The sequence below is a fragment of the Cygnus olor genome, chromosome 24 (assembly GCF_009769625.2).
Source record: "Cygnus olor isolate bCygOlo1 chromosome 24, bCygOlo1.pri.v2, whole genome shotgun sequence".
Taxonomy (NCBI): Eukaryota; Metazoa; Chordata; class Aves; order Anseriformes; family Anatidae; genus Cygnus; species Cygnus olor.
Window position 1 is genome coordinate 4,977,795 of NC_049192.1, and position 68,614 is coordinate 5,046,408.

At 57.4% G+C, this 68,614-nt stretch overlaps 2 protein-coding genes across 4 annotated transcripts; both read right to left on the minus strand.

The window, feature by feature from the left end:
- Window positions 1-839: 839 nt before the first annotated feature.
- Window positions 840-35,910, minus strand: CACNA1S (calcium voltage-gated channel subunit alpha1 S). 3 transcript variants are annotated; one of them, XM_040536090.1, is made up of 44 exons: window positions 35,642-35,910; window positions 31,687-31,792; window positions 26,818-26,957; window positions 26,152-26,285; window positions 25,605-25,757; window positions 25,119-25,324; window positions 24,469-24,572; window positions 22,895-23,043; window positions 21,858-21,939; window positions 21,237-21,397; window positions 20,351-20,576; window positions 19,794-20,001; window positions 19,357-19,477; window positions 18,778-18,892; window positions 18,570-18,663; window positions 18,152-18,221; window positions 17,804-17,936; window positions 17,519-17,648; window positions 16,555-16,614; window positions 15,909-16,015; window positions 15,538-15,625; window positions 15,171-15,278; window positions 14,727-14,779; window positions 14,343-14,489; window positions 13,846-14,047; window positions 13,357-13,515; window positions 12,958-13,068; window positions 12,729-12,812; window positions 11,186-11,242; window positions 9,633-9,761; window positions 9,385-9,450; window positions 8,766-8,857; window positions 8,177-8,201; window positions 7,657-7,784; window positions 7,111-7,207; window positions 6,265-6,367; window positions 5,097-5,198; window positions 4,857-4,981; window positions 4,134-4,262; window positions 3,400-3,590; window positions 2,706-2,770; window positions 2,388-2,497; window positions 1,841-1,957; window positions 840-1,681 (listed from the first exon to the last, which is right to left on the minus strand). In XM_040536090.1, the coding sequence occupies exons 1-44, from the start codon at window positions 35,809-35,811 to the stop codon at window positions 1,427-1,429; spliced, it is 5,412 nt and encodes a 1,803-aa protein (XP_040392024.1). In that variant the 5' UTR covers window positions 35,812-35,910; the 3' UTR covers window positions 840-1,426. The 3 variants fall into 3 exon arrangements, with proteins under 3 accessions (XP_040392024.1, XP_040392023.1, XP_040392025.1); XM_040536089.1 differs by having other exon boundaries at window positions 843-1,681; window positions 8,177-8,336; XM_040536091.1 differs by lacking the exons at window positions 31,687-31,792; window positions 35,642-35,910 and adding an exon at window positions 28,300-28,467 and having other exon boundaries at window positions 844-1,681; window positions 8,177-8,336.
- Window positions 35,911-38,614: 2,704 nt separating this feature from the next.
- Window positions 38,615-42,147, minus strand: LOC121059364 (lysozyme C-like). Its single transcript, XM_040536135.1, has 4 exons — window positions 41,278-42,147; window positions 40,754-40,915; window positions 40,029-40,107; window positions 38,615-39,602 (listed from the first exon to the last, which is right to left on the minus strand). Exons 1-4 carry the CDS (start codon window positions 41,429-41,431, stop codon window positions 39,542-39,544), a joined length of 456 nt encoding a protein of 151 aa, XP_040392069.1. The 5' UTR covers window positions 41,432-42,147; the 3' UTR covers window positions 38,615-39,541.
- Between the last annotated feature and the right edge of the window lie 26,467 nt (window positions 42,148-68,614).

The following is a 68,614-nucleotide window of genomic DNA, read 5'->3' on the forward strand; positions in this document are numbered from 1 at the left end:
GCAGATCACCCCCCCTGCAGCCCCAGACCCCAGGAGAGGGTGCGGAGGCATTGCCCCGTTGCTGCAGCAGGACCCCCTCACCGTGTCATCCTTCACGTTTGGGGGCTCCAGTGAGCACGTCCCCACCCCTCCACCCTCAGAAGGGGGCACACGCAGCCCTGCACCCCCCGGAGGACCCACAAACCACCCCTGTCCACCTCGAGGCGCATCCTTGACAGCCCCCCCAACAAAAAAACCACGTTCATCAGCAACCCGCTCCCAAAACACACTTTGGGAGTGTGCAGAGGTGTTTAGGATCACGTAAGGGGCTGTGTGCCCTGCCCTAGGGCTGGAGAAAGGGATTCCCAGGGCTGCCCCTACCCGATCCCACTGCCTGCCTGCATCTCCTGGGGGAAGGGGGCTGCTCCACCACGTCCCCTGTGCCAGAAAGGCTCCCCAGAGCTCGGGCTGCAGATGGAGCTCAGCAACAGCCATTTCCCTTTTATTAAGTTAACAAAATGCCCTGCTGGAGAGCAGACAAGCGCTATTGATTCAATACCTCTCCTGGGACCTATCGGTTTGCTGGATTTTAATATATATTAGGCAAAGAAGAGCCCTGAATTGCCCACTTTGGAGGGGCTGGAGGCCCTCTGAAGCAAGAACTCTGCAAAGAGATGCCTGAGGGAGGCGGGGCTGCCCCAGTGCCTGGCACCCAAATTCCTCCTGGGGCACTTGAAGTCTGTAAAACCGAGCCCCGGGGCAGACCCCTTCCTGGAGAGAAATAAAACCAGCTGCTGCATGGCCCCAACACTGCCCAGGCAGCAGAGGACCATAAGCGGGCAGCACTGGGCAGAGCTGGCACCAGCAGGCAGCAGGCACTGGGATCCCAGCCTCTGGCTGTGGCATCTCTGATCTGTCCCCTGCGGGGCCGGGATGATGTCCAGGGGCTGGATGAGCCCAAGCTGAGCCGTGTGGTGGGCGTGCAGTGCCTGAGCCTCAGCGTGGTGTTTGGAGATACCCAGAGGGATGGAAATTCCCCTGCGGGGGCCAGCTCTGCTCTCAGTTAGACCTGGGGCTGCTGCACAGACCTGCGGGGTCAGATCTCCTTCAGCACTGGGACTAGGGGCTGCAAATCGCTGCAGTTCTGCTTAATTGTGCCTTAATACGCAGTCCCCTCCCCAGGCTGGGCTGGGTCAGCAGCCCTGAGCTGTGCAGCAGGACTGGCAGAGGAAGGAGGGGACGGGGAAGCCATGGAGTCACACAGCAGGGACATTTTAATGATCTGTCCAGCTCTTGCCAGACCCTTCTGGCACAGCATTATCCGGTCCCGTCACCAGCATCCCGGAGCCACAGCCCCAAAAAGGTGGGGAGACGTATGTCATTGCTCTGGTAGCCCCCACAGGGTCCTGAAAGGGGCTAAGCCCATGGGGCCACAGTGGCAGGCGGCTCACGGGTGAGCAGCAGGGCTGGATTTTTGGGAGGCAGCTGTGCTGAGCCCCGGGGAGCCGGCCGGTGACGGAGCGGAAGTGTCCCAGGGGACAGAACCGGCGTCCTGCGGTGCTTCTCTTCCCTTCAGCAGCTCCACAGCTGCCTTCTCCACTTCATCCATCTCCAGCTGGCTGCTGGCTGCCATCTCGTCCCTGGTCACTGCCACGAAGGATGGGTCCCAGGCCAGAGCCTCAAGGCCCCCGGAGATCAGAGCCTGCAGCAGAGGACGGGGTCACAGCCCAGTCTGTAGCAGAAGGGCTCATGCTCGCTGCCTTTGTCCTGCTCCAATCCCCCACCATGCCACGAGCAGCCCCCGCCAGCCCCCTTCCCTCCCCGGCAACTCTGCCTTTCCCCCCGCCAGCCCCTGCCTTACCTCCTGGATGAGGAAGGTGATGGCCGGGGTGGAAGAAGTGCTTGGGTCGCCGCTTTCACCCCGCTGGTGTTCTGAGCTGGGGGCTGCTCCTGTCGCAGCGCCACCCCCTCTGGACAGCTGGGTGAAAGGAGCAGAGAGCCGCAGCTCAGCCTCGGGCAGTGCCCACGGAAAACCTCTCCCATGTAAATGTGAGGGCTGCAGGGACCGTGTCCAGCCTGTACACGCAATCCCATCTTTCTGGAGCTCCCGCGTCCAGGGCACCACCAGCAACAGGACCAGCAGAGCAGTGTGGGCAAACAGCATGGTACCAGCCCTTACCCACCTGCCTGGGTACTGAGGCAGGAGCCAAATTACCAGGTGAGGGGGCACTGCAGCCAGCCACAGGGCAGCAGAGGACTGGGGGAGCGATCCTGACCCCATTTTATTCTGCTCCGTCTCCAGGAGCATGCAGGGAGCCAGGGAGCTGTGGTGGCCTTGCCCGGGAGGGGAAGGAGCTTCAGCCCACGTTCCCTGCTTCACTGCCTCTGGCCCACGCCGTCCCCGTTACCTCCTGGGGCAGAAGGTGCTGCCCTGACGCTGGGCGATGCCCAGAGGTGGCTCCTCGCCTCCCGCTCGGCCTCCGCTGCAGCCTCTCCGAAGGGAAGGGGAGGTCACGGCCTAAAAGGACAGGAGGAGACATCGGGTGGGCACAAGGGCAAGGCCACGACAGCCACCCAGAGGGGACCAGGTGGGAAAGGCTTATCTAAACTAGGGGAACCATGTGGAGTGGTTTGGGACTGCTGGAAGTCCCAGCTCCTCCTCCTGCCTGCTACCACCACCCCGAGCAGGCTCAGGACCCCAGGACAGGAAAGATGCTGACACTCACCCTGTGCTGGAGGCCTGGGTGCTGCTGGCGCCGTCTTCCTCAGCACCTCGTCCTCGTACTGCAGCCTGGCAGGGGCAGGCAGACGGGGCAGCTGAGCAGGGACCTCCACTCTGCAGCCCTCCCCACCTTCTCCACCCTGGGGGACACAGCTGGAATGGATGAGCAGGGTGAAGACCCCAAGAAGGAGAAGTATATTCTCTTACACTGGTAACACTTTTCTCTTGTACCCATGTTGGGCACTGGTGGCCTCTACCTGGGCCTTGGCACTCAGAGAAGGCGATGCTAACAGCAGCAAGTTGAAGGAATGACAAGAAGGACAAGCTCGGGGAGACATGCACACTGATGTGTGGGCTGCACATCAGCCCTAGAGCTACCTTGTGTGTCCTGGGAACACCTCTGGACATGCAGATACCCCTACCTCACACCTCAAGGGCCAAATTTCTGCATGGAGCTCCTGCATCTATGGGACTGCTTCTGCATTGGCATCCAGCCCCTGATTCCTCCCCGCAGTCCGCAGGGAGCTCGCTGCTGCAACCCTGCCCCTTCTCCAGATCTTTCCTGGCCCCATGAGGAGCCCCTGGGCACGAGCAACGCGCAGCCTGCCACCAGCACAGCCTCCCTGGGAGCTGCAGGGCACGGTCCCCGGCTCTTCCCCCAGCTTTGCCATGCCCACACGAGGCTCACCAGCCCTTACCCCTCCGGCCAGTTGCTGTTGTTGGTGTTAGTGTTGCCTTCCTGGGGGAATTCGTCGAGGAAGACAGGGGAATCGAGGTCTTCGCTGCCCACCTCTGCGAACTGCAGGGGTCTCTGGCTGGCCACCTGGGGCTGCAGGGGGCTGCTCGGCTCCAGGAAGCTGTCAACCTGGCCAAACAAGCCGCCTGTCCTCTGCAACCAACGGGGAGGGCGTCAGAGGAGGCCCGGAGCTCTGGAAGGCTTTGGAACCATTCCCATGGGACGAAACGTGTTTGGGGGCCCGTGGGAACACCAGGGAGCGAGAAGTGGGTCTGACCCCGTTGTGGTGGTGGTGGCACCCAGCTGTCCTGCCTTAGCCTGGCAGAAGGTGTGGATGGGGCCCTCCAAACCTGCGTTCATCGCATCCCTGCCAGGCACATGAGCAGGGTCTATAAAAATAGAGGGGGAAACTGAGGCGAGTAACATAGAACCATAGAATATCCCGAGATGGAAGGGACCCACAAGGATCATCGAGTCCAACTCCTGGCACCACACAGGTCTACCCAAAAATTCAGACCATGAACATGCTGCTCAGGGCAACTTGGCCAGGATGTCCCAATGCTCAGGGAGAAGACAAGCACTGATATAATTGTGGTGGCCCAAACTGCCTGCTATGGTCAGGCTCATCTCCGAGACCTGCTGGTCGCCACGCTGAGCCCCCACCAAATGGTGGGGTACCCCATGGGCTGTGCTCACCCTGTATATCCCTTCCTCCATGGCAGCCTCCACCATCGCTCTTTCCAGCTCCTCCTCAGCCATCAGGTCCCCAGAGATGGCTCGATGGATTTCCGGAGCTGCTTCTTCTTCAATGCTCCTCAGCCCGGCCTGGTGGGGAGAAGAAGGCATGGCTGGAGGTGGCCTGGCCCCACAACCCCTCTCACGTGGGGCTTTGGAGAAGAACGGTGATGAGGCACGCTCAGGAGGTCTCCAGGCCTTACAACAGGGCAAAGGCCGTGGTCACCCTGCCGCTGGCCCTGTGCTTGGTGAAACAGCTTTGGGCTGACGCTGCCCCACAAAGGGGTTTGCTAAGGGCAGCCCGTTAATGAGTTGGGCCGGTGGTGCCCAAGGGGGAGACAGGCCTTTGTCCCTCACCCACAGGTATCTGAGCAGGGGCCTGGCTCATTCCCTCACCCAGCACTCTCAGGGCTTGTTTTGTTTCCACCACAAAGTGATTTCCTCCCTATAAGAAGGTCAGGAGAGGCTGGGCACATCCCTGCTGCTCTGACCGGGCACGAAGATGCCTCCTCCCCAATCCCACCCTGACAGCATCCTCCGAGGCTCCTGTGCAGGTTTCTCTGACCACAGAGGTCCTGCTCAGGACCACCCACATCAGCCCCTCTCCACTTGATCCCTTCTCCTCTTCCCAATGAGGGGTGGTTTGGGGTGCACCAGGCACCCAGGTCTCTCAGCACCACTAACCTGGATCTCTACGGGGTTCTTCTTGGGACGGTACCCGTAATACTCCTCCTGGCGCTTCATGAACTTCCTGAAATGCTCCTGGATGAGGAACGTGGCATAGAATTTGCCCACTGTCACCTCATCATCTGGAAGGGAGGAGAGCAACGTGATGGCACTGCCTGTCACAAGGCCCCAAAACGCCATAGCGGCTGAGCCCCAGGGGTTGTTTGCCCCCCCAGGAGGTAGCACAGGGTGGGATACCTCCGATAGGTGGGATGACCTGGTCCAGGAGTTTCATGCTGGTTCGCTTCCAGATTTTTTTGATAATAGCTCTGAGCTCCTCGTTGGCCTGCTCGAAGTTACCTGTGAGAAAAGCGAGCGGGACGGAGTGGTTCGTTCCCAAGGGAAAGCAGACATGAAGGACGGCAAAGCATGTGGAAACCTGGCCAGGCTCTTCCAGGGTGTGACACCACCCATCAAACGGGAGCTTTGTAGGAATAAGGCTTTGATTTTAGCAAAAAGACCTTAACTACAGGGTGAGTCAGAGCTAGGAAACGGGTGGAACATGAGTGCCGTGGTCTCTGTTGTGATGATCAGCAGCAGCCTCCAACGCCCCCCCCTTCTGTGCTCTCCCAGGCTTTACCACTCCTGCTCTCTTGCAAGCCCAGTCTGTCCTCATGCCTGCTCTCAGATCTCCTGTGATCTTCCCAGTGCTTCCTGCCTGGTGCTGGAGGCCACGTCCCCCACCCCGGCTGAAGGGGAGGCACCGCGCTGTGCTGCTGGGGGAGGCTGGCCTCAGCCCCCCTCCTGCCTGGGCTGCCTGGGGGATGCTGCCTGACCCACAGGCACGGAAACCAGCTGGTGTGGTTTCTTACCAAGGCAGGGCTTTGCAAACTGCCCTGCTGGCGAGGAAGAGGGTGAAAGCAACTCCACCCCGGCACAGCTGAATTCAAAGGGCATCCACCCTCTTCCATTCCAGTCTGAGGTTAAACATACCCAGGGAAGATGGAAAACTGGAACAACCAGCACAGGGGGAGATCAGGCTACTCTCAACGGTGTAGGAAGGGAGCCCGGGGGCTGTGCACTGAGGCAGGGATAGGAACTGGGTCAGAACAGCTCCCGAGCTCTTCAGAGTGAAGTTACACATCTGTGGTGCCAGTGGTTCACTCTTCAGGGTTGCAACATACAGCCCTGAAACTCATAATGCCCTCCAGGCTTGGCCTGAGCAGCCCCATGCACGTGCCCATGGTCTCTGGTCCAACAAGATAATGGTATGAAGCTGGGGGCTGCAACAGGGGGTCTTGCCACACCAACAAGAAGCCCTGAAGTCCCCAGACAGAGGGGGGGAACGGTGCATAACTGGCAGCCTGCAGCACAAGGAGAGGGTCCCCCCCACCGTGCCATGGAAGCAGACCCGAGCACCCCGTACCTTCTGTCTTGATCTTGAGGGCTGTCCTCACCAGCGCAAAGAGGGTTGCATTGAAGGTGACGGTGCCGTCGCTGTTCAGGGGCATGTTCATGCACACCAGACGCTGCAGAGCAAACCGATAACCGTGTCCCCATGAGGCAGAGCAGGCTGGCTGCTCTCCCCAGCAGGAGAAACACGGTGCTGCTCTCAGGGTCGTGCTGCTTTGCCTTCCATCCTTCCCAAAGCGCACCAGGCTGCCATGAGGGGTCTGGGGATCAACCCCCTATCAAGTGTGCTCAAGACCCCCGAGTGTTTATACCCATGGAGGTATAAACCTGAGCTCCTGCCCACGTGGTTTTCCTGGGAGCCTCGTACAGATCCTGGCTTCATGCAGAGAGCCAAGCGTGGAAAAGCATGCTCAAGACTGCAGAGTCTCCAGCTCCCTCAGTGCTATCAGCCCTTGGAGACAAACCTCGACAGCCCAGAAGATGTGGCCGTGTACTCAGCCCCAGCGCTGCCCTCTTGCCCCAGGTGCAGATGTGGAGCACCCAGCATAGCTTGGAAACTCCTCTGCAACGAGGGCTGCAGGAGGTCAGCCCATGGGTATCATCCCCTGGGCGTGGAGGTGAGCACAGGCAGGTCCTTTTCTTCAGGACCCTGAAATGCATCAACTCCATGTAGGTTACAGCACCTCTCCTTGCCTCTGAAAGACTCCTCTCCATTAAAAACCAGAGGTCAGAGCACGAGTATAAAGCATGAAAGTAGAAAGCTGGCTGAATTCGTGTCCTCAGCCTCCCCAGGGAGGATGCAGGGATGGCCTGGGGAAGGTGGCCCATGCCCACGCACCCACCTCTCCTTGGCTCTTACCTTACAAGCTACACGGTGCGGGCAGAACTTCCCGAAGCCCAGGGGAGGCTGGATACGTCTCAGCAGAGTCACCACGTCCAAGTGTTTGATCCTGCCCCTGCAGAGGCAATGAGCTGCATCAGCAGCGTGGTGGCAGACAAGGGGGGCAGTGGTTTGGGGAGAGGCTGGGTGGGTTTGTCTTCGTGGTCTGCGTGGTGGGCAAGTCTTTTTACTTCCCTTTGCTCCTCTTGGGGAAAACAACTGTTCCCCAAGGCAAGGTGGCAGATAAAGGTGGCATGGGAAGCGTTGGCAGCACCACCAGGGCCAGATGAGGAGGGAAACGGGAGTCTTGTGTCCCCAAAACTCCTGATGGCTTGTGCCAACCCTGGGACATACTGACAAGCCCACATCCACCTCTGAGAAGCCAGGATCTAAATGCCAAACAGTGCTGAGTCTCGCACGGCCCTGCTGGCCCCAGGTTGCAGCAGAGAGGGCAGCCCACCCCGGCCCCCACAAAGTGTCCCCTCCGTGTCCCTCACCCCCTGCTGCGCACACGCAGTCACTCACTTGGCCTCGGGGTCGTACTCAGCCCAGATCCGCTTGAACTCATCCAGGTGGTGGGGTCCGAGGATGGACCAGTCGCGTGTGAGGTAGTCAAAGTTGTCCATGATGACGGCCACAAAGAGGTTAATGATCTGGGGGCAGAGGGGCGGGTGTGAAGGATGCCCTGGCCCTCCGTGGGTCCCCACGCAGTGGGACCGTGACCCCCCACCCCATGTACAATGGGATCGTGACCCCCCACCCCATGCACAGCAGGGCAGGGCAGCCCATGGGCTCCAGCCAGGGGGCAAAGCACAGGCAGACACACGTCGGGTCAGGGACAAGAAGGTGCCGGGGTTCCCTGGAGCCAGGGGATGCTGTTGGTGACCCCACGCAGAGGCAGGACCCACACCCCATGGGATTACACAGCAGGATGCAGCTGGCACACACAGCTCTTCCCTCTCAGGAGTCAGTACCGGTGCATGGCTGAGCAGCAGCACGTGGGGGATACAGGGAGGAACTAACAGGGATGTGCAGCCCCACATACCAGGAAGGCGCAGAGCATGTAGAAGCTGATGAAATAGAAGTAGGCGAAGCCCGTGCCACAGGTGTACTCCTCGCCCTCGGCAAAGTCAGACTCGGGGTCGCACAGCTTCCCGTAGCTGCAGTCCAGCAGGATCTCCTGCCAGGCCTCCCCTGTCGCACACCTGGGGAGAAGGGGATGCCCGCTGGACCTGGCCCCTCCTGGAGGGCTGCTGGGCCCGCAGGGACCAGCCCCATACACAGGGGAGCAGGGAAAGGAGCGGGCAGGATCCTGGGCTCGCTGCACTGCTGCGGGGAGGGCGTGGGAGCCTGCTATTGCAAGCTCCAAAGCAAAGCATTTGGGGTCAAGGAAAGCCTTGGGCTGAACTCTCCCTTCCCCTTGCTTTTCCTGAAAATTCACTAATTAAAATCGAGTCTGGGAAGGAAACATGCAGTACAGAAATGCTGCGGTGCCCCCAGACTTTTTTCTGTAGGGAAAAAAATCAATCAGCTGCAGAAACGCTGGTGTCCCTTTGTCCAAGCCGGGAGGCTCCCATGTCAGCTTGGAGCCCAGCTCCATTCTGGAGCTGCCTGCTCCCTGAGACAGTACCGACCTGAAGAGCAGCAGCACAGCTTGTGGGAAGGTTTGGAAGTTGTTGTTTCGGTTGATCTGGGTCCCGTCCACCATGGCGATCTTCCCAAACATCTGTAAATCAGACCATCAGGCCCCCAGCACCCTTTCTCAGGCACCCCCACCCTCCAGAGGACCCCAGTCCAGGAGTTCCTCTTTGCCTTGGTTATTTGGCTTTGGGTATCTCCAAAAGAGAGCGTGAGACCAGGGGGGACATGGTTGTTCTGGGGCTCGTGAGCAGCTTGGGCATCCCTGCCTATGCTGAAAGCGCCCCTGTCGATGCTGCGCTGCATCCGAGACAAGGAGATCTCACGAACCAGGCACAAGCACTGGTGACAGCGTGTCTGCGTCATGCTGTTGACTCAGAAAGTGCTATTTGGTGTGTGCCTCGGTTGCCTTAGCTGCAGCCTGGGGATGGGAGGAGGTGCTCAGGCTGCGTTAACCCTGTGCATCCTCAGAGACCGGGGCAAAACAGTCCCACTGTGCTCAAAGCCCCCAGCACTGCCGTGCAGAGGACCCGGTCCCCCCCTGCCCCATCTCCCCAGCTGCTCCCAGGCTCAGGTCCCTGTTCAAGGCCAAATCCCCCACCCTGCGCCTCTCACCTGCATCCCGATCACAGCATAGATGAAGAAAAGCATCACAATCAGGAGGGCAACGTAGGGCAGAGCCTGCGACAAAAGGATCACGGCTCGGGTGAGAGGCAGCCCAGCACCAGAGGACACCCAGGGACAGCGGGTTGGGGCTGGAGTTATTGGGGGGGCAGCACCCCGGTGTCCCGTGGGGACGGGACAGCTTGCTGCTCAGAGCTTGCTGCCAGCCCAGGACACGTGCTGGTGTGTTCCTCACAAACCTGGAAGGACTTGATGAAGGTCCACAGGAGGGTCCGGACGCCTTCTCCCCGGCTCAGCAGCTTCACCAGCCGCATCACGCGGAACAGGCGGAAGAAAGTGATGGAGACGCGGGAGTTGTCATCGGGGTCCTGCGGACAGAGGGGGGGCAGCAGTCACGGACCCTACAGGAGTCCCGTTAGGTAGGGATGGGACACGGCAGGGGGAAAGGCATGCTGTAGCGCAGGCTGGGAGAGCCGTGCCGTTCAGTGCATGCCCCAAGAGGTGGTTGATGCCTGGAGGTGTTCAAGAGGCATTTGGGTAATGCCCTCAATAACATGCTTTAATTTTTGGTTAGTCCTGAAGTGGTCAAGCAGTTGGACATGATGAGCTTTGAAGGTTCCTTCCAACTATCCTGTCCTATCCTACCCTACCCAGGGCTGCCCCAGGACAGGCTCGTTCTCTGCTCTCTCACCCTGCACACACTATATATATGGGACACTGCCACCTTGGGGTCTATTTGTAAGGTGAGCTCTGGGCCAGGCACCAGGCACAGGAAGGGTTCAAGGTGGCTGCTATCGCACAGAAGAGTTGACTTGAGAGTGTCCCAGCAGGGATTTGATGTGACATAGCGGGGACAGAGGGCAGGGTGGCTCTGGGGAGGCGAGCATCCTGCAGCAGTGCCTCCGCTTCTTGGGGTGGCTGTGGGACCCCAACCTGGGGAGAGAACAGTCGGGCATGGGGTCTGGGGACTGCTGGGTTGAGAGGGAGTCCCAGAAGGGGCAGGCGGAGGGGAGGCAGCAGACAGAGGCCCTGGGCTCGTAAGGCTGCGACACCTGGGACATGGTCTGTGAGAGATGCTGGGGGCTCAGTTACCCGCTGGGGAGGTTGGTTTGGCACAGCACAGCCCCAGCCTCGCTCACCAAGTGCCACGAGCAAATGTCCATCCCGCCGCACCTCTGCTACCCCTCCTGCTTCCCCTCAGCTTCCCAGAGCTTTTGTGCTGACCCCCCTCATTCCCATCACCCAACCCACCTGCTCCCAGAGGTATCAGGGCAATAAAACCCACCCTCAGACACCCCCAGGCCCTCCAGCAGATCCAATTTCCCCGTTATGGCATTTCTGAGTCCCCAGGCCTGCACTGAAAGCCACCACCTCCTCTCCCCACCCCTCCTTTTCTCGCCTTTCTCCTTCCTAGCACTCAGCAAGCACAGTGGCCAGAGAAGTGGCCACATCCCCACCCAGCAGGACCAGGACAGTGCCCAGGGCAGGCCACCTTGGCCTTGCAGCTCCCAGCACTGGGGCTCTGGGACCCCCGAGAAGATGCCCTGGGGGCACGGAGATGCACCAGGCTACGTTGCTGCACGTGGGACCTTGCCACCGACCTCCCCCCATTTCTGGAGCCTGGCCCTTGGGCTCCTGGGGGCGAGATGTGCACAGCAGAGGAGAGCAGCAGGGCTCGGGGCATCTTAATGCGTGCAGGACGCGTGCAAATGCTGGCCGCAGGCGGGCTGGGACGGCCCCAGGCAGCAAAGGGGAAAGGGGTCCACTGCAAGAACGTGCAGCTGATATTTACGATGTTCTCACAGCCCCCGCCGAGGCAGTACAATCCGCCGCTGGATGCAAGAACAGTCTGCCAAGAGAATAAAAGAGTCAGCAGGAGGGAGGGAGAAACGAGAGATGGGGGGAGGTTGCAGAAGGTGGCGGCACAGGCAGAAGAAAGATGGAAATTGGCTGTCCAGGGGCACCCTCCCGAAAAGGCTGCAGCCCCCAAGGTGTGCCCGCATGGGCACGGTGACCTGTGGGGGTGCAGAGATTGCAACCGGCTCCTGGGGACCAGGAGGGACAGACCCACCTCGCCCTGACCCCTCGGCAGAGAGGGGGGTTACAAGAAGGGGAGGGAAGGCTGCGATCCCTGCCCCGTCCTGATCCCACTACGCATCGCTGGATGGCAGTGCTGGGAGAGATGAGGACTGGATGGAGAAGAAGGCACGTGGAGGAAGGCTGGGGCAGCCCTGGGGAGCCTGAGCCATGCTCTCAGGTGTGGACAAAGATGGGCACAGGGGATGAGCACTGTCCTTCTGTCGGTGACCGTGGAGGTGCCACAGAAGGACTGCAGGCCACGGGAAACCAGGTCACAGGCACAGAGAGCTGGGGGACCAAGGATGGGGTCTTGGAAGGCTAGGTGGCAGCTGAAAGCTGCTGGGACTGGCAGGAAATTTGGGAATCATCAAGGCTGAGAAGCCCAGAGGCTCAGAGGATGGCAGTATCGAGGTGTGGGCTATGCAGGGAGGAATGTTTTGGGAGAAAGATGGGTGGTTTCACTCATCCAAGGACCCCTGAGCCTCTCGTTCTCTGCAAGGAGAACGGCTGCAGGACTCTCCCGGGGGTGGCCGTGGCAGCAGCTCTGCCAGATAAAGTCCTGCTCCCGAGAGAAGTGCAAAGTCACCAGAGAGGGTTAACCTCACCTACCCGACCCTACAGCTGCTCCTACAGTTACCATCGGGTCTGCCAAATGCAGCGCATGACCTCCCGGCGCACAGGGGCATTTTCAGAGCTGGTTGTGGTCTGGGGAGGTCCCAGTGCTGTGGCACAGTGGTTTACAAGCACTGCTCTGAAAATGCTCCCAGTAGAGTATTTATCAGCATATAACCACTGGCTGCAGTTCCCCGGTGTATATGGTCAGCAGTGCCCTGTGGGTACAGGGAGCTCCAGGGGAACCCTTTTCCTGCCCCAATCTGAGGATGGACACCCAGACAGTGCCTGTCGAGGTGGGAACACACAGCAGACAGGCAGGGCGAGTGGGGCAGCATCTTGCTGCTCATGGTCCTGTTTTCCATGGCATCCCAGCCCCTACAGGCTCTTGGGAAGGGAGGGGGCAACACGACAAGTTGCTAGGCTGGGGATGGTCCCCTGTGCTCATACGGTGCTTTAGGTTTCACAGGGGCACGGCTGTGACCTCCGAACACCCATGCCATGTGGCTTGTCCCTCCTCCGAACGCAGCAGAGGGGAGAAGAGAGGCCACCAAAGCCCCACGGAGCTGGGCACCACTCTGATATCCCCCGCTTGCCCTGGGGCAGGCGCCAGCACCCTCGTGCCCGAGCAGCCCAGCACTTACATCGATCTCGCTGAGGATGACATCGATGATGCTGCCGATCACGATGAGGAAGTCAAAGACGTTCCAGGGGTCCCCAAAGTAGCCCTGCCAGGGGAGAGCCAGAGAGAAGAGGAATGAACATCCAAGAATCAAGCCAAGGAGGAGATGGTGCTGGAGCCCAGGGGAAGGAGAGCCCGATGAGGGAATTAATCGGCCCTCCTCTGATCTCCAGCCTGCGCCCTGCCCTCACCTTGGCTTTGAAGGCCATGAGCTTGAGAATCATCTCCAGGGTAAAGAGGATGGTGAAGGCCACGTTGAGGATGTCTGAGATGTGGTTCATTTCCGCAGACTGGTTGTAATGCTGAGAGAAGGCAGGAGGAGCCGTGTCAGCCCAGCGGCGCGGGCTGCAGAGAGACCAGCCTCCCACAGACCTGTGGCTGGGAAAACTTCCAGCAACACAGAAAAATCCCCCCTGCTGCAGCCCCTCCTCTGGGCACCCCACATCCAGCCTGTCCCCCTTTCTCCCCAGGGCTGCAGAGCACACACCAGCAGCTTTGAGGCAGCAGGGCTGAGCCCAGCCTGCTCGGTGCCACAGGCACAGGGGTCTCAGAGGGGCACCACCGCCCACAGTCGGCACTCCCCCCCTTACCTGCATGCCCAGACAGATGGTGTTGAGCAGGATCAGGAAGAACATGAGGTACTCGAAGTAGGAGGAGGTGACCACGTACCAGATCTGGTACTGGTAGGGGTTCTTGGGGATGTAGCGCCGCAGCGGGCGAGCCTTCAGCGCGTACTGCACACACTGGCGCTGGGGAGAGCAGGGGAGGAGTGAAGCTGGGGAGGTGCACACATCAGGGACAGGGGCACGAGCACGGAGCCAGCACCACCAGTGACAGTGCACAGCCCCACCAGCACCAGCTGGATCCCCCCTTCTTCCTCAGCCCCACGTGCCATGGGCCAGGGACAGCAGTGACCAAGTACCTGCTGTGCTCTCTGCAAAGGCACCAGACACCCCACCCAGGACCGTGTTTCCAAAGCCACCTCTTGCCTCCAAAGATCGCATTGCTGCCCTGGTGCTGATCCCCCACTAAGCACTAAGGGCTGGATCCACCTCGCCCTGTCCCAGCAGCTCCAGTACCTGGTTCTTGTCCAGCTCACAGTTCTTGTACTCGCTCTCCCCCTGCTCCTGGAAGGTGACAATGACAAAGCCCACAAAGATGTTCATCATGAAGAAGGCAATGAGGATGATGTAGATGATGAAGAACATTGCAATCTCCACCCGGTAGTTGTAGATAGGGCCTTTATTCTCATCATTAGTGTCAATGGCCCTGTATAGCAGCCTACAGGAGGGAAAGCGAGGCAACAGAGACCCTAGTTAAGGGGACCATTTGTCTTCTTGCAGGCTATGGAGAGCTCTGGAGAAATCCCAAATCCAGCAGGGGTAGAACTGGGCTGCGGGGATCACCCTGCTGACTCTCCAGCCCCTACCAGGGTGGCTAGCCCTGCTCCTCAGCATGGGCAGCTCTTCTTTCCCTGGCAAAGGCTTTCCAGCTCCTGGCTGGCAATGAGCCTGCGGGCAGTGACCTGTTCCCAGCACGACCCGGCCCTCAGCAGGCCCCCACACACCGGACTCACTCTGGCCAGCCCTCGAAGGTGGAGACGGTGAAAAGCGACATCATGGCTGAGAAGACGTTGTTGAAGTGGAAGTCGTTGTGGAACCAGACACGCTTCTTCAGCTCGATCTGCGTCGGGTCCCCATCCACGTAGTCGATGAAATCACCCCTGTAGCAGAAGGGATGCGGCGCTCACCTGGCACGGCCCCCTCCTGCTGCCGCGCTGGCCCAGGGCTGCTTGTCCCTGGGAGGGGAGCATGGCCTTGGGCTATGTTTATCCTAGGGCGAGGGACAGCAGCAAGAGACCTCCCAGCCCCTTCTTTCTGGTTGCAGGATCCCCTTGCAGACATGCGAACAGCCACACGCCCCCTTCCCCTCCTTGCCTGCTGCCCTGCTGGGTTCTTACCTGCACTCTTTCTCCGTCAGCTTGGATGGGTCTGAGCAGCTGTAAAACTTCCCCTGCATTAGAAAGGGAGCAGGAGGAGCTATGATTTTGTGGTGACTTCAAAAGCCCCTGTGATTTTTCACAGACTGGTTGATTCCCACCCTGCCTCCGTGCTGGCTCTGACCTCTGCCAGAGGGGAAACTGAGGCAGTGAGCAGGGGAAGGGAGCTGGTCCCTTTGTGCGTGCTGCCTGAAGCTGACAATGTCCTGGGTGTTTCCTGCCCTCCTCCCACTACAGGCACTTCTGCTGGGACGTCTGCTACAGACGGGCATTCTTGGCAGAGCATTGACAGCATGGTCTGTGCTGACCTCGGCACCGGGAGACACCAACCCCAAAGCCCTGTGACTACAAGACCCCAAAGCCCTGGGCAGCACGTCTCTCCTGTCCATCCGGGACATCTCTCACCTTGAAAAGCTGGACCCCGATGCAGGCAAACATGAACTGCAGCAACGTCGTGACGACCACGATGTTGCCGATGGTCTTGATGGCCACGAACACACACTGGACCACGTGCTGGTTGAGGACAGAGCACACGTGAGCATGCCTGGGGCAAGGTCCCCCCGTGTGCCCCACACTCAGGAAAAAAAGAACAATAAAAAAAACAGGCAGGCAAAAGCAGGAACCTGCCAAGAGCAATGAGACGGGGCAGGCTCCTTCCCCAGATGGTGAGTGGGAATTGTGTTCCTGACCCTACAAACCCCACAGGGCATGAAATCCCACATAATTTTCTGTGGGGATTCCCATGGGCTGAGGACCCCAGCCTCCCTCTTACCTTCAGCCCTTTGGCCCTGTTAATGGCTCGCAGAGGTCTCAGCACCCTCAGCACCCGGAGGATCTTCACCACCGAGATGGTGCTGGACCTGAGGAGGAACGCAGAGCTGAGACAGGGCAATTCCCAGATGGGAAAAAGGGACTCCCATTTGAATTCCCACCCAGATCTTCTCCTTTGTCACTCAAGGAGTTTGCCTCCCAGTCACGCAGGCCCTGTCCCCCCTAAAAATACATCCAGGGACAAATTTTGGGGGCACTAACACGTGGGTTGGCAGCTCCCATCCCACCCAACCCAAATTGCTGCAGCACCCCCACTGTCCGGCCAGGCTAAACAAGAGCAGTGCCCACCCTGGGAAGCGTGGAGCTGCTTACTCGATTCCCATGGAGATGAGGGAGACAGCAACCACCAGCAAGTCGAGGATGTTGAATGAGTTCCTGCAGAAGGAGCCTTTGTGCAGGAAAGCGCCGTAGGCTGTCATCTGGGGAGCAGGAGGAGTTAGGAGAGAGGCCGAGCAGGGCACAGGGAGCTTTCCCCATGGCCCGGGGTCCCCATCCTGCTCAAAGCCCTTGCTTTGCAGCCAGGCAGGCAGCTGACTTCAGCTGGAAATCCTTTGCACTGCACTGGTGGAGAAAAAAACACTTCCCAGTCATTCAGCAAAGCAAAGAGGAGAAGGGCAAAAAGACTTGCAGCAGGAGCAACTCACAGCAGCTGCTTGAATATGGTTTTACTTCACAGATTTTCGTTGCTTTCTCTTTCTCAAAGTTTTTGTTAAAGACATGCCAGGACAGAAATGCTGGTGCCATGGCCCATCTGTCCTGGTGTCACAGCACAGCTGCCTGACCTCACTGCAAGGGGACTTCTGGCCCCTGGGGCAGGGCACGCACCCTGGGGTGCCCAAAACTGGGGCAAATGAGCTGGCAGCTGCTCCCTGCCTGCTCCTGGAGCTCGTGCCCACGGCCAGAACACAGCCCAGACCTGGGTCATGTGCATGTGCTCCATGGGAGCAGATGGACTCACCTTCAGGACTATTTCAACGGTGAAGACAGAGGTGAAACCGATGTCAAAGTATCCAAGAATCTGGGGACGTAAGCACCAGGACTGGGTGAGGTTTGAGTGACGTGGGAAATGCAACCACTGTTTTCAAACGTCCTGGCACTGTGGTTTGCCATCCACCCTGCAAACTGGGGAGCCTGTCTAGCTCAACAGGGGCTGCAAACCCAGGGCTGAGACCACCCGTGAAATTCCCTTCACTTTCTCAATTACCCCCAGTACACGATCCAGCTTCCAGCCTGGGACCAAGCTCTCAGTTTCCAAGCAAGTGATGCTTGCCCTGATTCACCTGGAAGACTCTGGTCCCCGAAAGCAATGGGCACCCTGGGGAGCTGTCCCCTGAGAGACCCCCCAGCCCCTGCCAGGCACCACACAAGCCTAGACCCCATGCGGCTACCCCTGCTCCATGCAGGCAGCGTTTCAGGTGTTGCACACACCACTGGTCCAGTCTGCATGGGATGTCCCTGTCCCCAGGAAGCTGCCACAGCCCTAAACCAAGGTAATCTCGCTCACCCTGGCAGGTAGATCTGTTTACCGGGAATAACCTTAGACATGGAGCAGTAAAACTTTGTCCCGGCTGTTTCCCCTGGATAGGAAGCACAAGCAGCCTCCCCTCCCCAAGCGTCCTGCCCTCCCAGAGGCAGGGATTAACCCAGGAGAACCCAGTCCCCTAGATTCATCTTCCTTGGATTCAGAACAAGAGCAAAGAGGTAGACACAAAGACTTTCCTCCTGTAGAGCAGAAGAGCAACAGGGAGCTCTTGGTGAGACTCCCTTTCTCTGCTTAAAATTCCCTTAGAGGGAAAAAAATCACAACTACCAAAACTCCCCCAGGCTCAACACCTGGCAAGCAGGTATCTGCTCGCAGGGGAGCTGGGGGTCTCCGTGACGTCTCCCCCACCCACCCCAACCCACCCAAGTCACCCACGCACCTGGTTGCGGAACGACTCGGCGCGGATGGGATCCTCGGCTGCCAGGGAGATGCTGCTGAGCAGAATGAAGAGCAGGATGAAGTTGGTGAACCAGGTGGCATTGACAATTCTGTGGCACAGCATCCGAAACCTGCCGGGGACAAAAACGGTGAGAGACACTGTGAGAGGTCAGAAGGACATTAGCTGGGGCCGTGGTAGCTTGGAAGAGGGTTATGGCAAAACAAGTAGGGTCCCACTGGGAAGGGTTGGTGCCAGAGAGAGGCAAGGAGAAGGCTCGGCACTTACTTGTTGGTTGGGCTGAAGATGAAGAAGGAGCTGGCTTCAGGCATAGGCACAGCCTTCTCTTTCAGCTGTAGCTCTGCCAGGGGACGTGGCCGAGGACTCAGGGGGATTTCAGGCTCATCTTCCTCATCGTCACCTGCAGGATGGTCACAGGGAGGGAGAAGGAAAGGGTCACCCAGAGAGGGAGTAGCAACGTGACCGTGTGGAAGATCTGATGCTGTGATCCTGAGCTGGCCTCTGGGCCAGACAGACCTCAGCACCCCAAGGCTGGTGAGGGGCCACCACATCCCTCGCTCCTCACACAGCCAGGGCTGTGGCACCTTCCCCAGCTTCAGTGGGGACAAGTCTTACCTGGGAAGTCTGCAGATGGGTAGGGGTCTTTGATCTCATTGACATTGGACTCAAATTCATCCACTTTTAACTGAAACAAGGGAGAGACAGAAAGGAAGACACGCAAGTAAGTGTGCCAGTATTGCTGCCGAAGACCCTTGGAAGCCCTGTGGGGTCAGTGGTGTCTACATTTGGCCTTGTACAACACCAGGCATGTGGGGTGCTGGCCAGGATGTGATGGACCTATTCCACCACACAACAGGCCCAGTCTGGGCCCAGAGAGCCTCTGTCGCCAGAAGACACTAAGGCAAGGAGCAATTCTGGATCAGCAGAGTCCAGACCTGAGCTAGCTCCAAGCCTCTGCCAGCCCTTGCCGGTGGCAGGAGGTGCCTGATCCCTCACCAGGGCTTCCCCAAGGCCCAGCCCCACCAGCACCGACCTTGGCTGTTGTGGGAATCCCTTCTCCCTTCGCTTTCTGCTCAAGCTTCTTCGCCAGCATCTGCTTCTCATCTTCTGACTTCTCTGGGTAACCCCTGAGCGGAGAGCAAGGGCTGAGCTTAGGGCAGGGGCACAGGCGACGCTGTTCTGTCCCCTTACCCCAAAACACCTGGCCTGGGAACTCCCCCTGCCAGCACTGCAGCGCTCACCTGGACATCTTGCGCCGCTTGCGTTCCTCTGCTTTGGCCTTCTGGGCTGAGGTGAGGCTCTCAGCCTCGGCCAGGTTGTCAACCGCAATGGCCAGGAAGACATTGAGGAGGATATCTGGTGGGACAGCACTAAGGACGTGAACTTGGTTCCCATTTGGACGATGTGGCTGGGGCTGCCCGTGGTCTGAGAAACCTTCCTGGAGAGGAGCCCTTGAGACAACCCTGGCCAGGGAGGTGGTAGAATCACCGTGTGGGGTGTTCGAGGAAAGGCTGGATGTGGTGCCTGGGGACATGGTTCAGTGGGTGACATTGGTGGTAGGGAGATGGTTTTCCAACCTTAATGATTCTGTGATTCTATGATTCAATCTTGCACCCATCCTCGTGAGTGCTGAGCTCTGGGATGACCGCCCCATCCCTGCCTGGGCTCAATCTGGACACAAAACACATGCACACACACACACACCACACACACACACACAAACACCCACAGACACACCGAGCCTTCAGCTTCGCACAGCCGGAGCAGTTTGTGGGGCTGGGCACAGGGCGCCCAGGCATGGCTTCGATGTCAGAGGATACAGTTCCCACAAACAAAGAGGATGATGAAGTAGATGCAAACCAGCATGCCAGGGAAGGACGGGCCTCCATAGGCCATTATCCCGTTGTACATTATTGAATTCCAGTCCTCTCCGGTCAGGATCTGGGAGAAGAGCAGAGACAGCATGAGGGGAAACAGGGACATGAGAGTCCCCGCAGCAGAGCATGGCAGAACCCCACAGCTCCATCCTGCTCCCTGCTCCAGCCCCGTTGCCAGATCTCACCTCCCTCCTCTGGCCCTGAACCCCCACTGCCACCCACGACCCCATCTCCCCTCCCCACTCCATCCTCAGAGCTGCACCACCTCCCACGAACCCACATCTCTCCTAACCCCAGCTCTTGCCAGGAGACCCCCGAGGTGAGAACCCAGGCTGTGGGAGTCCGCCAGCCCCCCTGCCCTGCTTGCCACAGCCCCGTACCTGGAAGACACTGATGAGGGCCTGGGGGAAGTTGTCAAACGTACTGCGCCGCACCTCCATGTCCTCGAAGTCGTACTTGCCCCCAAAGAGCTGCATGCCCAGCAGGGCAAAGACGATGATGAAGAGGAAGAGGAGGAGGAGCAGAGAGGCGATGGAGCGGACCGAGTTGAGCAGAGAGGCCACCAGGTTGCTCAGGGATGTCCAGTACCTGGGGAGAGTGGGGAGAGGAGCATGCAGGAGGTGAAGGAGTGGGGCAGGACCAGGGAGGAGCAGGGAGCACCCTGTCTGCCCCCCAGGATGTCCCAGAAACCCAGCAAGGGGGGCTCTGAGCCAGCACCACTTGCAGGGTGGGCACTGGGACTTCTCCATCCTGGCCCCAGGATTGGTGTCAGGAGATAAGAGACCACGTCCCGGGGACACAGATATCGCCAGGCTTGGCCTTGTTCATCACCCCAGGATCTACCAGCTCTGCCCATGCTGCAGCCCTCTCCAGGGACAAGGCCAGCGATGCCTGGGGGGCATCCAGCCCCCAGCACCCACGGAGCTCCCGTCCCAACCTGGTGATCTTGAAGATGCGGAGGAGCCGGATGCAGCGCAGCACGGAGATGCCCAGGGGTGACAGGGTGCTGAGCTCCACCAGGATGGTCTCCAAGATGCCCGCACACACCACAAAGCAGTCGAAGCGGTTGAAGAGGGACATGAAGTACTGGCGCAGGCCCAGCGCGTACATCTTCAGCAGCATCTCGGCCACAAAGAGTGCTAGCAGCACCCTGTTGGCGTTGTCTGGGGTGGGAGATCCAGCCCGTCAGAGCATGGGCCTCTTCCTCTCAGTATGGCATGGCAGGAAGGAAGGAGGGCAGTGCTGCCCACATCCCTTCTCTGCCTACCACCGAGCCCTGAGCTGCAGCAAATGCAGTTTTCTAGGGAGCACTCGGGAGAAAAGGATGAGGAGACGGGCAATGTATAACCATATGCTTGCACACATAAGAGTGAGAGTCCACGCAGTGTGTCCGGGTGCTGTGTCCATGTGTACTGGGCTCTGTGTGCTGCATAGCTGAGCTGTGTACACGTGTGCTACATTCTGTGTGTGTGTGAACACAGTGCGATTGCATGTACAGTGTGTACATGCATGGCTGTACCATGTGAGTGCATGCAATGTGCATGTAAGTGAACTATGTACGTACATTTGTGAGTATGCACACCCTGTGCTCACTATGCACCTGTAGGTGCACGCACTGTGTATATGCAATGTGCAATTGTGCGACAGCCTAGTGTGGATGGTGTACGCATATGTGCATGCAGGCTGTGTTTGTGTGCATGAGCAAGGCTGTGGGTGTCTAACAGGCCGGTGTGGCTGTGCACACACAGTAAGAGCTCCTCGTGCATGTCTCCATTGCAGCAGGGTTTCCCAGGCCCTCCCTCTCCCTGGGGCTGTTTGCTCACCTTGCACCACCGTCAGCCACTCGGGCTGGAAATGGTGCTCAGAGGCAATGGAGAGGGTGTTCAGTGCCACCAGCAGGATGACGAGCCAGTAGAAGAACTTGGACTTCACCACATCCCTGCACTTCCTACGAAACATTCGGTTCCAGCGCCTCCACTGCCGGCTGCAGAGAAGGCCAATGGGTCAGTGGGGCTGAACACAGGGTCCTGAGCAGCCCGGGGCAATGCTAACAGACAGCCAGGCACAGCCACCCCGCTCCCTTCTAGGCCCTTCCCTCAGAAGGGCTGAGCTGGCCCACCACCGGTGCTGGGGCAATGCATGGTGTCACCCCATTTACAAACCAGGGGCATGCAGGTACCAGGAGCATAACCCTGACCCCAGGCATCGTCCCCAGTCGCTCAAGCTTTGCTGTTCGTTCACATGAATACCTCCTGGCTCCGGACCCAAACTGAAGAGTTTTTTCCCCTTGCAGCAGCTTCTTGCCAGTACCAAGCATCCTTCCCTATTGCTTGCTCCAGGAGAGCATCTGGCTCTCCCCACAACACTGGTGGCTGAAAAGAAAGCCTGGCCCAGCCACGACAGCAAGCGAGAGACAGCAGATGGTGCAGCCCATGAATACTCACAAGTAGAGAATCCACTTGTTCATGCCCTCAATTTCATACAAGCTCTCCGTCTCCGACCCTCCTTCATCCAAAGGCATCATACCTATGGAGGGAACAACATCCCAGGCTTTCCTTGGAGCCCTTGAGAAAAGCGTACAGAAGGGGACCTCTCCCAGGACAACACCTGGAAGAGCTTCCCCCCCAGCACTGAAATCAAGAAATGCCATCCCAGGGAGACAGCAGAGGGAGCCTGAGCTGGAAGGTTTAAATGTCAGGTGCAAAGCCCTGGGAGGCCCCAGGAGCTCCTGCAGCAAGGGCAGCAGCAGCCCAGGGAGGCAGCCGGAGCAGAGAGCAGTGTGGAGATGGCTCCCCACAGCTCCAGACACCCCCAGCACAGAGAAAACTGGGGTCAGCCAGGATCTGAGCAAATGCTGAACAACAGGAGAACACTGGCTACAGGTGTGGTCTTTCCCACTGTTTCACAAGGCCCTTTCCACACACGTATCACCTCTCAGAGTTATTGCATTAGGCAGAGTGGCAAAGCGCTTGTGAGGGACACGAGTGACCCACAAATACAGAGGCTCAGTGGCAGAGCCCTTGCCTAGATGTTCATCTCCTTCCCTAAGCTACTTCTAATCCTTCAAAATGGTCAAGCAGAGGCAAGAAACTCATGCATCCGTTAGGTGAGAGCTAGCAGCCCTGCTGGCTGCCCCTGCACACATACGAGGCTTCTCGTGGCCATTTCAAATGCGTTCTGCCAAAGGGGACCTAGGTCTTGTTAGCAGCTGGCCAATGGTAAATACAGTGGCTGAGGTGGAGGGTTAGCTTAGGTGCCAAGTTATTTACTAGTTTGGGTCAGATTCAGCATCACGATTCAGGAAAGCGAAAAAACAGGAGGAAGGAAACTGTTCTGCACAAGTCAAAACGTTTTGTTTTATAGCTTTTCAGGCAAAATGAGTCTGGGGAGAGCTTTGGAGAAGTCACATTGTTTCTTCAGGGTGCTTAGTGTCAGGAACCCAACCCTCACACCAGGGACCTTGCCCAGGCAGAGCCAGTACCTTCTCCTCTGGCCCGGTCACTGTCCATCACCTCAGCGTGGGTGATCCAGTCCATGTAGCCCTTCAGGTCCTCCTCCAGCTGCTGCTTCTCCCGCAGCTTCTGAAACGTGCCCCGCGACTTGGCCTTCTCACGCTCCTTGGTGAATTCACTGGGACGAGGCAAGGAGCAGAGTAAGGCTCAGGAGGCAGCCAGAGGCCACGTCCCGCAGCCCTGTCCCATACCAATCCTCGCAGAAAGCTAAAAGCCCAAAATACCCTCCCACCAAGAGCTTGCTCTGCTGACTCCTCGCCCTCAGCCCCATTCCACGACACAAGATCACGGGAGATCATGTGTTGGCAGGCAGGGTTTCTTCCCCACCACCGGCTGCTCCGTGGGACCTCAGTGCTGCAGGAGGCTGTGGCTGGGCAGGCCAACCACCACGAGATGCTGCAGAGGTCCCCGGCCCTGCTCAGGATCAGATCACTTGGGGCACACCAACCCCACACATGGGGCAGGCGTGGGGAAGGGTGCCTGGAAAGCAGCCCGGCAGAAAAGGCCCTGGGGAAGCTGAACACAAGCCAGCAGTGGATCCAGGTGTGAGGCCTCACCTCAAATACTGCCCTCAGTTTAGGGCTCACGACAAGGACACTGAATTGCTCGAGGATGTGGAGAGAAGGGCAGCGAAGCTGGGAAGGGACTGGGAAAGAAGTGATAAAACACAAGGCAACAGCCTCAGGTGGCACCAGCGGAGGATTAGCTTGGATATTGGGAATGATTTCTTCATGCAGAGGGTGGTTCAAGCATCAGAACGGGCCTTCCCAGGGAGGTGGTGGAGTCCCTGTCCCTGAAGGTATTTAAGAGACATGTGGACGTGGCACCGAGGGACATGGGTTAGTGACTCAGTAGGTCAGGTTGATGGTTGGACTTGGTCCTGAAAGTCTCTTCCACCTTAAATGATTCTGTGATCCCATGATTAGAACAAGCAGAGTCTCCCCTGTTTGGAGACAAAATGCTGGCCCCACGTTCTCCATGTGGGGAAGGGGAGCTCATCACACACCAAATAATCAGGATGCTGTCTCCATGGCAATGGGGATAAGATCTGTCTGCCAGTGGGGGGGGGGGGGGCTCCCAATGTTACCATTCTTTTTCAGTTTGTGCCCATTGCCTCTTGTCAAATTGCTTGTTAGTCCTAAAAGAGGGCTAACATATCCAAGTAATTAGCATATAACTAATTGGTGTCTTGACACAGCTGTAGGGTAAGGACAGCTGGTTTGAGCTCTCTGCTCAGCTCCTTTGGCTGCAAACCACAATGCAAACACCTCAAATGTGTTTCACGGCTGCATCTGCTGACAGGTGCCAGTACTGCAGGGAAAAGGTGTTTTTGTGTTAGGTGTTGAGCTAAAATCTCAGGCAGCCACGGATGCTGATAAAAAAGGTAACTCGAGGTTGTGTTTCCAAGTATGCAAAAAGAAAGGGAGTGGATTGGGAGAGGAGAAGGAACACACTTTTCAAGGCTCTCTCTCCTTGTACAGTTAAATATCCACACTGCGCTCGCTGATCTGCTGCTAAAGAGAAGGGACAGGGTGGCACTTACCCGCTGAGCACCCCCAGCACCAGGTTGAGAACGAAGAAGGAGCCGAGCAAGATAAGGCTGACAAAATAGATCCAGGGCCATTCGTTCCCAATGGCATCGTTAACCTGGCAAGGAGAGAGGCAGAAGTCTGCCACCTGGGAGCCTCCCAACAGCTTCTGGGAGCTTTGTCCCCTCCAAAGGGAGCACCTGGGATGGCAGCAGATTAACCTGGCTGAGCCCTTACCCTGCACCACTCTGCATCTGCTGTTAGTGGAGGAAAAGCCAGAGCATTTGGGGAGCAGATTTAAACATCAGCCTCACGCCTAAGCCTCAGCAAGACAGCCTCCCAAGGACTGCAAAACATGGGGTTTTGCTGGAGAAGCATCCACCAGCCCCCCATTGCCTGGTCTGCACCCCCAAAGGTGGGAGCTGAAGCACCCTGGAGAGCAAAGGCATGGTGCGCAGTGTTTGCAGGGCAGAGATGTGGAATATGTGCCCCGTGCACGATGCGCTGTGCATCACAGCGTGAAGCTGGGTGAGGGCAGGGTGTCTGCCAGTGGGGGAGAGACCTAACCCCATGAAAGGGTCCCGGAGGGAGTTTCCTGCTGCAAGGCACAACCAGCGGTCACCGGTGCCGAGCTGGACACCAAGCCCAGGCTGCTGGAGCCTACCCAGTAGAGGACCTCAGTCCAGCCTTCCATGGTGATGCACTGGTAGACTGTCAGCATGGCAAAGCCGAAGTTGTCAAAGTGAGTGATGCCGTTGTTGGGTCCCGGCCAGCCGCTTCGGCACTCGGTGCCGTTGATGGTGCAGTGTCGCCCGTGGCCAGAGGTGGTGCAGGGGGCTGGCTTCTCCACCCCCACCGTGGCGATCACATCTGAGGGAAGAAGCCATGGCCTAAGCAGCATTTTGGGCCAAGGCAAGCAGGTCCCAGCACCTCCCAGCCTCCCGCAGAAGCTTTCCAAAGGGGGCTCCTTCCACCACCTCCTCCCACCATCTACAGTTGCCAGTCCTGTACCAAACATCCTTTAGCCCTCATGATCTCCCAGGCCTGATGTTGGCAGGACCAGACTTTCTGCTACCTGCAGAGGCTCTGTGGTCCCCACAGGAGCCACACAGAGACTTCTATACCATGTCCCCCCCTGCCACAGCCCCACCTGTCCCGAAGTAGTAGCAGGTCTTGTGCATCTTGCCCTTGAAGAGCTCCTGCCCGACGATGGCGTAGATGATGATCATGAAGAGCACAAGCAGGGCGATGTGGAGCAGGGGCACCATGGCCTTGATGATGGAGTTCAGGACGACCTGAAGGCCTGCACCAGGGAGAAGAGAGAGGAGCTCAGCCACTCCCCAAACTGCTTTGGGTGCACCCTGCGTTCCTGCCAGACCCTCCGACGGCCAGCCTGGAAATGCCCCATGAAGGGAAGAGAAGCTCAGGTGTGTTGGGACTGAGATCTCTGGAGCAATTTCTTGCTCCTTTCTCTACCCACCATGTGAGCACCTGGAAGACTGCAGCAGAGCAGTGCTGGAGGATACTTCATGCCCCTCCATCCACTCTGTAGCTCCCTTCTTATATTTACACGGCTTATGGGAAAAGAAGATCCCGGCCAGAAGCAAATGAAACCTGCCCTGTGACCTCCACCCGGCCAGGCCCAGGGCCCCATCCACCCCACAGCCCGTCCTGCTGGCAGGGAGCCCGGCACCCACTCGGCACTCCCGACACCAGGCGCAGCGGTCTCAGCACACGAAACGCTCGCAGGGCCTTCACGTCGAAGCCGCCTTTCCCCCCCGAAGACCCTCCCTGCTTCGCATTGATCTGCTCCAGGGTCATGGTGAAAAGCCTGAAAAGGCACAGGAAAGGGAGGGAAGGGGAAAAAAAAGGAAGGACAGGGAGGAAGAGAAGGGCGTGAGGATGGAAACCAAGGATCTGTGATGGAGTCAGAGCTCTGCAGGCAGGAAAGCGAGGGACAGGACTCCGCCAGCTCTTGGCTAAGCCCAGCTACTGGATGCACTCATGGCTGGGCACAACCTGCTCTGCAGCCCACGGCGCTCCCATCCCATGCCCAGGGGACCCATTCCCCATGTGCCAAGCATGGGAGGACACCATGCCACTCCTACAGCCCAGAGCAAGGAGGTCCGAGAGGCATTAAGGAGTCAGACAAGAAGAAATGGGAGTTACAGAGACTTTCAGGGGAGGTCAGGGCAAGAAAACGGGGCCCTTGGGAGAAGACCATGAACTAACTCTACAGGTTGCCCAAAAACCCACTGCAGTCACTAAAAGCAAAACAAAAAAACAACCCTCAATGTAGCTGATGGGCTATGGACCAGGCCTGGCACAAGCCAAGTGCCAGCAGCTTCCCCTCCTTGCATTACCCAAGGGACACGATGGAGAAGTCGAGCACGTTCCAGCCATTTCGGAGGTAGGCATCCGTATGGAAAAGAAACCCGTAGGCGATTATCTTGAGCATCGCCTCGATGGCAAAGAAGATCAGGAAGGCATATTCGATCTTCTCCTGGGGGTTGCAAGCAGGAGAGAACGCTCCGTTAGAGCAGTCTGTCATCTCCCTCAGCCTCACTGCCATGTGTCCCTGGCTCTGCCCCTGCTGCTGACCCATCTGTGATCTCCCAGGCAGCACCGTGGTTGTCCCAGGCAGGACTCGGTGGCACGCTGAGCCACCGCATGCCACCCTCTGCATCCCTTCAACAACGTGCAGACAGGATCCTACCCCTGCTTCTTACAAACTACACCAGGAACGCCACCACCTCCCAAACCAGCACCCTAAGGTGCCTGATCTAGGGCAGTGCACGTCCCTGCCTCACCCTCCCACTCCCCTGGGGCCTTCATCCCACTGCTCCTTCTCCTCAGCCTCCCCAGCAGCAGACACACTGAGTACATGTTGGAGACACCACACAAACCCCGTGGTACAAGTCGGCTGCATTGTGTTTTCCATCACACCCTGGGCTCCCAGGGAAGCCAGGCCTCATCCTTGAGGCCTCCAGCCTGCTCCAGACATCTGCACAGTGAATTGAGCTGCGAGAAGGAGCCTGGGCCGGGGGCGCCATCACCATGCCCGCTCCCCACAACAGGGCCTGGTGCCCGCTGCAGGGGCTCGGCACCGTGCCACAGCCACCGGGCCCAGAATAGCTCCGTTTTCCATGGAGCCTGGCCAAAATCTGCCTGTGCCCACCTGGTTCTGCCCGTCACCGTGATCACCGCCGCCACTGTTGCTGCTGGCCCTTTCCAGGCTGGGATTAAAATGCCTCTGAAGCAGTCAAATGGATGGGGATATTTATATTTCTAGTTTTCCGTGGCCCCTCTCCTCAATTTGCACCCCACGGAGGGCAAGGAGCATCCCCCCCACTTGGTCTCTATGGGGAATCGCACCCAGAAAGGCAGAGGGAGGCCGCAGCACCGAGGGCATGCTGCCACAGCGCTGCTTCCTCACGGGGCCATCTGGCTTGCCAAACGGAAAATGCTGTCCATGTATGAAGCCAAGGCTCAGACAGACCCATTGCTTGCTCAATTACCGCGTCCGAAAGCGGCTGGCATGCCAAGTGTCCCTGTGTGACTGCCACCCATACCAGTGCCAGCCCCTTGTTAGATCGGTGGGAAGCAGTGGTGAGAGCAGAGACCTAAGCACTGCAACTACGGCTGTTATCGGGGCTGCATCTTTGAGTTTTCACGAAGGCAACGCTGCTTGCCTTCCCCGCTTATCAGTGACAGATCCCCCGTAGCCTGTCCTTGTTAATTCCCCGCCTTGCTTCACCCAGCAAGGCAGGATCAGCCTCCAGAGTCTCCAACCAGCAGAGCTCCCCTTCTAAAAACCCCTCACACAGATTCAGAGGATGACTTACTGTTCCTTCATGATCCCCTTGAGAAGCCCACATCAGATGAACTGTCCTTTGGCCACCTCCAATGCCATTTGGAGCCCACCACGTATATCCAGACAGGGAGTTTCAAACCCGAAAGCCCCCTGCTACCTTAGCTGGCTGCATCGCCTCCCTCCTGGGAGGCTGCAGACATCCTTACAGCTCCAGCTCCATGCTATGCTTTGCAGACCCAGCCACACAAGCAGAACTGGATCATCCTGGTCTGTCCTGCTGGTCTGACTCCTCCAGTGCAAGGAAAGCTCGTGGCACAGTCAGTATGAAGGTGCTATGCTGGGATCCATCAGTGCTGGCTGGAGGAATCCCCCACATCACTTGTCCAGCAGCTGTGGGTCCAGTTCCCCCAGCCTTGTCTGGCTGTAAACTGCAGACAAGCTCTGATGTTAGCAGAGCAAAGGAAAACCAGGCCGCTGACTATAAAGATATCAGTGGACTGAGGTGGGACAGCCTTTAACTAGGGCTGTCGCCTCTCAGCAAACTCTCCCTGAATTCCCCAAATAAATGTAGGTGCAGAACACATACTGAGAATGAAACCCATGTGGCCCCAAAGAGATGTCCTGAGCCAGGGCAAACTTACTGCTGCCGCTGGATACCAGCGGAGAGAAGCCAGGGGTGTTTTGCCCTGAAGAGCTGGGGTAGAATGTGCAAGTCCAGCCTTCAAAAAGCACTATAAAAAGATGCAGATCTTTATAGCTTGCTGGCTGCTGCACATAGACATGCTTCAACAATGCTCAGGGACATGGGGTAACCTGACCTACGGGCTCTGAATAGGGACACAGCACAGCAGAAATAACAGCGTGCACCACGCCGCTGCGATGCAACATGACACAGCTCCAGCCTGCTGGGCAGCACCAGCCCCCAACCCTAAGGGCGCTCAGGACCCTCCAGAACGAGCCCCAATGTCTCCTTCCAGCAAATAGGGGGAACAGAGGCTTGGGCTCACAGCTGTGGGGCACCCCAATGACATTCCTTGGGCTGCCCCAAATGAGACGCTCTGAAATTTGGATTGACTTGAAGGCAAAAAACATTTCAGTGTTGAAAAAGTTTGATTTCATTAGAACTACACAAAATTTTCTAAAATCTGCGTTACAAAACAAAAACCTTCTGTGGTAGATGAAATCTAATCTATAAGGAATAAAACTTAAATACACTGAAATTAAGCATCTGTATTTCTCCCAGGACATAGGAAAACAGATTCATAGAACATTTAGGGGTTATCAAATATTTTCCATCACCCTAAATGAGTTTTGATTGAGAAAGCGTCAATGAGACTAATTCTGTACCTAGTGCAAATTCCGTATGCAAGTCTTCCTTGGGTGGTCCTGGAAAGACACCCACAAGCGTGGCTGCTCACAAGGTTTTCCAGCCACACAGGACCAAAGCAGCAGAAGAGGTGTCCCAGAAGATCCCCCCTTCCCTGCACTGACCCACAGGGAGCCCAGATGGGAGCCTTGGTCCTGCAGGAGATCTAGGGCAACGTCCTCACTGCCCTGCTCTCTTCCCCCTCACATATTTCCCCTCATCACCTATTTTCAAGCCTTCAGATAAAAGGCAATCCTCCCTGGAGACAACTGGGCAATGAGGAGAGACAATTAAAATTGACAAGGAGAGACTACATGCATCGCAGCATCCCTCTGTTGGGGGAAGAAATGCATCCAAGGAGCCTTTGCTGCAGGACCTGCAGCCTCGTGCAGAGCCCAGCCTGGCACCTGAGGGCTGAGCCTGGCCCAGCTCGTAGCAGGGGATGTTCGCCAATGCCACCAGCACACGGGGACAAAGAGACAAAGAAATGTGTGGAGCAGGGCTGAAAGAACGGAGCCCCGGGGCTGCCAGGCTCCCGATAGAGCGGGCTGTTGGCATGGCAACAGGCTGAAAAAAATCCAAATCAGATATAGTATAAATAAGCTAATACGTAATAAATATAAGGAGCTGAAATGGCTTTGTAGACGCAGTTAGGTAGCACGTGTTGGGTGCTGTGGGAGCCCCCCCGGCCGCCTCCTGTCCTGCTGCTGGGCTCGGGCTCATCCTTTGGCTGATCTCAGCCAAATCCCAAACCCCTTCCCAGTGGGAAGCCCCCATCGCCCCTGCCCCCTCCACTTTTTTTTTTTTTTTTTTTTTGCTTTGCCTCTTTCATCTCTCGGCTGAGATAGCAGCACTTTCCCCATCCCCTCGTGTCTCCTGGCCGTGGGAGCAAACCCAAAGCAGCGCGTCCTGCTCCGAGCACACCGGGGGTCAGAAGATGCTCAGGGACCATGCCAGGAGGCTGAACGAACCCCAGATGTCCACCACACATTTAATTCCCCTCCTCTGCCAACCTCTCTTGGTTTTATTTTTAAAATCCTAACACACTGGCAACAGCATCCCCTTCCCTTTCTCCAAGGAAATGAGAAGCAAGCACCATCTTCAGTGCCACTAAAAGCCTGTTGAGAGGGAAAGAGCTAAAAGCAGCTCAAGGAATTAAAACCTGCTCAGATGAAAGCCTTGCTTTGTATTCCAAACCTCAAATCTTATGACTGCCTTAATATTTTTCCCTGCAGAGCCTCTAAGAATAGTCAAAACACAGAGCGGTGTTTAAGTCACAAATTGTCAGCAATACCTGCACACAACACCCCACCCCAGCACTGACGAGTCCTGAAATTAGCAGAAGAGAACATTTAATTAAAAACAACATATTTGGTTGCCTTGATTCAGTGCCCAGACTCAGGCTCTCAATGGAAATCAATGTGGATTGAACCACGAGAGGGATTTGAAGAGGGGGAAGGTGGTGGTGAGCTAAAAATAATGAAAATTATTGATTGGGATCACACCAAAATATTTTATTCCAGGCAATATGGAGTGACTGGAAAAAATTGAGTTACTGATTGGAAAGGAGTGACCACTCTGCTTAACAGAGGTTTTTCCCCCCTTTAAAAAAAAAAAAAGGGTCCCAGAGCTAAATATACAGTTTAGAAATAAAAGGTCAGGAAACTTTGTTCCAAAAATGCTAAAACAAAACATTTCAGCCTTTCTGGAACAGGATGTTTCCTTTTGGAAGCATCGGGATAAAAAAAAAAACCTGAGGGGATTCTTTCCTTTTTTGGCACCAATTCTTCCTTCCTGTGCACTTCACACACCAGTCTGCTGCCCTGGGTGCCGACCTGGGGGCGGTTTCAGCCCCTCTGAAGACCCTTTTTGCAGCAGTTTCTCCACTGCTTGCCCCTCTCTGTCTCTCTCGATGGAGCGCCAAGGCCTGATTGCACCCACCGGGGCGGCAGCAGCTCCCCAGCACTACAGATACCCCATTTTGCACCCAGGGGATGCAGCACGGGGCCACGCAGCGAGGAGGCTTGGGGAACACGCCGGGCTCTGCCTTACCAGGCTGGAGTTGGCGACGTTGGTGTCATCCTCGGGCATGGGCAGGTAGATGGCCAGGGCGACACAGTTGGCAAAGATGGTCAGAAGGATGATGATCTCGAAAGGCCTGAGAGGAAGAGTTAAGGAAGGGGGACGGGAATGGAAAAGCAGGCGCAGCCCCCACCCTGTCCGGGTACACATAGGGAACCAACCTCCCCCTGGGGCAGGGAACCAGACAACAGCCAGACCTCACCCCCTGCACACCCCCAGCTCCTGCCCCTTCCTGGGGTCCTTGGAAAGGGAAGGAATTCAGGAACGAGGATTTAGGATGAGATGCAGGACCTGGAGACCTCGCAGCCTCGAGGTCAAGCTTCAGCTGCCACCTCCCTGAAGTCCCAGAAGGGCCCAAAATCCATCTCCAGGACCTCACCCACGGCAGGGCTCTCATCCCAGGGACCCCAGCTCCTCCCAGCGTGGTTCAAACCCACCACCCTGCGGTACCCTGCAGCAGATGTGGTCAGAAGAAGACAGCCATCATTTTTCTGGTCGTGTCCAGGCCCTGATGCAGCTCCGAAGAGCTCTAACCACTGCACCATGGAGCCGCGCACACGCCTGGAAGCAGAGAGGACTTTTTTGTTCATTTAGTGGCCTTGTGCTGGCAGAAGACAGCTGGGTACAGCATGGCACGGAAAGGGACAATGAACATTTTTGGTCAGAATGCTCATGTCAGTTCTCCTTGATTTATTTGCCTTGCCTGTGCCCACCAGTAGCACTGGAAGCCACCGAAATTAAGTGCAGATGGAGAAAGTGAGTCCCATCCATGGAGCCAAACCCACCCACAGGTTAAATCAACAAACTGCAATACAAACCAGCACACCCTCTCCAGCTCCTTCTCCTCTCCACTGTCCCATCAGACAACATCCAGTTATGACCACAGCCAGCACCTATCCCCACAGACTGTTTTTGAGATCTCTCATCCCAGCCTATAAATACCAACCTGCTATCACTCCCAAGCGGGCTTTCCCAGCACCCCTATCCTCCCCTCGGGCAGACCCTACAAAGGACAACTCATGGGCACACCAGCAGCTCAGCCACGCAGAGCAATACCACTACAGAGCCCAGCACAGCCCTTGAAACTCAGCCCTGCAGCCATACTGACACTTCCCTCCACCACGGTTAATTAACTACTTAGCTCAGCTTTGCAGGTAATTATATGGCATTGGGCTGCCTGATTCAGCATCACAGGGTAAGTGGCACCTGGGGGGTGTTTTCTCTGTTTCAGCATGCTGAGCTGGCTGAGTGCTGTCAGTCATGTTCTCTGATCGTCATGGGTTATTTTGCCTTATCTGGACCCATATATTTATTAACTTGATGACATTATAAAAACCAAAGTCTGCTGGATCTTATGAGGATCTTATGGACTTCTGAATGTCCATTTTGCTGAAGTATTTCCTGACCTGATCCTCTTCCACTGAGGGTACATCTTCCTTGCTCCAGCCTTTCACCCTGGTCTCTGGCATCCAGATTCCCAAAGGCTGGTCTTGCTGGTAAAGACTGAGGCAAAGACCTTCAGTACCTCGGCCTTTTCACCACCCTGTGTCCCGTTTCATTCAGCAGAGGACCCACGTTTTCCCCAGTCTTCCTTTTGTCACCGATATACTTGTAGAAGCCCCTCACGTCGCCCTTGGCATCCCAGCTTATTGGGTTCCTAGAAAGTGTTTGGGGGATTTCTCTCATCTTCCTTGCTAATCTGCAAGAGCTGGAGGGGACCCTGTTTGATCCCCATTTGGTTGATTTGGGGATCGTTCCCTACCACACCCCCCGTGCCCTTTGTTCAGCAGCCCTGTCCATCACTCTTCCGCGGGGTTGCTGGTTGCCCTCTCCCTCTCTGCTCCTTCGTGGCTGGCCCGTCCCCCTGCTCTGGGAAAACAGCCACGGGCTTATTTCTGCCTTCCTGGAGGGTGAACTCTTGTAATTGGAGCTGGAACTTGTCGCATGCAAGTGTGCGAATCTGGCACCGTAACGAGGTAGAAATGCAATGGGCCAAATCCAGCCAACCAAGACTTCTGCCTTGAAGTCCTCCTGGCTGGGAAATGACCTGAAATGCCACAGTAGCACCACAAAGCCAGGCACATCCCAGTAGCTACCAGCTTGCTGGGCCAGCTGCTGAGTGTGTGATGCCGTGCCACTTTGCAGAGTACCCCAATTTCCTTGTACTAACAAATACAGGGTTTGAGATGTGAGCAAATCTCAGCATTAAAAAAAAAAAAAAAAAAAAAAAAAAAAAAAAAAGACACCCCCAGGCCAGCCTTTCACCCACAATAAACTGAGAGCAGTGACACGACCCCACTGCCCAGCAGCCTGGAAATGACCCTGTCCCACTTCTGCACCTTGGTGGCTCCGGCAGCAGATGCTGCGCAGCAGAGGTGAGCCCAAGGGACACGAGTGTGGACAGCAACACCGAACCCACCCCCGAGGCATCCCCCCAGCAAACAGACACAGCTCATCTCCGCCTGGCTGCTTGCCTGGCCCTGAAGCCTGCAGCAGCCCATGGGAGCCGGAACCATCAGACCCTGTAAATCCCGACCCTGCAACGCGGGCGGTCAGGTGCATTGGGGTACAAATACAGGCAGGCACACGAGCCATGCCAACGAAACCCAACGCCCTGGATCGTTTGTCCTGCATGGGGCAGAAGCACCTGCACCCTTCCTGGTGGGACACCCGCCTCGTCCCCCCAGGCCCCTCTGCCAGGGCAGCAACGTGGGTAAATTCCCCCTGTGCTATGTGTTCTCCAGCATGCCTTGGCCTAGGATGAGGAACGTGTTTGAGCACGCTGGAGGGCGTAAGGCCTATTTCCAACTCTTCCCCTGCTGCTGGGTTGTATGGGCAAGTTTATTCCATGCTCACTGCACATTTAAGACAGACACAGCCCTGGGAAGGATGATTTTGAAAAGCCAAGGAGAAGCAGGAATGGAGAATTCCCCAATTTTGGCTCTGCTCCTCTACTCGACAGTCAGAGAGCCCCTTTGCAGTGTAGGAACAAGGCGACCAAGCCTCCTCCTCGGTTTAGAGCAAAGCCTGGCTGGGCTGGGACACCCCTGCCAAGGCTGGGAACACGCACATGAATTCAGTGGGTGAAATGAGAAAAGCTGGGGTGGAAGGACTGGGTTTGCTGGAAATGTCCCCAAATCCCACCACTTTCACTTGATCCCAGGTGTTTCACTGAACATAAAGCGAAATGTTTCCTCTCCCACTAGGTAAAATCACCCTCTTCCCTTCCATAAAATGCAGGTGAACAAGACCACGTCTAACGGCCTGGAATAGTTGCTGGCCAGGTGGCAGAAACACCACATTTTACCATTTCCAAGCCAAAACATCCCAGTAAACACATGACCAAGGAGCAACCAACAAAATCCCATCCCTAAATCAAACGAGGGGCGCACAGAGATGCCATCCCCCTGAGCAGTCACTCACAAAAGCCCTCACCTGCGGCAGCTGTGCCAGGGAGGGATGGGAGAAAGGGGTGAGGGGTCACCAGTGCTGGCAAGGATTTGGGGGACGCTGTCCAGCCCCCTCCTCCCCCCCTACGTCAAGGAGCAGCTGCAGCACTAGGCAGGCAGTGACGCACACAAGGAGCCATCCCAAGCAGCTCACCGTGGCCTCGCTCCCCCCCAAACCTCCCTCCCCTTTCTCCATCCTCGGCTGCTGCTCCCTGTCCCTGTCCGGCTCTGCCTGGCCCTGTCCTCACCCCGAGACGGGCACCGTGCCCCCTCCTCACACACCAACCCCCCTAATGTTCCTGGCAAGCCATCCTGACACCTCCTACAGGGGTCCCCGATCACCTCCTCAGTTTGTCCCGCTCCCTCCAAGCCCTTCCCTTGCTGCCGCAGGGCGAGGGTCCCGCTCCCCTGCACCCCTGCCCACAGGCACACACACCCATATGCACTCCCGAGCCCCTGCACACCCCAAAAGATACTTCCACTCCACGATGCTGATGCATGCCTTCCGCAGCGGGTTCTGCAGGGTTAAGCAGAACAGAGCCCGGGGCGGCCGAGGGGCTGCTGGTGGCACCGGCTTCTTGGACTTCTCCTTCTGTTGCCTCTTCTTCACGTCATCCTGGGGAGAAGCGGGCTCCATGGTGTTCATCCCCAAGCCTTTTCTCGCCCCTTTGCCCGGGTCGCGGCCAGACGGAGCCCCCCGGGAGCCCCCTTCTTGCGGAGCCCGTCTCCTCCGTGCGCCGGGCGGAGTGGTGGGGCAGTGGGGGCTGGAGGCTGCGCTCGCATGTCCAAACACACAAAGCACGGATTTAAATTTAGATCCCAGCCTGGCTCCCGGTTGCTGTCACAGCTCCTGAGGCAGCAAAAGGCCCCCAGCAGCTGTCGCTCCTTCAGCCGGCGCATTGCGAGGCGGGCGAGTGCTTCGCATGCCGCGGACCCGGGCTGGGGGTGGCGACAGGCTGCCTGGCCCCGGGACACCCTTCTGCGAAAAAGAAAAGTGCCTTTGTCCCAGGTCACCCCGTTTCACGGCTCCCCCGGCCTCCCGAGCCCAATCTGGGAAGCCAGGCTGCTGGGGGGATGCGTGCCCCCATCACAGATTTGGGGGCGAGGTGGAGAGCCGGTGGGGGGCTTTCCCAAAGAAGTCACTGGTCAGACCCCTGGATGGGGGCAGCCACAAGTAAGCCAGCCCTACTGGGAAAAGTACTACTATTAGTGCTATTCCCTCATTATCTACGATTATCTATTCACTTCCTGGCAATATTTATGATGGCTTATTATCCAGATACATGCCTGCCTTTTTTTTAATCATAATATATTAGTTAGTGGTGTATATATTGTATATATATTGTATACAATATATACTGTATATAATATATTGTGTATTGTGTATATATTGTATATATTGTGTATATATTGTATATATTGTGTATATATTCTATATATATTTGTTAGTGGTATATATATTAGTTAGTGGTGATTTCATAGAATCACAGAATCATTGAGGTTGGAAAAGACCTCCAAGATCATCTGGTCCAACCATCACCCTGCTATGATTCTACGATTTGTGGTAATCTGTAATAAATAGATAATTTAGAAAATAAAGCCTCCTCGTCCGTGTGTATTATTACAGAATGCCATGAACCCACTGTTGTGACCTCTATGCACCAGCAGGCCTGGAAACCCTTTAGACTGTGACAGTCCTCTCCCTGCAGTAACCCCACCACCCTTTTGGGGCATTTTGTGCAAAGCAGTCACGCTGCTCCTGCTGAGGGCTGCGGACTCGTCTCTGTGCCACTGGCGACGATCCCTTTCCTCATTTTGCCCTTGTTTTTCCCCTTCTCCCTGGTGACAGCCATGAGTTTATGTTTCTGGAGCTCACTTGCTGCATGCACAGCAAGGGCTCGGGGCCCATCTAGTGGTGCTGATGCTGAGAGCAGCGACAGGCTGACAGCACCCCAGGCACCTGCGGCCCCTCGCCCTAAGGATGCTGCGAGGGCACCCACGGCACCTCCTCAGGAGGTCTCTGTGAGGGATGAAGAAGCATCTGCCCCTGGAAAAGCTGTCTTGGTGATAAAGGGCACGGCGGGCTCGGTGCGAGCAGTTCCTGGAGAGGATGCTCAGAAACCTCTCAGATCTCTGCACCCGTGGGCAGGAGCTGGGAGCTGCCTTCCTGAACCTAGGGTTTTGCACGGGGGTTTGCTGCAAGCCCAACCTGACGTGGCATTAGCACAACACAAGTAGGGAGGGGTCCCTGAAGGCTGACACTCGTGGAACAGGGAGGCGTAACAACGCACGGGCTCTGCTTTATAAAATGAAGCAGCAGCAAACCCTACGAGGGACCTGGACTGGAGCTGCTGTGCGGCAAGGGATGGCGATCGAGCTGCCGCCACTGTCGGCTGCTCCCCCCGAGGACTGAGCGAGCGACTCGTGTCTGAGTCTAGATTCTGAGGATTGTTTTGTGTGCTGATTGTTAAGAATTTGACCCGATCTGCAGAGGGTTCAGCTGTCTGAAAAATGCAGGGAACAAGAACTGTGGATAACAAGAAGGCAATGCTAACTGCTGGGAGTTCTGTGTGGCTGCAAGCTGTGCTAGCTGCTAGAGATTGTAGATAGCACTAAGCTATGCCGATTGCTAATTTTTTTGTGTCATAATAAAGCTCCAATTATAACCACCAGCCTGTGGCCAGTCCTCATTCTGCTAAGATTCCCTACAAGAACCTTGCTGTGCTCTGTAGCAGAGGGTGAGAGCAGGGAACTGAGTGAGCAGGCGCGTGGTTCTCAGCTGCCACCAGGGATAAACCACAGCAGCCCTTTCTGGTGCCCGATGTGATACGCACAGGGTTTGAGGTAATGGCAGATTCGACTGGCGTGTGCTAGACTGAATTTACAGCCTGACTTCTGGCTGGACCTGGGGCTGTGGAGCTGTGGTAGGATTTGGCAGCCCCTAGCAGGGACACGTGTGGTTTGCAGCCTTCACTTCCCCGATCTCTTTTTGTTGAGCGTGTCCCTTGGACACTCATGTATGGCCTTAACTATCAGCTAGACAGAAAACATCCCTTCATCAGAGTTCAACCCACAAGTAAAAAGCCCATAAAAGCTTTGTTCTAAACCCCAAATAGATTGAAACTACCTGCGCTGAATACAATGACAAGGTCAGGCTTCAATTCAAGTTCTCTTGAATTTTCTCAAAATTTTAAGGACTCCAGCATGTGCAATAGTTCTTCTTTGAATTACTTAACGAGGTCATGAACCCTAATTTTGTCATGGGAGGGGAAAGAGCCACAGGTCTGCCCTGTAGCCAGGGAGAGGGTCTTCTGCAAGGCCACTTCAAGTTGTTTTTTTTGTTTGGTTGGTTTTGGTGTGTTGTTTTTTTTTTAATTTTTTAGCCATCTGAATAAACGTACCTTTCATAATTGGTTTATACATTAACATAAACTCTGGAGACAAAAGTGAAAGCATCTCTTTATTGTCTAAACATAAAAGCAGTCACTGCTCACCAAGCAGCAGAACAAAGCATGCAAAGAAGCAAGCGTGGCTGAAGGCTGAAGTGTTGTCCCCTTCCATTTGTGCAGTTCCTGGATTCAGCATTCATTTGGAAAAATTACTTGTGATCTAAATGGCAAAACATTTCCCTGCCCTAATTGGCTTTCCCATCCTTTATTTCCTCACTGAGACAGGAACTCCCTGCATCTTTTCTACACTGTATTTGATCTGACACCTCAAAAGATAGTAAGAAAAGCCATATTCAGCCAGACCAGATGTCCATACACTTCAGTGCCCTATCTCCCACATCAGCTGGGAGCAGATGTTCAGGACAAATTTAAGGACAAGGTTCTGTTTCAGTGCAGTTCTCTGTCTCTGTACTTCCCACATCAGCCAGGGACTGCCCTAGATACAAGGCAACTGCCATTATGCAGGCCTTGTAACTAATGCAGCATTCGTTAATGATCTTATTTTCTTCATCTCGGATAAGAAGGAAGAAAAGAATGAAAGAAGATAAGGGATGGAGGGGGAAAGGGTGGGAAGAAGGAAGGAAGGAAGGAGGAGAGAGAAAGATAGGGGAACAGAGAGAACACCTAAATGGTCATCACTCAGGACAACAAAATCTTGAGACAGGACTATGCAAGTAAATCGCTGAAAATCCACCTGTAATGCTCTCACTTCCACTAAGTTTCATTTCTACTACGCCATCAGCCTTTAAATTCCCTACTTGCATTGTATTAGCACAAAGCCTCATTGTATTAGCGATAGCCAGCAACCCATCTACCTTACGCTGCGTTTAATTCCCTGCACCCATCCATTTTCCTAGTCGCTCTCTACACAACCTCACTCTTCACCGTTGGTCATCCTGAGAACACAGCCGCTGCTCGCAGAGTCAATTAGCAACCCTTGACATAGGAATCCAGCTTTTTGCCTTTGCAGTGTTTTTTCCAGGCAACCCTGGAAAAGAAATACATAATGTAATTTGAGGACTTAGAATGCAATTTGAGGAGTTAGATAATGATTGAATTGGTTATAAAAAGAGAATTCATCAGGCTTTGATAGTTTTGAATGAAGAAAGCAGGGTTATCCTGAAAGATATAAATTAATGAAAAGTCTGGTGTACTCAATCTGGGAGAACGTGAGGGAAGAAAAACAGAGATGTATCCTCACCACAGAAAGGGGAGAGAAATTCAGGGAGTTAGGGTGAGTGCTGGGATCCAAGACCCCTCTGTTCTCCCAGCTCCAGGAAAAGGGCTGTGCTAAAATTCTACCAAATACACCCCCATATCTAGGGCTCCCCCCCCACCGCCACCAGACGATATCAGGATTTCTTTCTGTCTTCTCTGCTCAGCCATCCCCAGTTCCCTCTGCAAAGCTCCTTACCAGGGTGTGAGGCCACGAGCCTCTTTAGCAATTATCTTGGCACACCGAATATCATCTTCAATGTTATCATCTTGAAATTCTGCAGAGAAGGGAAAAAAAGGTCAGCATGGAGGGGAGGTGGGTAGAGAAACAGCACAGATGGATGGGCAGAGGGAAAGGTGTTCATCAGGAGGGGTAAATGCGATACTGAGGAGCTGGATGAATAGAACCATACAACCATAGAATCACTAGGGTTGGAAAAGCCCTCCAAGATCATCTGGTCCAACCATCCCCTACCACCGTCACCCACAGAACCCTGTCCCCAAGCACCACGTCCAACCTCTCCTTGAGCACCCCCAGGGACGGGGACTCCACCACCTCCCTGGGCAACCCGTCCCAGTGCCTGACTGCTCTTTCTGAGAAGAAATGTCTCCTCATTTCCAACCTGAATCTCACCTCGTGCAACTTGAGGCCATTCCCTCTGGTCCTATCCCTGGTTATCTGCGAGAAGAGGCTGATCCCCAGCTCCCCACACCTTCCTTTCAGGCAGTTGCAGAGAGCAGTAAGGTCTCCCCTGAGCCTCCTCTTCTCCAGACCAAACAACTCCAGTTCCCTCAGCTACTCCGAATAGGACAGACGCATGGACAGAAATGCCCAGAATAGTTGCCTGGACAGGTGGCATGGACAGAGCAGGGTGCTTTCACCAAGTGGGTGAAGAAGGCTCTTTGCTCTGCCCCAGCACTTACTTGAGCAATTGATACGACAGGTATTTGAAGTTCCAGGGGTTCTGCCATCATCACACCAGTACTTGCTGTTGATCTGAAAGATTCCGTAGTCCCGGCTCTTACCCCCGTTGTCATTAAAAGCATGGGTGTCATAATTGCTCTCATGTTGCACCAGGCAGACCCCTGCAGGATGAGGAGAGAGCCCAGAGGAGGAACATCAAAGTATGCTCAGGGTAAGTAAGAGGAAAGAGATGAAGGAGTCAATGATGAATGAAGACCTGGAAGAGTAATTAAATCGTGGACATTGTAAGACTGAGATATGGATGCACAAATGTTCAGAAGGAGAAAGGTCTGGGTGGGCAGACGCATGAGCAGGGAAGTGTAAGCAACAGGAGGCAAGGAAGGGGATGAGGAAGAGAAATGATGAAAGACAGCCTGTCAAAGGAATGGTGGGACAGAGTGGTACAGCTGGAGGATTACAAAGAAGCTGAGAAGGACAAGGGTGGTATGGGCAGAGAGGTACAGGGGGAGCTCATTATACTCACAGTCAGCTACAGTTTTGCCAACGAAGCCCTCAAAGCTACGGTTGCGTAGGATCTTCACCAGCTCACATCGGGGAATCCTTCTTCCCTGGGTGCCTGGCAGAGTCAGGCCAAGGAAGACAAGAAGAAAGCCAAAGAAGAGAATTGACTTTGTCATACTGCAGTCCCTGCGAAGAAGTGCCAAAGCGACTTTAGCTCTTTGCCTCGAACTCTCTGTCTACCAGGACTGCCAACACCAGCCTTTTATTCCCGCCGGCAGGAGGACGGCCAACTGGCTCATCAAGTGTGTCCGGTAAGCGTGGGAGGTTTTTGCAGTAATTAGCAAAGTATTGGGCCAAAAGCCAAAGACAATTCTTGGAGGATGCTAGCACCTATCTCACCAGCCCGGTGAGGCTGGGGTCATGGACAGAGGTCACAGCCAGAAGTCATGGACAGGGTTGTTCCAGGGATGAAATTTAGGGTTAGCGTTGAGATTATGTTTATGGTTGCCATAGGAGTTGAGCTGGGATTTACCTGTGGATAAAGGCGAGGAAAACTCTGAGAGTCTCATTTCCAGCAACATAAAAGACTGAGTTTAGGATTAAGTTACAGTTACCCATGGGTTAGCCTTAGGTATATTCTGTTGATATGATTTAGTGTTGCCCTACCATATGGGGGCAGGGTTGCCATAGGGACCGTTTTAGGGTAATTACAGTAACTGAGGTCACCCCAAGTTCCTCTAAATTAGGGTTTGGCTACACATTTATTAGTTTTATGACAGTGTAGGTACCAATTCATGAGGCATCCACACGGACACTTCATGGATCAGTTACCTTGAGTGGATTACTGTCACCCTGGAGCTGGAAATGGCATTGTCCTAGAAGCTGGGCTAGGATGCAGGCTTGTCAAAGGCCACATTTTAAGGTATATTCAGTGGGAGTGGGGAAAAAAGACTTTATGTTGGTGTAGTGAGCTTAGAAAAGGGCACACAGTCTAGTAGTTCAGAAGAAGGCAGGACGAGGAGTCAGAACACCCGTGTTTGTTCCCATTGTGGGAAGCAGCAGCTGACAGACGGGGGCTCTGGGTTTGAAATACCTACTAAATTGGTCGTATACAGCTTTTTAAGACATTAGCAATCTGGTTAGTGGGGTAGGGGAAAAAAAAATAAATATTTGTGTCTCCAATGTCATAGACATGTCCACAGCAAAACGTCAACACCTCTCTTTGCAGATGCTTCAAAACCAACTGCAATTTCTACCAAAAACCCACACTGCCAGCCGTGTCTGTTATGAAACGATACATGGGAAACTTTCCAAAGCAGCTGGTGACTGTAGATGCCTCATTCTGCAGGTGTCGTCCTTCCTAGTTTGTTATGCAGCACTGCTAATCAACGAGGGCTAAACATGTCAATCTGAAAACCAATCCCTTTTCAGTTTGTTCACAAAGGAACCGGTATATCTGACCAGGCTTAACTGAGAGGCATGCTTCTGGGAAAAGCACCTGGCACAGGGTGCTGGACACAGTCTCGGGTTGATAAAACAACTTCCTCCTGCCCGTAATTACATTTCCAATGTGCTCCCATTGTGGATTGAATCCTAATCCCGCAGACATTCCTGGTAAATGCGGACAGGAAGAGGACAAATCTTCCAGCTGACCAGGGTTGGTCTTCTGATGCTGGGTCATTGTTTATCTGAGCCTTCAGGAGTCCAAAGATGGCACGGAGAGAAGGAAACGGCCACAGCTTGAACCTATGCATACTCGAGCACCTCCCTTGTAGACAGGGAGGTGCCAAAATGGTGACAAATAGGAATTAATTTGAATCAGTACCGGGAATTCAATGATGCAGGAAACACATGTATGAGAATTAACATGATTAGTATAATTGCAAGACATGCACAGGTAAAATCACTGATTGTGTTTATGTCTCCAGCAAAAGCTCAGAAGCAACAATAGCGCCTTAGGGTTTGGCAGGTCACGATCCTGTTTATTTCTGTGCCTGAGAAGATGACGAGAAAGCGCAGTTCCCACTGTCTTCACACTCTCTGCCTTCGATCACAAGGACAGTCACTGCAGTCACTTCTGTGGGACCTGGTGCCGTCTGCATTGAAACACAAACTGCCCATTGTGCTGCAGAGGGTCGGGGTAAGGTTCAGATACCAAACACATGTGTCTTGAAATGTCTGAGGTACCCGAAGTGGCCTCTGGTCACTGATTCAGGTTTCCTGTAAGTGCTGTTCCGTATCTGACAGATCCACACTGATGCTTCGGGCATCCTGTCCCAGATGGCACCAGACATCAGCACGTAGACAACTGAGCCTTGCTCAGACGTCCTGTCCCCAAGGCACTGTCAGGTTAAGCTCTGCCATCCCACCTCAGCTCCAGACCTGGGAAATCAGCCTTCCGGCCTCCCTGCTCGCAGAGGCTTAGCCTCGGCCAAGCCATCACCCTGCTGCTCGCACGCTGCCCATCTCAGCAGGACAGGGGGACGAAATAGGAAGAGTGGGACAAAGAAACCTTGTGGGTTGAGATAAACACAAGGAGGTCGCTTACCAATTATTGTCCTAGGAAAAACAGGCTTAAATAGGGGAAATTTCTCTTTTGTTCCTCTCCCCTTTCCCAGGTTCACATTCATTCCTTCACGCCTGGACACCTCTGCCACCCCCAGGCAGCACAGGAGGGATGGGGGCTACAGTCGGTATGTGGCGGTTCCTCTGTGCTGCTCCTTCCTCCTCATATTTCTCCTCTGTTTTCACGTGTTTTCCCCTCTGGCTGCAGGAATATCTGTTCCACCATGCACTTCCTCTTCCTCCGATCTTGGTGTTTCATCCAGGATACTGTGTTAGAAAGGGGAAGGTAAATAACAAAACACTGCTTTCCCTTCATTCATGGGCTCATCCCAGAGGCTGTTCAGCCACAATTTGCCCTTGTTTAATCCACAATGATTGCTCCCAGTCCCACTGGAAGTGGCTTCCAGGAGGGCTGAATCCATGATTCTCCCAGGGACAGAGGTAAGGCTCACTGCCTTGTAGTTCCCTGCATCCTTCTGCCCTCCTGCCTTTTTGAAGATGGACATTGCATTTGCTTTTCTTTCCAGTCAATGAGAACCTCTCAAAGCACGACTGCTTTCCTGCGATGATACTGGAAATATCCAGCAGCACCTTCAGAGGCATCCCACAGGTATCAGGGACCAGTGCATCTCCAGCATCTCAAAGTCGTTCCTACAGGGGGCTTCACGGAACGATGGTTGGGCACTGGGACAGGCTGCCCCGGGGAGGTGTTGGAGTCCCCAGCCCCGGAGGGATTTAAAAGATGTGTGGATGAGGCACTGAGCGACATGTTTAGTGGTGGACTGGCTAGTGTCAGGTTGGTGGTTGGATTTGATGATCTGAAGTGCCTTTTCTGACCTAAATTACCCCATGATCCTATGATGCAGCTACTGCGGGTAGTGCCGCTCTCCTCCTGATTTCACCAGCAAATGTGGAGACCTGCAAGCAGCTGTTTTGCCAGTGAAGCACAAAGTATAGGTGTCATGGAATACCTCCGCCCATCCCGTGTCCTAATGAAAATATTGGAGCTCCAATTATAAATCTAATAGTTCTATTATGATTATGCTTACTCCATATTAGAAAAATAAAAGAGTCATTGTCTATTAAGTAAATTCCACTTCTGCATTGTTATCTTATTAAAATCCCTTTTCCAGTAAAGTCACTCCCTTTAGGTCAGCCATCAAATTAAACATAAAGGAACGCTCAACAATTGGCTCGTGCACTGACACCAGCCTTCGCCTTCCTGTAGCACGGAATTTCTTGCCTGGAGCTCCCCACATCCAACCTGGCAGGGTTGAGCCCTGCTCAAAGCTGGGGGCTTCTCTTCCTTCCCAGCACTCTGCGTGTCTTCCCGAGTTCTCAGGGACAGCATCGCCCCTGTGCCGGAGCAGCTCCATGAACCTCACAGGAGCTCGCTTGTCTGGGGTTCTCAGCCCCCCGAGCAACCCTGCGGGATCCATCTGTGCACCAGCAAAGGCAGAGCAAGACCCCAGTCCTCAAAAGGAAAAATGAGGGAAGTGTTGATGCCACAGAAAGGTTATCTCCAGCAGAAATTGCTCACGTATCCACCTCACAGTGGGCTACTCAGGTGTTTAGGGAAATTCTAACTATATCATTGCCTGTAAAGGCCTGATTCCAGGTCTTCTGATCCGAGTAGAAGGGGAGGCAAACCACAGAAATGAAGACAATTGCCTACTGCTTGCTGAGATAGTAATGCTTGGGTGGTCAGGTCACGGATGTGGTTAAAGAAGTGATAAAGTAAACAGTCACACAAAGGCAGAAATGTCACCCCAGCACTGTGAGTTGTACGCTAACAGTTCAATGAATGCTTCTCAACGTCTTCACAAGCAGACATTTTGCACAGTCTATGTTTCATTCGCACTTTTCCCAGTATGAGCTGATAGAGACCGAACTGTCCTAAGACACACGACAGAAATACACTGCACCAGTGGAGCTGACCACAGCGATAAACAACAGGTGGTATATTCTTCATACTATGGGAGCTCTGGCCTCTGGGGGGCTACGACACAGTTGTGCCACCACTATGGACCTGGTCCAACCTGTGCCAGAGTTGTGTGATTCAGGAAGAGGCTTCAGGACAAAGTTTTCCTCCCTGTGGCTCACTTCCATCCCTTCCATCAGCTACCGAGTGCCATCAGCAAACACAGTAACTGCCTTGCTTTCAGCAAGTTCTTTTACTCCATTCTGCACTTGCTAACCATGGCACTATACAGAAAATAATGCACACATTCACCTGTCTTTTGCCAGTAACACTACCTTAAATTAAAGTGCGGAGGTCTCCACTAGAGCATCATCTTGCTAACCACCCCTCCTGATGCAGCACACCTGGAACGATCACGTTAACCTGGCTGTACTCTATCACTTGTTTTCCCTGTGAAGACTTGCTGACACACTAATAGGTTCAAGGAAGCAAAATGCCACTGGACTGCCATGGGAAAGGAAATAGGCTGAACATAACTAAAAGCAAACATCTTCAAGCAAATATTGTTCCTTGTCTCACCCAGAGTTTATACCTTCATATGAGAAAAGGCTAACAGCAGAAGAAGATACTGATTCTGCTCTGCACATCCTATTCAACTCTGCTGACTCCTTGTTAAGTTTCCTGGTGCTCCATCACACCCGAAATTAGGTGGCTGGGTGTGGAGGTCTTGCCACAACTTGTGGTGACCTGAAATACACTGCTCATAAGCCTTGACTCCAAACTTCTGCAAGGAACTAGCACCTCACCTCACCTTCCTTCGTACCTGCTCATTGCATACTGCTTCTGCTGGGCTACAAGAGTGGTACCAGCTAGTCAGAAAGCCAAGCCATGCCCATGATCCCCTTTGAGGAGGAAAAAGACTTAAAGTGTTTTGTCTCCCTCTTGGCCTTAAAATCCAGTCCTCAAGCTGCATCATCCAGTTAGGAATGGTGCCTACTGCAAGACCCAGGAAGAGTTTGGGATTGCCAATTTGATGCAAGTCAAGCAAGTGGGGTGGCAGACTGGCCTGGCTGAATGGGGAACTCCTCCTGGAACTAGGGCAGAAAAAAAAAAAAAAAAGTATACGACCTCTGGAAACAAGGTCTGTCTTCACAAGGAGAGGACAGAGATGCAGTTCTCATCTGCGGGGAGAAAATGACAAAAGCCAAAACTCAGCCTTGAGTTGACACTGGCCACTGTTGTGTCAGACAACAAAAAAAGGCTTTTTCAAGTATGCCAACAGCAAGAGGAGGTCAGAGGAAAACATTGGACTGATATTTTATGCAGATGGTCACCTAAGGAAGAATGAGGAAAACGTGAAGGCATTAAATGCCTTTTTTTTTGCCTCAGTTTTTAATGGTAATGACAGATCTTGGGCTGCCTGCACAGTCAGAGGACCATGACCAGCAGAGCAGTGCCTTTCCATCCTAAGGACCAGAAGAAGGATCCAGGGAACCACAGCCCTGTCAGTCTGACCTCGGTGCCAGGGAAACCTATGCCAGTCAGCATGGGTTTATCACAGGCAGGTCCTGCTTAATGAACTTCATCTCCTTCTACAACAAAGGGATGTGCCCAGTGGACGAGGGAAAGGCTGTGGATGTCAGTAAGGCTTTTGACACTGTTTCCCACAGCATCCTCCCGAAGAAGCTGGCTGCTCAAGGCCTGGACGGGTGTATGCTTCGTTGGGTTAAAAACTGGCTGGGAGGCCAGGCCCAAAGTGTTGTGGTGGAGTTAAATCCAGCTGGAGGCCGGTCACCAGTGGTGTCCCCCAGGGCTCAGTAGGGAAGTGATTGTGCCCTGTACTCAGCTCCGGTGAGGCCGCACCTCAAGTACTGCATTCGGTTTGGGGCCCCTCGCTACAAGAAGGACATCGAGGTGCTGGATCGTGTCCAGAGAAGGGCAGCAAAGCCAGTGAAGGGTCTTGAGGAGCTACTGAGAGAACTGGGGTTGTTTATCCTGGAGAAAAGAAGGCTCAGGGGAGACCTTATCGTGCTCTACAACTACCTTAAAGGAGGCTACAGCGAGAAGGGGATCAGGCTCTTCTCCCAAGCACCAAGTGATGAGGGTAAATGGCCTCAAGTTGCACCAGGGGAGGTTTAGGTCAGATATGAGGAGAAATTTCTTTACAGAAAGGGTTGTGCAGGATTGGAATAGGCTGACCAAGGAAGTGGTAGAGTCACCATCACTGGAGGTCTTCATGAAACATGTAGATGTAGAATTTAGTAGCATTGTTTAGTGGTGGACATTAGTACTAGGTTAAAGGTTGGACTAGGTGATCTTAGAGGTCTTTTCCAACCTGAATGATTCTATGATCTGCGGTCACTGAAACTGTAAGGGACCAGTTGTACTAGTTCAATGTTCATAAGTCCATGGGGCCTGACGGGATTCACCCCAGAGTGCTGAAGGAGTTTAATGTTGTAGCTGGATCCCTCTCACCAATTTACCAAAGGTCTGGGGAGTCCAGGGAGGTCCCCGCTGACAGGAATCTGGCCAACGTTAACCCATCTACAAAAAGGGTATGAGAGAAGACCCAGGAAACTACAGAGTTAGTCTAAAGTCAGTCCCTAGAAAAGTTATGTAGATCATCCTGGAGGACAGTGAAATAAAATTAAAGAACCAAGCTACAGTCAGGCCGAAACAATGGTTCTTCAGGGGAAAGTCCTGCCTTATTAATTTGATCTCCTTCTATGGTAAAGTCACCTGCTTGGTGGATTAAGGGAAGGCAGCGGGCATAATCTTTCTGGATATTAGGAAGGCCTTTGATACTGACCCTCACGGCATCCTTCTGGGCAAACTGTTCAGCTGTGAGATAATGAGGTTTATGCTATGCTGGGTGATGAACTGGGGTGCTGGTACAGCTCACGAGTTTGCAGTAAACGGAGCTATATCAGTGCTGTTCCCCTGGGCTGGTTCTGTCCAATGTTTTTATTACTGACCTGGATGCAGGAGTGGAGTGCACCCTCAGCAAGTTTGCTGGTGACACTAAACTGGGAGGTGCTGTTGACTCTCTGGACAGACAAAAGGCCTTGCAGAAGGATCTAGCATTAGGCAATCAGCATCAGCATGAAATTCAACAAAGGAAAATGCCGGGTGCTGCACCTGGGATGGAGCAATGCTGGACACAGGCACAAATAGGGGGACACCTGGCTGGAAAGCAGCTCAGCAGAAGGGGCCTGGGGGTGCTGGTGGCAGCAGCTCAGCACCAGCCAGCAGCGCACCCTGGCAGCTACGAGGACAAACTGCATTTTGGGGAGAATTAACCACAGCATAGCCAAAACACTGCAAAAGTTGTGAAAGCAACCTCCGAGATCATACAGTATTCACGTGCCTCTCCCGTGCTGCATCTGCAAAAATAGTACTTTTTTTTTTTTTTACTTCCAAATGCACTAACTTCCCTTTTCTTGGCATTTCTGACCCTTTTAGGGCTCCATCTACACTGCAAATGAGCAGGTCAGGAGGCCAAGTTATTAAAGGGCTGTTTTGTAGCTAAGAAGCATGCTTCACCATCTCTAATACACGCAAAACCCTCCACCAACAAATCTATGCCACGTAAACTGCGCCCTCATCCATAAGCAAAGCCAACGTAACATGTCACAGCAAGGGGATGCGGCAGCACTGCCTGGGCCAACATCTCCTTGTACCCGCCCTGCAACAACAGGTACATAAATCTGACAGCTCTGCAACTGGTTGTAATGTTTTATGAGCCCGAGGGTGTGGCTGGGGAGCTGGGAGAGCTGCTGCAGGCTGGGTACGGCACCGTGCTTGGGCTGCAAGGGACAGCTGGGGGGAATGCTCACCATAAGTGAAGCCAGGCAGGTACAGAGCTTTCCTTCCCTGCACATTTCTTCAACAGCTGGAGGTAGTGGCTTGTGCCCAACCTGCAGGAAAAACCCTATGAGGAGGTCCCTGGGCAGGTCCTGGTGTTCCCAAACCCTCTGGGCCACAACAGCCTCTATCCTAGCTCCCTGAGCTCTTGAAGGGCCACATCCCCATGACATTAGGCGTCCTGTGACATGGGGTCCCTAGGGTACAGGGTATCCTCATCCCTGCCACTTTACAGGGGCCCCCAAAACCTGTCACGTGAGGAAGCCCCAAACCCTGATATAAAGGAGCCTGCACTGTAATGGGGGCATTTGTTGCCCTACTACATATTCCCTGTCATACAGAAGGTTCCCGTTGCAGAAGGTATCCTCATCCCACTATACAGGGCTCCCCATTTTATAGGTGCCCTCATGTCTTTCAGTACAAGAAGGACATGGAGGCCCTGTGTGTCCAGAGAAGAGCTACGAAGCTGGTGAAGGGCCTGGAGCACAAGTCCTGTGAGGAGCGGCTGAGGGAACTGGGGGTGTTTGGTCTGGAGAAGGCTCAGGGCAGACCTCGTTGCTCTCTGCAACTGCCTGAAAGGAAGGTGTGGGGAGCTGGGGGTCGGCCTCTTCTCACACATAACCAGGGATAGGACTAGAGGGAATGGCCTCAAGCTGTGCCAGGGGAGGTTCAGGTGGGAAATGAGGAGACGTTTCTGCTCAGAAAGAGCGGTCAGGCACTGGGACGGGTTGCCCAGGGAGGTGGTGGAGTCACCGTCCCTGGGGGTGTTCAAGGAGAGGTTGGACGTGGTGCTTGGGGACAGGGTTCAGTGGGTGACAGCGGTGGTAGGGGGTGGTTGGACCAGATGACCTTGGAGGGTTTCTCCAACCCTACTGACTGTGTGATTCTATGATTCTAGGGGTCCTATTATGCAGGGCATCCTCAACTCGTTACACACATTGTCCCCCTTGCACGGGGTTCCCCATCACCTCACTGCACAGCAGACCCTTCCCCTGTTACAGGGAGGACCCCATTACACAGGTTGCCACCCGTTACACACCGGGGGCCCTTCCCCCTTTACACAGCAGTCCCCATTGCACAGAGGTCCCCATAAAGGACCCCCCCCAATATATAGGGACCCCATCACAGGCTGTCCCCATGCCCATACACCCAGGTCCCCATAGCAGGGGCCCTGCCTGTCCCATTACAGGCCCCGTGCACAAGATGCCCCCGGCCCCATACACGGGGGGGGGGGCGGGCGATCCCTGTCCCCCCTCCTCACACAGCCCCCCCCCGCGGGGTCGCCATGGCAACGCCACCGCCACCACCGCGCCTGCGCCCTCCCTGCCTCATACGTCATCACTCCGGGCGGTGCCGCGCGGCTGGGCTGGGCTGGGCGGGCGGGACCATTGTGGGAGACAAGGGGGGGTGCGGGAGGGAACGTTGCGGGAGGGGCGGGGGGAGCGGGCGGGAGGGACCATTATGGGAGATTGGGGGGGGGGGAAGGAGCTGTGGGGTGAGGGAGGAGGGCGGGCAGTGGAGGGCAGGCGATGGAGGCCCTGGAAGTGGAGGCTCCATAGCAGGGTGCACCCAGAGCTGGCAGCCCCTGGGCCTGGCGCTGGCACAGGGAGGCCATGACGAGGCCAGGCAGGGGGAGGCTGTGCCAGGCCAAGGGCAGAGCGTCTCTCCTCCTGCCGTCATAGAGCCACACAGTCATTAGGGTTGGAGAAGCCCTCCAAAATCACCTGGTCCAACCACCCCCTACCACCACTGTCACCCACTGAACCGTGTCCCCAAGCACCACGTCCAACCTCTCCTTGAACACCCCCAGGGACGGGGACTCCACCACCTCCCTGGGCAACCCGTCCCAACGCCTGACCGCTCTTTCTGAGAAGAAATGTCTCCTCATTTCCCACCTGAACCTCCCCTGGCACAGCTTGAGGCCATTCCCTCTGGTCCTATCCCTGGTTATGTGTGAGAAAAGGCCGACCCCCAGCTCCCCACACCTTCCTTTCAGGCAGTTGCAGAGAGCAATGAGGTCTGCCCTGAGCCTCCTCTTCCCCAGGCCAAACACCCCCAGTGCCCTCAGCCGCTCCTCATAAGACGCTGTCCTTCCCCTGGCCTCCTGTGGACCCACAGTGAAGCCTGTCCTCCGTTCCCTCCGTCCTCTGCAGCCCTGTGGTGCAAATTCTTATCCCCTGTGGTGCAAATCCTCGTCCCCAAACGCTGCAGGGCCCCAGGGAGACCTTGAAGAGGGAGGACAAGGCTCCTGGGAGCCGTGGTCACCACCAACCGGCCCCACAGTGCCAATATACCCATGGCCCATGCCATGGAGAGGGTGGCAGGCGATCGTGTCGGACACGGTGGCTGTGTTTGAAGGCCTTGGAGAGCATCGTGGGTGCTGCAGGTGCACCAGGGCTCCACATGGTGTGGGTTCGGGAAAGAAGCCCCATGTGGAGATGGTTTGGAGGCTGTGGGGAAGGAGGTGGGGTTATTTGCTTTTCTTCAGCACCCAGATCCACCCCGCAGTCTGCTTCCTGCTGCAGGTTCTGGAGAGAAGCCTGAAAACCCCAGCTGGGACATGGCTGACTTTGCTGTTGGTTTCGGTGCCGGACTCAGGTCTAGGCAGTGGCACACTTCGCAGCCAGCCTGCCTGGCCAACGTTTTCTTTTTCTGCTGCCTCCAGGGAAGAGGATTTTGGTTTGCAGACACGCAGACCGTTCTCACCCAGAGGCAGGTGCAGCCACAGCAGCTCCGCCAGCACACCTCCTTCACAGAATCACAGAGTCATTAAGGTTGGAAAAGCCCTCCAAGATCATCTGGTCCAACCATCGCCCTTCCTGTCACCCAGCCTTCCGACCACAGCAGCCCCAGCAGCTCTGGGCCGGGGGCACCCAGCTGGGCTCTTCACAGCCCTTGGGACCGGCCACTTGAGTGTCTGGGAGGACCCGAACCTTGGGCACCAGCCTCAGCTGTTTGCAGTGATGTGACTCCCAGGAAGGGGAACGGAAAACATCTCATGAAGGGGGAGTGAGTTCCTTTCAAGCTGGAATTCCTCCTGGTCAGATGGATCCAGGTTAACCTGCTCCGTACTGCCCTACTCCTCGGGATCGCTAGCACTGCATCGCCTTGGGAGAAACAGGGTGACCCAGGAGGACATGAGCCAGGCCTCCCCTCAGCTTCATTTTCGCCCTCAGTTTTGCTGCATGTCACATCGAGGCCCTTTCTTTGACCTCACCCAGAGCAAGATCCACTTCGATGCTGGACTGTGAGCACTGGGGAACCGAGCCGGGTCCCCCCGGCTGGCAGGGACACGCCGCTGCCCGTGAGGATCAGCCCGTGCCAGCCACGGAGGCTGGGCCTCCAACACCTCCTGCTCCTGGCCAGCCTTGGGCAGATCCCCACCTCCCTGCGCTTTGGCTTTTTGAGGCAAAAAAGGAGCGAATTGGGGGCACAGTCGCTACCGCACGGACAAACTGGATCCCCCTTCCCCTCCCTCCTTGCTCTCTACAGGGGATGTAGAGACTGGGGGGACCCAGGGGACGATCTGGATCCCCCTTGCCCTCCTTCCTTGCTCCCCAGCAGGGGATGCAGGGGCTGGGGGACACCACGGGACGATTTGGGGACGTTTTGGGGACCGGCCCCCCCTTGGTGCTGTGCTGCCTGCTGCCGCCCGAGGGCAGCAACGCCTCAGCTTTCCTCCGAGCCCGGTGCCGGCTGGTGCAGGGGAGATGCCCGGGTTTGTGCAAGCATCTGTGGTACTGATGCCATAAACCCTGCCCTAAACCCTCCTGCCACCCCAGTGTGCGCTCCAGGAGCCTTTTTGGAGGGTGTATTTTCTGCAGTGCCCTGCGGGATGGTCACCAAGGGCTGTGCCCCAGCGGCATCCCGCCCGTAACCGGCCCCAGGCCGACAGCCTGCAGAGCCCAGGCTGGTAGCTCGCCCTCACCCGGCTCGAGGACCCTAATTAAGGATTTAGGATGCTGCTCTCCCAGCCTGTCACTGCTCCTGGCTGCAGTCCCGTGGTGTGGGGGCACCCCGTAGCCACAGACACTCTGTGTCCCTGCACTCCTGCCCAACCCAGACTTTCCCTGGACCTCATTCTGCCCACAAACGCTTTTCACCTTTGTACCTCTCTTGGCCACCTGCTTCCTGGGAAGCAATGCTCTGGGACAAGGCGGGCTCCACACCCATGGCACTGCCACACTAAAGCAGGGGAGTGATGTTGGGGAGACAGGGGAATTTCCCTCCACACCATCAGCGTAATGAAAGCCCCTGGTTGTTTCACCCAGCATTTGCCTCGTGTTTCTCTGTCCCCATCCTCTTTAGCTCCCCAGAAATGTTGTCCAGGCAGAAGTCACCACTTTGAGCCTGCCAGGGGCTCAAATGGGATGCGGGGAGGCTCCGGGGGCCCCAGGAGCCTTGCATCGCGCAGGGATCAGGGGGTGCCCGCTTACCCATCAGGCGGGGACAGCTGCAGAGCCCCAGCCCCAGTCCAAAGCTTCAGCCAGGGCCCAGGGGTGTCACAGGTGAAAGGGATCTGCAGAGGGTGGGAGGGAGGTGGGTCACTGCCCAGTATTGCAAATGGGGACAACACTCGGGAAAAGAATCAGGGGCAAAGATAAACCTCAACCATCGCCACCCTGGGGGTCTTTGGGGAGCCAGGAGAGGTCTGTAAGTATTTTTCCCCCCTTCCCCAGCCTAACCAGCTCAGCCCATCCCAGGAAAGGGCAAACCGTGGTGGCTTTATCTCCTCGGAAGCAAGAGATAGCATCGTGGAAGGGCGAGAGGAGCTCAGGTGTGGGGGGCAGAGCCCTGCCAAGGCGCCTGCCCCAGGGTGCCACCGACCGCGCGTGTTCCCCCCTCGCCCCTGCACCTCCTGCCGCTGCCTCGCGCAGGGGAAACCCCAGCACCCCTGGAAAAGCCGAGGAAGCTCAGGGTGCTGCCGGGGGTGGGAGGGAAAGAGCAAGCGAGGGGGAAGCCCGCGGGGCTGGAACATCTGCGTGGCCGCCTTCCGCCCCAGCGTCACCCGTGTGTCAGCGAGGAACAAAACAAGCCCGGAGCGGGAGCTGCCGTCAGCCCGCAGCTCATGAATGGGCCTAAGAATAGATTTCCTGTTTACCCAGCGACAAATCGCTTCTGGGGCAGAGGGCACCTGGTTGCTATTTTTGCCAAGCCCCTGCCCAGCCCGCTCCCCAACGCGCTCTGCCTCTGGCCGGCCCCGAGCCGCCCTCGGGGACCCTGCGCTGCTGCAGCATCCACGTGCGGCGGGGGAAAGGGCCCGCTGGGGAGCAGAGGCTGCCAAGGACCGGAGGAGCAGGGCAGAGACACGGTTACAGCCGTGACACCAGCGTCACGCCGTCCCCGAGGATGGCTGCGGGGTGCCGAGGGCACGAAACCCGCGGGCCGTGAGCGCCAGGGAGGCACGGAGCCAGCTCCTGCCCCCGGCACCAAGCGTCTCCCCGGCGCTGGGGGGCCAGGCAGGGCAGGGATGAAGCCCCCAGGATGTCAGCTGCCAGCCCCCTGCCGTAGCAAGGAGCACTTCCAGAGGTGCCTGGACCTGGATCCCACGTCCTGCTGGGGTGCAGCAATCACTGAGCTGCCCTGAGCATCCCCGAAACCCAGCGCACGGGGCACCTTGTGATTCCCCACTGTGTTTTCCCATAAGAAAAGAGAGTTTTGCACCCAAAACCTGCAGCAAAAGCCCAGCGGGACCACTGGGAAGCTCTGGGGGAAGCAGGGCCCCATGCTGCGCTCAGCAAAACCCATTTTGAATGGGTTCAATTTTTATAATTAAAAATCATACAAATATATATATTTTTTATAATTTTAAATGATACAAATTTATTGAATTTTGCCTGCCCCTGCTTTTCCAGCCCCCTCGCAGCAATGGCCACGCGGAGCGGTTCACCTTCTCCTCTCCCCACGTGGAAAGCGAAACCCCGTGGAGAAGTCGCGCAGTTTCCCATTCTTGAGAATGAGGAAGGCTCGGGGGCCGTTTACTGGAATCCCCGCAGCCCTCCCCGCGGCCTTTTCTTGTAAGCACTGACCGAAATACATTGTGAAACCCACACGGCTGCTACGCCGGGGGGCCGGGCCACCCATCATTGAGAAAACGCAAACCACGGCAAGGAGGAACCTGCGCTGGTGCAGCAGCCTCTCTGCAGAGGCTTCGCTGTCCTGTGCTCACCCCAAATCCCAGCCAGGTACCCAAACCCTGGACCCCAAATCCTGGCTGGGTGGCACAGCACGAGGCTGTCGGGAAGGGGAGGCAGGAAGGTTCAAGGGCCTGGAGCCAGCAGAAAGGCGTCCAGCAGGCGCCAGCCGAAACGCGCCCTGCACCCCATCCTGTCCCACAGCACGTTGGCACCCCTGGGAGGCTGCTTTGTGGGGCGGGGGCTCTTGCTCTATAGGGACAGGCTCCATAGGGGGGTCTCTGCAGGGTAAGCATCCCCCTCCCAATAGGGACTGCTCTGTTGGGTAGATTCTCCTGCATGATAATTGATGTAGGTGCTGCACTGCACCATAGGGGATGGGGTTTCTTGCTCTATAGGGCTGGTCTCCAGTGGACCGCATCACTAGGGCGGTATCCCTCGTGCTATAGTGGCCGAGGTTGGGCTGTATAGGAGCCGGGCTCCATAGGGGCCGGCTCCCCACAGCAGGAGCTCTTGCCCTATAGGTGTTGGGCTCCACAGGTGCATTCCCAGGAGCTGCTGGAGCGGAGCCAGGGGAGTCTGCGGCGCATGAAGGGCTGCTCCCGGTGCCCTGCCCTATAGGGGCTGCAATCCTGCCCTGTAGGGGCTGCAGTCCTGCCTTATAGGAGCTGTAATCCGCAGGGGCTGCAGTCCACAGGGGCTCTGCTCAACGCTGCTGCCTGCGCATCCCCGTGGGGCCTTTTCGGGAGCATCGCCCGCGCCGCGGCGCTGGGGCCGCGCGAGTCGGAGCCACCGCAGCGCGGCCTCTCCCCGCTCGCAGCCTCTGCAGCCCGCGGGGTTTTTGGCTACGCTCGCGGGCTGCCGCGCCGGCCGAGCGCTCTCGGTAGGAAATGGCCGAGGCCGAAGGAGGCCACGGGGGAGCCCTGCCCAGTGCAGCCATCCCTGCGGCACCCAGGGTCCCGCGGGACTCGCATCTCCCCCGCGGCTACGCTGAGGGCACCCCTGGGTGCGGGGATTTAGGACGGGAGATGCTGCCAAATGATGCAAAAAGGCTACGATGCCCCCCCCCCCCCCCCCCCCAAAAAAAAAATGCAGCTGGGACTGAGCAACACCCAAAAAAGCCCTCCAGGGAGAAGGCAAAGCTGGGGGGGGGGGGGGGGTCCCCAGCATCCAGCCGGCTGCACCCCGCTTTGCGTTGCAGCGGCAGGATCCGGCTGCCAGCTTTGGGGGATCTTTTGGGGGGGGGGGGTTGCAGCTTCCTCATCCTTTCCAGGGCCCCCGCAGGCTGCCGGCAAAGGGCGTTTCGTGCAATTGAGAACCAGGTCGTGCATCGCGGCGTCTAGCGAGCCGCGGCCGGGAGGTGTTTCCCAGTGGCGCAGGAATTTGCTGTTTGCGCCTGTGTTGCAGGAGGCTCGGGGGGGGGGGGGGAGGCGGGGACGGGGAACGTGGCGGGGGGGCGGTGGGGTGTGTGGGGGGGGTTGTTATTATTTAATTTTATTTTCCTGCCTCCATCCAGGAATCTCTGCAATGTGCCGGCTGCTCCCTGGGAGGCTGGGGCAGCCGTGAGTCACCGCCGCTGCTGGAACGTGACTCAGTCCTGCTGCTCCCCGGCAGGACATGACCGGACTGCCAAAGCCTGGGAGAAACCCAGCGCCGCCGCCTGCCCGCGCCCACCGGCGGGGAGGACGCGGGAGCCCCCCCGCATTGCTCAGCACCCTGCTGGGGCATCGCCCCACTGCCGTGGCGCAGAGCTCAGCATGGGAGAGCTCAGCATGGGGGGGCAGATTGGTTTTTTTTCATTATTATTATTATTTTTTTTTCCCTCTTTTTTTTTAATTATTTTTTTTTCCCTCTCCTTTTTTTTCCCCTCCAAGCCGGGAAAATCCCCCTCACCCGCTTTGCATCGCCCATCTGTGGGGCCGTGGGTGCCTCCCCAAGGATTTTGCTGCCCCATCCTCCAGGCCAGACCCCGTAGGGGAGCAGGGAACGCCTTGGATAGCCCCGCTCCCAGCACTGCGCCTGCCCCACTTCCCGTGCCTCAGTTTCTCCGTCCGAAGGGGAGCGGAGATGTCCCCAGGCAGGGGGCAGGAGGAGGTGACTTCAGGTCGTGCTTTGAGGTCTCCGAGCAGCAGTGGGGTGCTGTTATTAGTATTAATGGGCTCAGGTGGCAGGGAGGGACGGGGCGGACATGGAAGCCGGACGGAGCCACCGCAGCCCTGAGTCACCGGCGGCCCCGTGCCGAGCCCCAGCACGTTCGCAGCACCCCAGGGCCACCCGCTCGTGGGACCCCGCTGCCTCGCACGACCCCTCCTCATCCTCACGGTGACAGCTCCCGGGGGGCACACGACGGCATCGGAGGGGGCCGGGGGCCGAGCTGAGCACCGGGACACTCGTCGCACCTCAGGCCATGGCTGCGGCCACAGCTGCCTCTGTCAGCCGTGATTGAGAGCCCAGCCGGGCTGGCAGGCCTTCTCTGTGATCTTGTTAATTAAGAAATACATTTAATTAGCAGCACCCCAGCTGTGACTCAGCTCATCATCATGATCGAAACACAAGAGCTGGACTCCAGCGCCACGAGGCCCTGGCCCTGATGTGGGACCCCACCGGGCACGCAGGGTTTTGGGGTGATTTCCCCCGGGGATGGAGGCAGATTGGGGCTGGGGCCGTCCCCACGCACGCTCGGGGGCAAATTACCCATTGCCACGCTGCGAAGAATCGTATTAATAACCCATTTACTATAAATAGCCTCGATAATGACACCCCGAGCTTTCCAGGAATAGCTCTTCCAAAAACGTGGGGAAAGCCGTTCCCCCGCGCCGCGATTTGCAGGTGGGGAAACTGAGGCACGGCCGGCACCGGGCTCGGCCCTGCCGTGTCCCCGGGCACGGAGCCGTCTGCCAGGCAGCTGTGGAATTTGCTCCCCGAATAAACCGTCATGGAAATGAGCCCTTATGTATATTTATGGGCGCCGTCCTGCCAGCTGGAATCTAATAGGGGAGAAAATAAACTGTGAAACCGCCGGGAACGGGAGGGCTTCGCACCTCGGCCCCACGCCCCTGGTTTGGGTGCCCGGCCCCGGTCCCTGGGGTACTTGGCCCTGGTTTGGGTGCTCAGCCCCAGTCCCCCGGGTGCCTGACCCCGCATTTGAGTGCCCAGATTTTTTGGGGTGCCCATTTTTTGGGGCGCTCGGGAAGGTGCCGCCGGCTGCTCCACAGGTCCTGCAGGCTGCGGGGGCTGGAAAATGCGGGGCAGGACCAGGTCGGGGTTGTGCGGGGCGAAGCTGTGGAGCCTCACAGAGCACGGGAAGGAGGCGGGGGGGGGGGGGGGGACGTTGTCCCCCATCTGGGGCCGTTGCCCCCAGCCCCACATCCCGGACCTGTACCCTCTGTGGGGCCAGCGGCTGGCTGCAGGCGATTCCCCACCCGGTCGAAACATCTGCAGCGTGGCCCCCGCCAGCATCTCCATCCCCAGCTCCCCGAGCTCACCGCGGGCGCTCTTTCCTCTCCACGTGGGGGGCACCCACGGCGGGGACCCCGGGGCGCCCTCGCCACCCCCCCCCCCCCCTTTTTCCCGCAGCCTCCGCAGCAGCGCTCCTCTGGAGCTGGATGGGGAGCGGGAGGCGACGGCGGAGCGAGGCCCATTAGAAATGCAGACAGCGGCGCGCGGTAATGTCTTCCTGTCTCGAGCAGGCGGCAGCCCCCCGCGCAGCCCCCCCCCCCCCCCCCCCCCCGGCCTCCGCAGCCCCCTCGGCCTCCTGCCTGCCGCAGGGCTGCGCAAAGCAGCGGGGGCCTGGCGGAGGCTGCCGGGGGGCACCGGGCCTCGGCCCCTCGCCCTTCATCCATGCGCCGGTGCCAAAGCCGGGCGCATCCCCTGCAGGGAAAGGCGGGGGGGGGGGTCCAACACAAAAAAAATAAAAAAAATAAAATTAAAAAAAAAAAAAAGGGGTGGGGGGGGAGATTTGGGAGCGAGGCTGCGGGCAGGGCTTGGGAGGCTTCGTGCTGCGGCACCTCCCAGCCTGCCTCCCGCCCTCGCCCCGCCGTGATTCCCTGCAGCGGGCTAAAAATATCGCCGGGAGCTGCCGCCGCGCACCGGCGCTGGAGGTGGTTATAAATAGCTCGGGGGCGGCTCGTGCTGTCCCCGCGTCCCGCGCTGTCCCCACGTGTCTCCCACTCCCCCCCCCCCCCCCGCAATCCCCGGCCTCTGCGGGAGAGGCCGGAGCCCCCCCCCCCCCCCCATCCTCTCTGGGTGGGCGGACGGAGGGATGGATGCGGGGAAACGGGGACGGAGCAGCCTCTGCCCCCGGGGGGTGCGGGGAAACTGAGGCACGGGAGGGGTTGGGGAGGGAAAGGGGAAGGGGGCGGGGGTTGGAATTAGGGGGAGTTGGGCTCTGATGGCAGGGCAGGGGGGTGACAAAGCCCCGCGCCCCCCCTGCAGCATCTCCAGCCCCCTGCATCGCGTCCAGCCCCGCGATGGATCCGTCCCCCCCCCCCCCCCGCCCCTTCCCCGCTCCGTTCCCGCCGCCTGCCCGCAGCCCGGAGCTGCCAAAGCGCAGGGCAAACGGGGACAAGCCGGGGGGGGAGCGGCAGAGTCTGATTTTTGCCAGCTTTTCCTTTCCTCCATCCAAATCCCCCAGCCGCAGAACAAGCAGAGAGGGAGGGGAGGGCGAGGAAACCCCCTGGGGGTCGCGGAGGGGATGCTGCCTCCCCCCCCCCCCCAGCTGCGGCGTTAGATTTTTCTTTTTTTTCTAAATTTCTTTCTTTCTTCATTCATCTCTTTATTTTAACGTCTCATCTCAGCCTCTTAACGAAGCCGGGGAATAAATATCAGCGTTCTGGTAAGCGGTGAATCACCACCCGCTCCCGGCGCTGACAAGCACACGGCGCTTCTGTCCCCGGCCCTGGCCCCCCGCCAGCCCCCCAGCTCCACGCCACCCGGCCACGGGGAAATTTCGGCCACGGCACAAACATGTTTGGCCGCATTCCCCTGGCTCCCGCCCCAGACTGGTGCCGGGAATCGGCTCAAAAATCATGTTTTGTGGGAAGGCGCCCGCTAGGTAATAGTATTTTGATGGGAGGCTGCGGGAGACCTGGGGATGCTCCTGCACCACCCCACCCCCAAGGACATGCTGAGGTTGTCCCCGCTCCCAACCCCATCGCTGCTTGTCCCTCGCTGCTCCCAGTGGGTTCATCCTCCCCTGGGGCTGAGCTCTGCTGTTTTCCAGCCCCATGTCCCCAAAAATCATCCCCGGCACCCCCCAGCCCCAGGTCCTGCTGCCTCCCCGCAGCCTTCCCCCATCCCGCTCCCCCCAGCCTTGGCCAGCCGGTCCCCGGGGGATGGAGGGGACCCCAACCCGGCCGCAGTCCCCCCCCAGCTGGGTCAGCGCATCCCCAGCTCCTCACCCCGCTGCTGCTGGCTGTGCCGGACCGAGGACCCAAAGCGGCGTCACCGGGCACGTCCCCCATTGCCACCGCCGGTGGGACACGGTGGCGGGGGGGACCCCAGACCCCAAACCCAGCCTGGGCCCCGCTGCTGCAATGGGGCCGGCACAGCTGGGAGGCACCCCTGGGGCCGTGCGCCACCACCTCGGTGTCACTCGTGTCACATCCCGGCCCCGTGCCAGGCGCTGTCCTCGCGTGGTCCCTGCGAGCCAGGGGCGCCACCGCGGCAAGGAGCCGGAGCGCGAGGTCCCCCCGAGCGGCAGATCCCCTCCACAAGTTACAGAAGGTCCTTGGACCTCGTGAGCAGCTGGTGTGAAGCTGTAATTACCTTAATTAGCTCTGGGATTGCATTCCCTCCCTGTGCTAATTTCGTTTCTACAGTAACCAGCCCAAGAGGTGTGCACGCGCTCGGCCCCGCGGCAGAAAGCGAGGCAGAGGCAGCAAAGCCAGGAGCCCCAAAACCAACCCAAAACCGGGGACCCCCCCGCACCATCCCTCGGCCACCCCCAAACCCCGGTACCCCACGTGCACAGAGAGCCCTTCTGTCCCCTCGCAGCGCTTCCAGAGGGCCCTGGGTGCTTCCCAAGGCCCCAAGGCGGGGGCATTTGCACCGATCCCCCCCCGGGTGCAGGGCAGGGGCAGGCGGGGGGAGCCAGCACCCGGCTGTGGGGTTAGGAGCACGCCGAGCCTGGGCTCTTTCCTCGCCGCGAGTGCTTGCTGTAACCCAATATCCCCCTGATGTAAGGGCCATTTGGGAGGAAACCATAAAAGCTTCAGGAAATGGGTATTAATTCACAGCCAGGCAATAAAGGGGAAGGAGGGCTCCCGGGCAGAGTGGCGGCCCCCGGGGAGTGCGGCTGAGCAGGGCTGGGGAGCGGCCGTGCCCTGTTGCAGCAAATCCGCCCCCCCCCCCCCCCGGCCCCAGCTGGAAATTCACCCCCCTGAGAGGTTTTTGGACTCAAAAAAAAAAAAAAAAAAAAAAAAGTGGGGGCTGCGAAATGGGAGCACCGGCTGCGGGCAAAGCATCGCCCGCCCCTCCAACCAGGCATTAATTTGCCATCAAAAAGCGACCGGAGCGAGGCTCGGGGCCGCTTTCTCACCCTGCAGATTCCACGTGGGTCCGGTTGTTGACATGGAAATGCAAATAAATAAATAAATAAATAACCGAGCAATTAAAAAAAAAAAAAAAAAAAAGGCCTCGGAGCTGGGCAGGATCCATCCACCCCGCTGCCCGCCATGCTCCAGGGTCTGCGTGCGGGGTGCCCCCCCCCCCCCCGCCGCACCCTGGGCTGGCTGCGCCGTGTGCGTGGGGCTATAAATAGTGCAGGAAAGCAGGTTGCAACGCTCCCGTCGCTCCGCCGAGGCTTTGGCAGCCCAAAAAGCCTGCGGTGCTGGGGGGCTGGGAGGGCTCAGGGCAGGGACCGCGCTCCCCGTCCCTGTTCCAGGCATCCCCGAGCCTGAATCCCGGGGTGGATTTATCCCCGGCAGCGGGCAGCGGCTGCAGGACGGGCGGCGGAGGCAAATTTCGCTGAGTGGCTGCTTTTTAAAAATAACTCTGCCTTTGTCAGCAGGTCGGGGCTGCTCCGGATTGAAGAATCGCAGCCGCCCCAGCGCGTGCACGGGCGGCGGCCCCAGCTCAGGATGCTCTGGGTGCCGCTGGACCACCGCGTCCCGGGCTGCCGACGTCCCCGAGCCCCCCGCACAGGCACCGCTGTCCCCAGGGGTCCGACGTGCCACGGTGGGGCGGGGGGTGGGGGAACACGGGCCTCCGCATCCCCCAGACCTCACCTGGCAGCCTCTGCCCCCAGAGAGGATGGGGGGGGGGGGGGGGGGGGCTGCTGGAGGAATCGGGGTGCGCGGGCACGGAGCCGCTGGCGTTCGCCGGAGCGGCTGAGTCACGCGGTGATTGCGCCTTAGATGTGAGCGCGATCGTGCGGGGATGAAGGATGCGCACGGCTCTCGCACGAGACAACGCAGGGAGCTCGCTTGCTCTGCCTCCCCCCCCCACCCCCCGCCAGCTAAAGGCTGTGCCCCGTCCGCCGCTGCGGCAGGAAAGGAGCAGATTCAGCCGCATTTCGGTGGGGACGGGGAAAACGCGCCGGCTGTGGGACCGCAGCCGAAGGATGGATGCAGAGGAGATGAACAGGGCAGGAGGGAGAGCGGGGGCACCGGGGGGCACCCAGGGGAGGGAGAACAACAGAGCACGACCGGGAAAGAAGGCGAAACATTGCAGGGAGGACCGTGATGGCAAAAAGTGGGTGAAAACACAGGGCTCCGAGGCTGCGAGGGGAAGGGAGGCAGCCACGAACGCCCGGACTCGGTGCGTGCGGCTCAGTTACGGCGAAGGCGGCGATGCTCAGACCCGGCCACGCAAATGAAGCCAAAGCCGCCGGCACGGAGCAGTCGGTGCGGGCCGGGGTTGCCAGAGGGCTGGGCTGGAAGGAACCGAAGTGGTTCGGCCCTGTGCAGCCTCTGCCTCATCGGGCACCCGCTGCATGGGGAGGGAAAATGAAGCAATGGGAAAGAAAAGCTCAAGCACAAAGGGCAAAAGGCTCCCGGCACGGTCAGCGCCTGTCGGTGGTGCTGGCTCCACCTTTTTGGGCTCACAGGTCATCGGAGAGGATTTCCAAGTTCCTGCAGTTGGAGAAGCAGTGCCTGATGTGGGGAAAATGGCAACGAGCTCGGTGCGGGCAGCCAGAAGAGGGTTTGGGGGGGCAGGGAAGAGGCTTCCTCAGTTTGTCCTTGCGGCTGAGGAGCAGGGATGCTGTGCTGCGCGGGGTTGTGCTGGACCTAACGGGCTCCAAGGAAAAAGGGGGCAGCTTGAATGGAGACGTCCCACAGTCCGGTCTTCCAGCGAGGACAGGGACACGGGGACAAGCCAGACCCCTGCCACTGCCCCGGGCACCCAAGGGCTCCCTGTCCCCACCCAGGTGTCCCTTTCTACACACCTGGGAGCAAACGCTGGCCTTGCAGCAACACCCCCCTATTCGTGCAGGTACAGAAACCACCGAGGCATTACAAGGTCCCTGGAGGGGCACGGCGGGTGGGCAGGCAGGGGCTTGGCCGATCCCCCAGCAGCAGGACAGGGGAGGGAGGGCGTCAAAAAGAGGAGGCACCGCAGGAGGCTCCGAGCCTGCCGGGCACTGCTGCCGGGGCTCTCCTGGCCACAGCAAGGGCCCCGCATGCCCCGACGGTGGCGTGGTGGCAGCTCGGCATCCTCGCACGGCTGCTGGGGCCGCCAGCTCTCCCCCCCTCCTGCTGCCACCCAGAGCGAATCCCACCAGCGAGGCCAAACCCCGCACAGAAATCCCCGGCCTCGTTCGGGTCTGATTTACACCCCGGCGACGCTGCCGCGCTCGGCGAAGCCGCTGCTGATTGATGGCGGCGCGACAGCATCCCACCCCGCGCCATCTGCATCCTCCTCCGGCAGCCGGGGACGGCCCCGCGCCACCCGCGGCCCCATCTGCCCGCGGTGGCATCGCCCCACGGAGCCGTCCCCACCCCGGGGCCCCCCTCGGAGGCTGTGGGGCCGCGCATCCTCCCCGAGATCCCTGCCGCGGTGCCCGGCTGAGCCCTTTCCCCTTTACAATCGGTCCATTGGGGTTTGGGGTAGACACCGGGGACGGGACCGCGGGGGGGTTTTGGGGTCCCGGCCCTTCTCCTCGCCCCGCTGGTGTTTCAGAGGTGAGAAGGGAAACTGCGGCCTCGCTTTTTTTGAGCAATTTTTGGAGAGCGCTGCTAGGAGAGGCTCCGGCTGCGCGCCGGCGCTCTGGGGGCTGGCGGGGAGAGCGGGGAGGGGGACATAAAAGGTTTCATGCGGTGAGACGGGCACTCAGGGAAGAGGCTGAAAGGGGGCGGTGAGTGCTTTGTATTTCATGCTTGAAGGCACCGAGGCTTTTACCAGCCTTCCCGCGATGATTTAAGGCCGGCTCTGCACTTCGGGAAGGGAGCGGAGCCGTGGCCGGTGGCTCCGCGGGACCCCCCAGGTTTGCCCGGGTTAAACCCGGTCTGGGCTTGGAACAGCCCTGCACGGCAAGCACCCACCTCGTGTGCTCCATGGGGACATCTCTGGGGCACGAGCCTGGGTTGGACACCTTCCCTGGGACCTGGGAAGTCCCGATCCCCACTGTCCCCATGTCCCCGTCCCGCTCAGCGTCTCCTCATCCAGCACGGGATGGACACGGGTGGCGGAGTCCCTGGGTCCTCCTGCCGAGAGCCCCCTAAAGCAAATCATCCCCAGGGGCTGTGCAAAGGGACGTGGGGGGCTCCAAGGGGTGAGGCCGTCCCCTTTGGGTGCCCTCACCCTAAGCAGAGCCACCTCGACCACCTGGGGTCTTCCAGCCCTGCTCCATCCCTGCTCCCCAGCTGGCCTGGATCCGACCCGATGCCCCCCACGCCACCTGCCTGGGGCCATATAAACCCCAAACAGCGCCAGCTGGCTCTGCTGGGCTCTTTTCTTCCTAATTCTGCCTCCAATGGGGCTTGTGGCTGCTTGTGTCCCGTGCTAGGGCTCTTCTGCTTCATCCTGGGCAGGACACAGGTGGGAGAAGGGCTGGAAACATCGGGGACGTTGTGGGGTCGTCAGATGAGGCAAACAGAGCGCCTGAGGGGTGGCAGAGGGTCCTGCTGCGGTGAGACGCGGGGCTGGGCCCTATGAGGGGGTTGAGAGCAGGGCAAACCCTACAGAAAGCCCACAGAGATGCCGCAGGTTTCCCTGCAGCTCCAGGAGGAATGTGGAGAGGTGAGGAGGTGAGCCACAGGCGGGTGGGAGCTGAGATCTGCGGGGAAAAGGGGAAATGGGGAGCCCTGAATCCAGGCTGGGGGCCAGGGGATGGGGCTGGAGGCAGGGACGGAGCTGGGAGCCTTGACCTGAGCGTGCGGGGAGAGCATCGAGGCAGCACCGGGGAGGCACCAGGACGGGGAACGGCTCGGGATCGCTCGGTGCTGTGCCCCCCGGGGCGGGGACACGGGAGGGCAGGGCAGATAACCCCGTCCCGAGCAGAAGGATCCGCAGATAAAAGCGGTGTGCGCAGCTCCTCGCCTGCGCTGGGCTGATACCGGCCCCAAGGGCGACCTCTCCCTGGGGCTCAGTCCCACTACCTCTATGTTTCACCCCAAAACTCCCCCCGGCCAAGCAGGTTGCGTGGCTCTGATTGACCGCGGTGCCACCCCCGGTGTGCTTCCCCCCTGCTTTCTTTGTAGGATTGCTCAGAAACCACTTTGCCTCGTCTCAGACCCCACGCTCCGGGGGAAAACATCCCCTTCTTTTATGGGGCGGGGACGTGGGGCCGGCCCCGAACGGTGCCCAAATCCTCCTGGAAAGCCCAGCGAGAGCCTTCGGCGTCGCAGGTCGAGGAGCGAGCGCGCCGAGGGCCGGGGGGAAGCAGCTGCTTGGGGGATTATTAATGAGCAGCGAATGCTGGGAGAGGCGAGGATCAATTGAAACAAAGGAGTTCAATGGGAAAAAGAAAGGGCTGCGGAGTAATGGGAGTCCATTTCTCCAGCCGACTGTCGGAAACGCATCCTGTTAAACATCCATCAATTATCCCAGCTTGCGAATGCATTAAGGTAATGAGGAATTATCCATCAAATACACTTAAAGGCAGTGCCCCCCTCTGCCAGCCGCCCTGCAAAGAGCCACTTCAGGCGGGGAGAACGGCCTGGAGGTGGATGGAAGCGCAGGGGAGGCAGCGAGGACCCTCCCAGGCTCGGCTGCCTCCTTTGGGACCCGTGTCTCTGGTGACACCACCCATGGGTGGCCCCGTACCTGCTCCGTGCCTCAGTTTCCCCATATCTGGCGCTGCTGGGTGCCACCAAGCTGCTGTCCCCGTGTCTGTGCCGTGTCCCCCGCCACCCCTCTTCCCAGGAAAGGAAGCAGCGGTGAGCGCGGCGCGTGGCTGGGTGGCCAAGTTCCCCAAACCCCGTCCCCTCCTGCGGCACCCGCAGCCTGGGTGCGGCACCCAGGATGGCCCCGCGGTCCCCAAAAAGGGTGGCCCAGGGGTGGGGATGGCCCCGTGGCTCCGCTGCGGAGGGGCTGTGGCTTGGAGCCAAGGTAGATGTTGTGCTGGATGCGCCCAGGGAGGGGGAAAAAAAAGCATCAGGGTCAGCTTGAGTCCGGGGCTGTCGTCAGTCGAGGAGGCATCCCCTCAGCGGGGGGCTTTGGGGTGCTCTGGGACCTCCCCGGCTGGTGCGCGGCTCTCCCCGAGGTCTCCTCCAGCAGTGATGCGAGGGGACGTGTCCTGCTCCCTGGGGACGGGCCGGGTTTATCAGGGCGTTCCCCCGGCAGCAGGATTTGGGGAGCCAGGGCTGCTCCCGGGTGCTTTGCTGTGGATTCTCTGATGTCTGGCGCTGTGGTTGAGGGCAGGCTCCTGCCTTCCCCTCCGTCTGGGGGAGGATGGAAGAGCGAGAGAGCTGGGGCTCCTCCTGCCCGGGCTCCTGCAGATTTTCTCCCCCGTGCCTGCGAGCGCCGCCACGCGCTCGGTTTGTGGCTGGATTTGGCCGGCAGGTCCAAAAGGAGGTGAGCGGATGAGCAGCACCACGATCACAGCCTGCGTCCCCCTAAGGAATGGGGCAAAAATCCAGCTCCTGGGCTCATCTTCCTTGGGGCCCGTATCTCTGTTCCCCAAACCTTTCTTTCCCCTTTTGGTGTCCTGGAGCATGTGAGAGCACCTGGGGCCGGCCGTGGGTGGCTATGAGAAGTCACTGCCGTTAGGTGTCACAAGAGCATCGGGCCTTTGCTCTTTCCGGGAACAGGGGTGGTGGCTTGGGACGGGAGGGATGGGACGAGGAGGTGGCAGATTGGATATGGAGACCCCCAAGGGTCCCAAAGGTCCCTTCCTGCCCACCTCCACCAGCCCCAAAGCCGGGCTGTCCCCGTCACCTCCGTGCGCCTCCCGGGTCTGCTGCCCTGGTGCTGGGGATGGGCAGGAGGTGGCAACAGGTCCCCGCACGCTTGTCCCTGCAATGAGCCATCACCTTTTATTGCACGGAAGCCAAAGCAGCGGGCTGCTCCCGAGGGGACAGCTCCAAAAAGGGGCTCCTGGATGCTCCCCGTGGAAGGATGCTCCCAGGTTCGTCCCCTCCTGGGGTTCCTGCCCTGCGCCCTCCCCGCAGAGCCCCCGGGGCAGCTGCGGCGCTCCGATAATCTTCCAGGAATTTGCAATTGTTCACCCAAACGCCGTTTTCCATCTTTAATTGCGACATGAGCTGAAACAAAGCGTGGTCCAGGGCTCGGCGCCTCGATAAGGCACCGCTGGGAAAAACCTTTCCCTCCAACGCCGGGCGCGAGGCTGCAGCGAGCTGATAAAGCCCAGCACGGCGGCGTTCCCAGGGAGGGAGCAGGAGGAGCCTCGGGGAGCATCCCTGCCCCTTTCCATCCCTCCAGCCAGATGTGGAGAGCCGGAGAACGGCCCCGGCTGGCCTCCCAGCCTCGAGTCA

Bases quoted from the DNA above. Each gene is read 5' to 3' on its own strand.
- CACNA1S (XM_040536089.1), bottom strand. From the start codon at position 35,811: ATGAACACCATGGAGCCCGCTTCTCCCCAGGATGACGTGAAGAAGAGG. The intron at 21,398-21,857 runs GTGAGTATTCAT...CCTTCTCTGCAG, and splicing joins AACAAGTGGATTCTCTACTT to CCGGCAGTGGAGGCGCTGGA. The intron at 13,069-13,356 runs GTAAGGGGGGGA...GCCTTCTCTCAG, and splicing joins CCATCTGTCTGGGCATGCAG to CATTACAACCAGTCTGCGGA.
- LOC121059364 (XM_040536135.1), bottom strand. From the start codon at position 41,431: ATGACAAAGTCAATTCTCTTCTTTGGCTTTCTTCTTGTCTTCCTTGGC. The intron at 40,916-41,277 runs GTGAGTATAATG...CTCATCCTGCAG, and splicing joins TGGCAAAACTGTAGCTGACT to GGGTCTGCCTGGTGCAACAT. The intron at 39,603-40,028 runs GTAAGGAGCTTT...TTTCTTTTCCAG, and splicing joins GCTCGTGGCCTCACACCCTG to GGTTGCCTGGAAAAAACACT.